Source organism: Chiloscyllium plagiosum, unplaced genomic scaffold (genome assembly GCF_037043375.1).
Source record: "Chiloscyllium plagiosum isolate Xiang-an unplaced genomic scaffold, Cpla_swu_hap1 HiC_scaffold_4, whole genome shotgun sequence".
NCBI lineage: Eukaryota > Metazoa > Chordata > Chondrichthyes > Orectolobiformes > Hemiscylliidae > Chiloscyllium > Chiloscyllium plagiosum.
This window is the reverse complement of record NW_028270142.1, coordinates 147494018-147565530: the sequence shown is the minus strand read 5'-3', so window position 1 is coordinate 147565530 and position 71513 is coordinate 147494018. Positions and strand designations below refer to the sequence as shown.

At 48.4% G+C, this 71513-nt stretch overlaps 2 protein-coding genes across 2 annotated transcripts in view; one reads left to right on the top strand and one right to left on the bottom strand.

Annotated features, from left to right (window-relative positions):
* The first annotated feature begins 19761 nt into the window (after positions 1–19761).
* On the top strand, positions 19762–53002 carry LOC122548798 (chondroitin polymerizing factor 2, non-catalytic subunit). The gene is made up of 4 exons (XM_043687573.2): positions 19762–21367; positions 25600–26161; positions 43313–43495; positions 46784–53002. The coding sequence occupies exons 1-4, from the start codon at positions 21090–21092 to the stop codon at positions 48041–48043; spliced, it is 2283 nt and encodes a 760-aa protein (XP_043543508.1). The 5' UTR covers positions 19762–21089; the 3' UTR covers positions 48044–53002.
* A 12385-nt stretch (positions 53003–65387) lies between these two features.
* smarcd3a (SWI/SNF related BAF chromatin remodeling complex subunit D3a) overlaps positions 65388–71513 on the bottom strand; it is a 34861-nt gene continuing 28735 nt past the window's right edge. Inside the window, exons 11-12 of the mRNA XM_087986770.1 lie at positions 68471–68572; positions 65388–66607 (exon numbers count right to left, since the gene is read on the bottom strand). Coding sequence (XP_087842896.1) covers positions 66554–66607; positions 68471–68572 — 156 coding nt within the window. The 3' untranslated portion in view covers positions 65388–66553. The remainder of the gene's footprint in view (positions 66608–68470; positions 68573–71513) is intronic.

Below are 71513 nucleotides of genomic sequence, written 5' to 3'. Positions count from 1 at the left end.
TTCTGGTCACCCCATTTCAGGAAGAATGTGGAAGCATTGGAAAAGGTGCAGAGGAGATTTACGAGGATGTTGCCTAGTCTGGAGCGAAGGTCTTATGAGGAAAGGCTGAGGGACTTAGGTCTATTCTCATTGGAGAGAAGAAGGCTAAGAGGGGATTTAATAGAGACATACAGGATGATCAGAGAATTAGATAGGGTGGACATTGAGAGTCTTTTTCCTAGGATGATGATGTTTGCTTATATGAGGGGGCATAGCTGCAAATTGACGGATGGTAGATTTAAGACAGTTGTCAGAGGCAGGTTCTTTACTCAGAGAATGGTAAGAACATGGAATGCCCTGCCTGTCAATGTAGTTAACTCAGCCACATTAGGGGCATTTAAACAGCTCTCGGATAAGCATATGCATGATGGGATGGTGTAGGGCGATGGACTTACATTAGTTCACAGGTCAGCACAACATCGAGGCCGAAGGGCATGTTCTGCGTTATATTGTTCTATGTTCTACGAAAGCATACAGAAACAGACAAAGTTATAAATGTCATGTTCTGTTTTGAAGGAACAGAAACTTAGGGCAGAATGCTTCCCTCCCTGGTATGGTGTGTATAATGGTGAAAAAGCTGGAAAATTTGGTGAGAATGAAAATAAACTCAGATTCTTGACATTGAAGAAAAACTTTTCCAACTTCTCCCCAAGGTGTAAATGGTGACTTCAGAAATCTCACAACTGAGCAGTGACTCCCTTATCCCCATATATTTGCATCTCATTAAAGGCCCAATTCACCTTGTTTATGTGAGCAGTGGGACTCTCTGCCATTGCTGGCTTCCCCAAGGGAAGAATGCTATCAATCATTTCTATGTTTCTTTGAGAACGTTCTGTAACCAACTTGCAGTCATCATTAGCAGCAAAAGTACCCCCTCCATCAATGTTCAAATTACACATGTTTATCAATGTTAAATTGTGCAACTTGTGTCAGATATCCTATGTGCTGCCATAGTCTTTGTTTTGTTTGGATAGAATGAAACTCCAATGTTTGTTTCCTTAATATGCTATTGTATAATATAGATATTTTTATGAATAAAGCATATTTTTGAAATTTAAAAAAACCTGTTACATTCCAGAGAACTCTCAGGTTCCTGTCTCCCACCAAGGTACTCAGGTCATATAGGGATGCCTGCTGAGAGGCAAAGGGAGGCGAACACCTTTATGATACTCAGACTAAACAGGATGGAGAAACAATGCTGGTCACACTTCCACCAGGGCCACAGTGCAACAGACTGTAGATTCCCTAAAGATGAGGTTTTGATGCCTGGACCACTGCAGTGGGGCATTGTAGTATTGTCCATAAGGGTGCCCCACATCACTGTGGTATTTTGTGCTCTTCACACCCAGAATCCAACAAAGAGACGATATCCTGGGCAAACATGAAGTGGGAGGTCAGCAACAATCTTCTGAGGGTAAGAATGAACACATAGATCAGGCCATTGAGCAGGAGCCTCGGACAGCCATGTGGAATTTGCACATTCTCCCTGTGTGTGCCTGGGTTTCCTCTGAGCACTCTGGTCTCATCTCACAAAGATGTGCAGATTAAGTACATTGCCCACGCTAAATTGCCCATAATGTCCAGGCATGTGCAGGCTAAGTGGATAGCCATGGGAAATGCAGGGTTACAGGGTTAGGGGTGGGTGGGGGGTCTGGATGGGCTGCTCTTCAGAGGGTTGGTGTCAACTTGATGGGTCAAATGGCCTGCTTCTATACTATAGGGATTCTGTGAAGATAGCATGACAGAGCAATGTATTGCCAATCTGAGAGGCCAGAGATAACCTCAGTGAATCTCGCTTCCAGGATGAATGAGGTGTATTGGAACTATGTTTAATTGCTTAACATTCTATTGGTAATATGGCAAACAGCTTTTATATAGAGCAAAGGACATGTGGACCTTGTTATTTTTGCCTTTCACATTGCTGAATAAATGCCTCATTATCCATCTGACTGTATCCTTAATCTCTTTGGGTTTTAACACTTTTAAATATCTACACACAATAAGACCATAAGATGTAGGAGCAAAGTTATGTATAAATGTCCTACTAACCATTAGAGAAGAAGTAGCAGACAGTGAGACAATGAATGAACATCGCAAGGTATTAGGGTTAGATAGTTCTTCAGCCTGCATTTAGTTCATGAAACTTGCGTGCTGTGTAGTAAAGATTCTCAAAGCAGCCAGCAGGTTAAGAGGAATCCTGAATAATCTGTGACAGGCAGCACTTTCATAGAATCATACAGTATGGAAGAGGTCCTTTGGCCCATCAAGAACCACCAAAAATACACTAAATCTACACTAGTCAGACTTTCCTGCACTTGGCCCATAGCATTGAATGTTCTGACACTTCAAGAGCTCATGCACACACTTTTCAAAGGTTGTGAGGTTACCTGCTTCAACTACGCACCCCCCTCACCCAAGGCACTGCATTCCAGACTTTATCTTACTCTAGTTAAAAAGGATTTCTTCAAGTTCCCTTTAAATCTCATGCCTTTCACCTTAAAATTATGCCCCCCACTCCATTACTGACCCTTCAACTAAGGGGGAAGTCACTTTTTTGTTCACCCTGTCCACGCACCTCATAATTTTCTAACTTCCCCCTCAACCTTCTCTGTTCCAATTTTAAAAAGCCTGAGCACAGTGTTATGTGGTTTTTGCCCACAGCACAGTGCACTATTAGGTGCAATGGAAATGTGAGCTGTGCATTGTACATCTCCCTGCCTTGAATGGCAATGTGTTCCCTTCAAACGTTGATTCATAAAGTATACCTTTCCTTGCAGAGATGTGTGGAAACATCACTGACTCCATTCTCTCATTCACGTTTGACTATGAATGGAATTTCATGTGCATGTCAGGCTTGAGCATAATCCCAGCAAACCATGTTCAGCATCAGTGTTATTTACATTATTCGCAAAACACCTTGTCAACAGACATCAACAACATAGTTCAATGAGTCCTGAGATGCATGAGACAATGATTAGCCATTACTTCTTTCATCCTTGGGATGTTCACCTCTGACATGCGTATGACTTAGCCAGGTCTGACAGTGTAAACTATACTACAGAAGAATGAATAGCAGTGAAAATGACCATATATTTACAAGTGGAATATATGATGTGACACCAAAGCCACCTAATATACTCTCATTAAGTTTTCTTCTTCCTTTTCCTCCCACTCTGTTTAAGTGCAGTCCTGCGTTCTGCAGCTGGGCTGGAGGGACCCTGCTCTGTGATCGGCCCTGTTATCTTGGATAATATTGGAAGCAATTTCTTTGCTGAGAGTTTCTTGCCCTGATGTAGGTCACTCTCCTTGGCTTGCTGCAAGCTTCGGCATCACAAGGACAGGGTTGGTATATTGTTAGGCAGAAAGTACCTAATGGGTGCTTTAAGGTCTGATCAATATGATTTCAAGTGCACTTTAGTACAAATCTCCTTATTATATATTAAAGAAATAGGCAACTAGTGAATGTATCTATTAGATTAAACTGCATAATTATATATAGATACGTGAGCCTCACACTGACATCTATCTGTTGGGGACTTCAGTGATGGTGGCACTCAGAACTCTATCTCAGATTTTAGGGCACTGGTCTTGCAAACCCCAGCACAATAGTGAAAAGTCTGAAGAGTGGGGCAAAGTCCCTGATATTAATACTATTCTGAGTCTTAGATTACCTGCTGAATTGCAATTTCATAATATCTTCAGTACTTTTCCAAACATTCCATTGTGAATATGAAAGATTTCCATGTTATTCTGTGTTAACTACATAAAAGATTGGTTCCCATAGACAATCAAGGTTATGCAATTCTCTCTCAACCAAAACAGGCATGTTTTCATTATAACAGGCCTATTTTAATGTATTTTTCCACTTTGCTTCAACTGTTCATTATTGACTAGATTGTGCTCCTGAATTTAATCTATAAAGTCTAGTCTTTAACCAAGGTGCATGTCTCTGAGCTGGTGGAGGATGCAGTTGAAAGAGTGTTCTGAATGTTATAGCTCAAGCATCATGGTATGAGTGATTATTCACAGCTTGCAATGTTTGAAGTAGTGACAGTTTGGTCTTCAATATGGCACCATAGCCATCTATGCCAGAATGTCCTTGCAGTGGCACTTGTGACTCTCCAGCTGCAAAATTCCCTGAGAACAACAGCCAAGAGCCAGTTACACAATTAATAAGGGGAGAGAAGAATACATAAGAAAAGTTAGTCCAGGCCACAGTAGACTGTGTAGCAAATCTCACTTGACAAAACAGTCTAAAACTGGGAAACCCTCCCTTATAGTTGAACTGTCACTGAAAATGATAAGACATCTTCCATTTTGAGAGACTTTTATTGTGCTTTTGTTTGAAGTCATTTATTGAAGAGTTTGATTCATTGTTTTGATTGGACTGTATCATCATGTGTGTAGACCTAAAATCTGGTTTTTGATGTTGATAGTGTATTTGTTGCTTATTCTGCTAATATTGGTGAAATCCCAGGGGATCAAAGGGCTGCTCTCTCATTAGAGAGAGACAACTGGTGGTGGTTTAACCTGAGGGTCACTATGCCTCAGGCAAGGGGAGAGATTGAGAAGGCAGGGCCTTCATGGTGACCTCAGCCAATATGGGAATTGAAGTCATGTTGTTGACATCACTCTACATTGCAAACCAACTGTCTGAGCTAACTAAAGCTCCTTTTTAGAATCCCTACTGTGTGGAAACAGGCCCTTTGGCCCAACAAGTCCAAACCAACCCTCCAAAGATATCCCACAGAAGAATATCTCCTCTATTTATGTACATGCTGGCAGGTGAATTTTTTGTGAAAAACTTGAGTCATGATTTGGTTGTGAACTAGTTTAAACTGTATGTTCTTCAGGTTTGGGAATAGATTATAACACAGATAGTTGGTACTTGAATCCTCTGCTCCAATCCTGACTCACCCTCACAACGCGCAGCCCTCCAATCCCTCTGCTCCAATCCTGACCTCACCATCAAGCCAGCGGACAAAGGGGGCGCAGTGGTAGTCTGGCGCACTGACCTCTACATCGCTGAAGCCAAACGCCAACTCGAGGACACCTCTTCCTACCGCCCCCTTGACCATGACCCCACCCCCCATCACCAAACCATCATCTCCCAGACCATACAGAACCTTATCACCTCAGGAGATCTCCCACCCACAGCTTCCAACCTCATAGTCCGGGAACCCCGCACTGCCCGGTTCTACCTCCTTCCCAAGATCCACAAGCCTGACCACCCTGGCCGACCCATTGTCTCAGCATGCTCCTGCCCCACTGAACTCATCTCTACCTACTTCGACACTGTCCTATCCCCCCTAGTCCAGGAACTCCCCACATATGTTCGAGACACCACCCACGCCCTCCACCTCCTCCAAGACTTCCGTTTCCCCGGCCCCCAACGCCCCATCTTCACCATGGATATCCAATCCCTCTACACCTCCATCCGCCATGACCAGGGCCTCCAAGCCCTCCGTTTTTTCCTCTCCAGACGTTCCCAACAGTACCCCTCCACCGACACTCTCATTCGTTTGGCCGAACTGGTCCTCACCCTTAACAATTTCTCCTTTGAATCCTCCCACTTCCTCCAGACCAAAGGGTTAGCCATGGGCACACGTATGGGCCCCAGCTATGCCTGTCTCTTTGTTGGCTACGTAGAGCAGTTGATCTTCCGTAATTACACCGGCACCACTCCCCACCTCTTCCTCTGCTACATTGATGACTGCATTGGCGCCACCTCGTGCTCCCGCGAGGAGGTTGAGCAATTCATCAACTTCACCAACACATTCCACCCTGACCTTAAATTTACTTGGACCATCTCTGACACCTCCCTCCCCTTCCTGGACCTTTCCATCTTCATCAGTGACGACCGACTTGACACTGACATTTTCTACAAACCCACCGACTCCCACAGCTACCTGGATTACACCTCTTCCCACCCTACCTCTTGCAAAAATGCCATCCCGTATTACCAATTCCTCCGCCTCCGCCGTATCTGCTCCCAGGAGGAGCGGTTCCACCATAGAACACACCAGATGGCCTCCTTCTTTAGAGACCGCAATTTCCCTTCCCACGTGGTTAAAGATGCCCTCCAACGCATCTCATCCACATCCCGCACCTCCGCCCTCAGACCCAACCCCTCCAACCGCAACAAGGACAGAACACCCCTGGTGCTCACCTTCCACCCTATCAACCTTCGCATAAACCAAATCATCCGCCGACATTTCCGCCACCTCCAAACAGACCCCACCACCAGGGATATATTTCCCTCCCCACCCCTCTCCGCCTTCCGCAAAGACCATTTCCTCCGTGACTACCTGGTCAGGTCCACGCCCCCCTACGACCCACCCTCCCATCCTGGCACTTTCCCCTGCCACCGCAGGAACTGTAAAACCTGTGCCCACACCTCCTCCCTCACCTCCATCCAAGGCCCTAAAGGAGCCTTCCACATCCATCAAAGTTTTACCTGCACATCCACTAATATCATCTATTGTATCCGTTGCTCCCGATGCGGTCTCCTCTACATTGGGGAGACTGGGCGCCTCCTAGCAGAGCGCTTTAGGGAACATCTCCGAGACACCCGCACCAATCAACCAAATCGCCCCGTGGCTCAACGTTTCAACTCCCCCTCCCACTCTGCCGAGGATATGGAGGTGCTGGGCCTCCTCCACCACCGCTCCCTCACCACCAGACGCCTGGAGGAAGAACGCCTCATCTTCCGTCTCGTAACACTTCAACCCCAGGGCATCAATGTGGATTTCAACAGTTTCCTCATTTCCCCTTCCCCCACCTCATCCTAGTTTCTAACCTCCAGCAACTCGATCCCCTGACTTGTCCGACCTGCCCAGCTCCTTTTCCACCTATCCACTCCACCCTCTCCTCCCTGACCTATCACCTTCATCTCCTTCCCCACTGACCTATTGTACTCTATGCTACTCTCTCCCCACCCCCACCCTCTAGCTTATCTCTCCACGCTTCAGGCTCTCTGCCTTTATTCCTGATGAAGGGTTTTTGCCCAAAACGTCGATTTTGCCTGTCCTCGGATGCTGCCTGAATTGCTGTGCTCTTCCAGCATCACTGATCCAGACTTTGAATTCTTAGGCCATTACAGAAATCAATATGCAAATGAGGGGATTGGTTAGCTGGAAGGTTAGTTTACTTTGCAAGGTCATGCCTAACAGCATAGGTTCAATATCTACACCATCTGAGGTTAGCATGAATGACTCTCCTTCTCAACCTCCCCCTTACCTGATTATGTGGTAACCCTCAGATTAAACCACCACCAACTGTCTTTCTCTAACGAGAGAGAGTAGCCCTATGATCCTGTAGGGCGATGGTGACTTCATTTCAAATTATGAACTTGATTGCAAAGCCTGTTCATTCAAGATCACATGGAAAGAACTGGGGAAAATATAAAATTACATATTAATGTTTCTGTTTAAAAAATATTTTTTGCAACTGGAAGAGGAACATTTTGTCTTCTTAAGAGATTAGGTTTAACCCTGACTCCTTGAAAATGTTTGGCAGAAAATCCAATCTGAACTAATCAAAACATCTTGCTTTTGTTTACCAAATTTTTATTTTCCTTATCTTTCTCATATAAGGTTAAGAACAAACATCAAAATCTGAACATTGTTTTAAAGGAGAAAAACTATAAACAAAAAAATTTAAAAGATAGGAAAGTTTCTGTTCCTTTCCTACTGTTAACCTGTAAAGTTGTGGTGTTGTTTAAATGTCCCTCTATAAATCTTTCCATCAAGAACTATTGAAATCAATATTTAATTGTGAGATCAACTTTTTTCTTCATTTTATATTTCTTTTGATAGTTTTATTAGTCATGTGATAAGGCACATGAAGAGTTAGGGTGAAAATGTTTTAATGTATCTTTCTTTTAAAGTATGCACGATTACTCGTTTTCTGTTAAGTGTTAATTTGAATTAAATTGAGAACATCAAAGTTGACTTTTATTACATTCACTTGTAGGATATGGCTATTGCTGACTGGGGCAGCATTACTGCCACCCGTCGTTGCCTTGGAAGGATGGTGACATACTTTCTTGAACTGCTGCAGTTCATATGCTGCATGTAGACACAATGATGTTGGGGAGGGAATTCCAAGAATTTGACCTAGCAACACTGAGGACCAGTGCTATATTTCCAAGTCTGATTGCAAGTAGCTTGGAAGAGAATTTTATTTGTCGTCCTAGATGCAGTCTAGTTATTATGTTGAGGCATGTGTAAGTCTTTAATTTGGATGAGACCAAAGATATAGGAGCATAAGTCAGCCATTCAGCAAATTGATTCTGCTCCACCATTAAAGCAGATCATGGCTTATCTAATAATCCTCAGATTGTCTCTGTATTAATGTTGCACTCCATTGTCCTGATTCAGGTATCTGTTGCTCAAGCTTCTTGGTGCACATACAATGTACGTGTGGTTAAAAACTGAGGATTTCTTCTACTGTCATAACAGTGTGGATGTTTTATAATTCCTAATGAAGGGCTTATGCCCAACATGTCGATTCTCCTGCTTCTCAGATGCTGCATGACCTGCTGTGCTTTTCCAGCACCACAATCTCGACTCTGGCTGCTTTATGGTCCAAGATGTGAAATGAGCAGGTCTTGCTGTGCAGACTGTAGGACCTTGAAAGACAATTGCTATTTTGGCAATTGGGGCGAATCATTCCGTATTATAATCCATTGCTGTGCCTCACTGTCTTGAGAGACCTTGCATATGATCAATTTGTAATGATTGGTGCTATGATTGGTCTCTATGCAATCAATCATAACTTCCACATATGTCCATTTGTGATCTCAAGTATCTGTATAATGCAATTGCTCTTTAAAGGGCCTCATATTGCATTAAAATGGAACCCCCTTTCCTGACAAAACATTTATTCTGCGCACGCCAGCTTTGATTGCAGCTGTTTATATCAAGATTACAATAGAGACGAAGATGAAGCTTTAGTGAATCACAGACTCAGCATTTGAGGGTCACTGCAGTACAGTGGTATTGTCCCTACTTCTGGATCAGGAGGCCTGGGTTCAAGTCTCACCTATTCCAATGGTATGTCTTAACATCTCTGAACAGATAAATAGAAATACTCAGACTCTGCCTCTCAGTTTACACGACCCCAAAATGTTCATATTCCCTTCTTGGATGCCCTCCCTGTCAAACCCACTGGCTTTGATCTTAGTCACATTTCTACCCAAGCTGTTTAACTGTTCACCTCCCTACTCTATCTGCTAAGTCCCAGGTATATCTGTAGTCATACCAGACATAGTGCTACATTTCTCTCTCATCAAAGTCAGGGTGCTGCTGACTGTCAATGACACATTCCTCCCCCATTTGCATCGTCCCTTTCCTCCCTTGCTCTCTTATCTCTTCCTTATATGTTGAATGGCTCCAGCTTTACAACTATTGTCTACTCTGCATCCCAGCATGCTGCCTCCAATTCTGACAATTGAGTTCCCTAGCTTCACACAACAACAGCAGCCTCTGATATTCTCCCTTCACTTTCATTGCGTTGATAATGCTAAGAATTGACCAGGATCCATTCACACAATTGACTTGAACAGGTATTCCCAACTGATGGGTAACTGGACCCCTGACTGGTATCTGTGCAAATCCCTGGACTGACTACACTGGACCTGCGAGACTGATCATAGCTCCCTTCCCTACCAGCAGTGATACAAAACAATGAACCTGACTGTTCCAAGTAACTGACTGAAAGCAAACATTGCCCTAGACTTACTGTGCCGAGACACCCTGACTGAAGACGGTCTTCCTTGATGGCCCTTACATTTTAAGACATGGCCATTTAGTTCATGCACATGCAGTGTGTTTTGCCACATTAGCCGCTGGCACATGGTGTAGATGTGAATAAAGTAGCATACTGCCATACAACATTGTCCACACCTTTGAATGATCAATGCTAACACCATGATAAAGTGCATGGCCATGTGTCTGTGCTAAAAATGCTGAGTATCCAAGTAGGTACAAAGACAACACGCAAAGAATCCAGAGGTGCACCCAGGTCTAATCTATCAGGTGGGCATCTGTTCCTGTGCGCAATGTCCTGGCAGCAGCATTACGATGATAAGTGCCAGAATTCTCCAACATGCAACATCCAAGTGTCGGACTTTATTGTAAGTGGATCATAAATGTGTCATGAGATACGGAGAGACTGAGATCTGTCCAATGCCAACAGTCATGTACTTGGGGTGGGGGTGGGGGGGGGTCTGTATGTTTGGTGGTTGCTGCCATGAGATGTTACTAACTGTTGTCCAATATGGAAGTCTGGAGAAAAAAAGATGAGCTGGAGTGCCAGGTTACCACTGATTTTCATGTCGGGTACCGTCACCTTTGAGTTTGGTTTTAGCATACGTGGGAGAATGGGGAAACTGTATCTCAATGAAATAAGGTTAGGGAATAATACAATGCTAAGGTACGCAAATAGGCTTCTCACTGCTCACTAGTGAGATTCTTGTCTCGTCATCTGAAGCACATTTAGAGAATTGTACGTTTTCCTTTTGACATTAAGAATCTTATTTCTGCTGACCCCACCCTATTTTCCCAACTGATTTGTCAACAACCATGTTCTTCATGGGCTGGGAAGATTCCACCTGTGGTTCCGAATCAGGAGGACTCATGACTTGCCACGTGGTGTTCCTACAGCTCTCTTGCCCTTGTCCTTCTGGAGGTTGTGAGTTTGATAGGTGCTATTAAAGCAGCCTTGGAGAGTTGCTGCAGTGCATCTTGTAGCTGCTTGCTACTGTTGATACTGTGTACTAGATACAAAAGATACAAAATATATTTTTAAAATTGTAAAGAAAGCTCAACAGCACCATCTGGCGTAAGCTTTATGATGGTCCAGTCCTCTAGTATCCTTTCCATACCTAGGGCCAAAGACTCCACAATTTATTTATTTCCCTCAGTAAGACAAGACACATCCTATGTTAAAGAATGGCTTATTAATTTTAACTTTGAGTATACAAACCTATTAAGACCCTCCCTTAGCTCAAGTTCGTTAGATGGGTCAGTGTTTGTTCAATGTGTGCAGGAGAGTTTCCTGACACAATATGTAGACAGGCCAACAAGAGGTGAGGCCATACTGGATTTGGTTCTGGGTAACGAACCAGGCCAGGTGTTAGAATTAGAGGTAGGTGAGCACTTTGGGGATAGTGACCATAATTCGGTGATTTTTACTCTCGTGATGGAGAGGGATAAGTGTGTACTACAGGGCAAGAGTTATAGCTGGGGTCAGGGAAATTATGATGCGGTGAGGCATGACTTAGGATGTGTGGCCTGGAAAAGTAGACTCCAAGGCAAGAGTGTAAATGATATGTGGAGCTTGTTCAAGGAGCAACTATTGAGTGTCCTTGATAATTATGTACCTGTCAGGCAGGGAGGAAAGGGTCGTGCGAGGGAGCCGTGGTTTAATAAGGAATTGGAATCCCTTGTTAAATGGAAGAGGGCGGCCTATCTCAAGATGAGACGTGAAGGTTCAATTGGGGCGATTGAGAGTTATAGGGTAGCCAGGAAGGACCTGAAGAGAGAGTTAAGAGCAGCAAGGAGGGGACATGAAAGGTCCTTAGTCGGTAGGATTAGGGAAAACCCTAAGGCTTTCTATAGGTATGTTAGGAATAAAAGAATGACTAGGGTAGGAATAAGTCCAGTCAAGGATAGTAGTGGGAAGTTGCGTGTGGAGGCGGAAGACATTGGGGAGACACTGAATGAATACTTTTCTTCAGTATTTACTCAGGAACAGGGCATTGTCGTCGATGTGAATACTGAGTCACAAATAAGTAGAATGGATGGCTTTGAGGTATGTAGAGAAGAGGTGTTGGAAATCCTGGAAAAGGTGAAAATAGATAAGTCCCCTGGGCCTGATGGCATTTATCCTAGGATTCTCTGGGAAGCAAGGGAGGAGATTGCAGAGCCATTGGCCTTGATTTTTATGTCCTCTTTGTCTACAGGAGTAGTGCCAGAAGACTGGAGGATAGCAAATGTGGTTCCCTTGTTCAAAAAGGGGAGTAGGGATAACCCTAGTAACTATAGGCCGGTGAGTCTCACTTCTGTTGTGGGCAAAGTCTTAGAGAGAATTGTAAGGGATGGGATTTATGCACATCTGGATAGGAATAATGTGATCAAGGATAGTCAGCATGGTTTTGTGAAGGGCAGGTCGTGCCTCACAAACCTTATTGAATTCTTTGAAAAGGTGACGAAGGAGGTTGATGAGGGGAAAGCGGTAGATGTGGTATATATGGATTTTAGTAAGGCGTTTGATAAGGTTCCCCATGGTAGGCTACTGCAGAAAATACGGAGATATGGCATTGAGGGTGAGTTGGAGGTTTGGATTAGGAATTGGCTGGATGGAAGAAGACAGAGGGTAGTAGTTGATGGCAAAGTTTCTTCTTGGAGTGCCGTCACTAGCGGTGTTCCGCAAGGATCTGTTTTGGGACCATTGCTGTTTGTCATTTTTATAAATGACCTGGAAGAGGGGTTAGAAGGTTGGGTGAGCAAGTTTGCGGATGATACGAAAGTCGGAGGAGTTGTTGACAGTGAGGAAGGATGTGGCAGGTTACAGCAGGATATAGAGAAGCTGCAGAGCTGGGCAGAAAGGTGGCAAATGGAATTCAATGTAGCTAAATGTGAGGTGATTCACTTTGGGAAGAATAACAAAAAGATGGGGTACTGGGCTAATGGTCGGATACTTGGTAGTGTGGATGAGCAGAGGGATCTTGGTGTCCATGTACACAGATCTCTGAAAGTTGCCACCCAGGTAAATAGTGCGGTGAGGAAGGCATATGGCGTACTGGCTTTTATTGGTAGAGGAATTGAGTTCCGGAGTCCTGAGGTCATGATGCAGTTGTATAAAACTCTGGTGCGGCCGCATCTGGAATATTGTGTGCAGTTTTGGTCGCCATACTATAGGAAGGATGTGGAGGCACTGGAACGGGTGCAGAGGAGGTTTACCAGGATGTTGCCTGGTATGGAAGGAAGATCGTATGAGGATAGACTGAGACACTTGGGGCTGTTTTCATTAGAGAAAAGAAGGTTTAGGGGTGACTTGATTGAGGTGTACAAGATGATTAGGGGGTTAGATAGGGTTGACAGTGTGAACCTTTTCCCGCGTATGGAGTCGGGTATTACAAGGGGTCATAGCTTTAAATTAAGGGGGGTTAGATATAGGACTGAAGTTAGGGGTAGGTTCTTCACTCAGCGAGTCGTAAGTTCATGGAATGCCCTGCCAGCAGCAGTGGTGGACTCTCCCTCTTTATGGGCATTTAAGCGGGCATTGGATAGGTATATGGAGGATAGTGGGTTAGTATAGGTTAGGTGGGCTTGGATCGGCGCAACATCGAGGGCCAAAGGGCCTGTACTGCGCTGTATTCTTCTATGTTCTATGTTATATCATTATTTTATTCTATTAAATTGTAACAAGAAATTTGAACACACGGATGTCCTAAAGACCACGAAGCAAGGATCCTTTATTTCACTGGCATTGGACCATAACAAACATGAAGGGAAATACAAGTTAAACATAGAAGACACAGTATTTAATGGAATTAAGCCTGTGGTTTACATTGATGAGGAAATGCTTTGTTTATATGACACTTCTACTTATTAAACTTCCTTTCCGTAAAGACACCCTTTCTTTCAGAAAGGGTTCATTTGTTTTGCTCCAGCTGCCTTGTTCAACAGCCTCATTCGCCATTACCACCAATTTGTGGTCTCCTTTCATCTGTTATGACATTATCTTCATGCTACTTTCTTGTGAAGACAGGTGAAAAGTGTTCATTAAGTATCTCATTTAAGTGTTCTGCTGCAGAACCTTCCTTGTCTGGACTACACTATCAAGATTCTGGTCTTACTCTGGTTATCTAATGGTACAGAACAAGCATATGGTTTAATCAAGTTTCTTCATTGACCTTTCTGCCTGCACGAGTCCATTGATCTGCTGAGCAAAGCCTCTTCAAGATTTCAGTAGGTGACCAGAACACTCCTTCCTGATGATTACCTCCCTCATATTATCACGTTTATAGTGTGAAGTATGTCAATGCTGACTGATGTTATCCAACCTTCTCTCACCTGGGGTTCTGCAAGACACTTGTAACACCACAAGAGGCAGAAGCAGTAGTGGGCCATTCAGCCATTGAGTCTGCTCCAACGTTCAATAAAATCATGGCTTCTCTGACAATCTTCACCTCTACATTCCCGCCTTTTCTCCAAAATACTTGATTCCCTTCTTGATTAAAAATCTGATTATCGCAGCCCTGCATATACTTGCCCTGGTCTCCTTGCATATGGATATACACTACTTCAAAATTGGAAGAGTTGATCATTGAACTGAACATTGTGTAATCATTAAGGAGGTTGGCCAAACAAGACTCTTCCTTTCTGACAGAACTAGTTTAATTTGGGAGACCTGGTAGGCACAGATGAGTTGGATGATTCTAGGAGTGAACATCTTCCTACTTCACACTCCTATGATGGAGGGAAAGACATTGATGAAGCACCTGAAGATGCTTGGGCACATGACACTTACCTGAGAAACTCCTACAGAGGTGACCTGGAGCTGAGATGGTTCACATTAATCGTTAAAACCATTTCCCTTTGTGTTAGGAATGCTTATGGCCATTGGCGATTTTTCCTTAATTCCCATTTACTCCAATTTTGTTAAGGTTCTTTGATACCAAACTTGCTCAAATGCTGCCTTAATGTCAAGGTAGTTACTCTTTCCTCACCTCTGGAAGCCAGATCTTTTCTCTGTTTGGACAAAGGCTGTTTGGAGAAGAGGGATTACTGGACCTCAAACTGTGACTCTGCGCTCTCTCCGCAGATGCTACCAGACTGGCTGAGTTTCTCCAGTTATTTCTATTTTTGTCACTTCATCCCAGGAATGAGTTGAGTGAAGCAGTAGTTATCTTGCCTTTACTGGTCAGTGCATTGAATATAGGAGTTGGGAGGTCAGGTTGTGGCTGTTCAGGACATTGTGGTGTGGGAAAAGCACAGCAGGTCAGCCAGCATCCGAGGAGCACAAGAATCGATATTTCGGGCAAAAGCCCTTCATCAGAATATTGATTCTCCTGCTCCTCAGATGCTGCCTGACCTGCTGTGCTTTTCCAGCAGCACACTATTGACTCAATCTCCAGCATCTGCAGTCCTCACTTTCGCCTTTTCAAATATTAAGCACACTTCTAGTCTTCCTACTATATGTTGTGAAACTTGAAAGGATTCAGAAAAGATTTACAAGGATGTTGCCAGGGTTGGAGGATCTGAGCTACAGGGAGAGGCTGAACAGGCTGGGGCTGTTTTCCCTGGAGCATTGGAGGCTGAGGGGTGACCTTACAGAGGTTTACAAAGTTATGAGGGGCATGGATAGGATAAATAGACAAAGTCTATTCCCTGGGGTCGGGGAGTCCAGAACTAGAGGGCATAGGTTTAGGGTGAGAGGGGAAAGATATAAAAGAGACCTAAGGGGCAACTTTTTCACACAGAGGGTGGTGTGTGTATGGAATGAGCTGCCAGAGGAAGTGGTGGAGGCTGGTACAATTGCAACATTTAAGAGGCATATGGATGGGTATATGAATAGGAAGTGTTTGGAGGGATATGGGCCGGGTGCTGGCAGGTGGGACTAGATTGGGTTGGGATATCTGATCGGCATGGACGGGTTGGACCGAAGGGTCTGTTTCCATGCTGTACATCTCTATGACTCTAAAAGCAAAATTATACCTTTTTTCTCAACTAACGAGACCACTCCTCCCGAGACGGAATAGGACTGTTGAGTAGGAGCTCATCTGCTCTGACCGTTCTTTTATTTCTCTCTCTCTCTGTCGTTGTGCATGTTCTTTAACCTCCCAAATCCTCGGTGATGTCCGGGGGTGTGGGGAAGGAAAGCCAGCGCGGTCCCTTGGACTCGAGGTGAAGCTCCACGCCGTCTGAGTTGTAGCGAATTAGAATCCCTACAGTGTGGAAACAGGCCCTTCGGCCAACAAGTGCAGACTGACCCTCTGAAGAGTATCCCACCCACCCGTTCCCCATTACTCTACATTTAACACAGACTGTTATTCCGAACTATTACTCTGCTGAAAATGTGTTGCTGGAAAAGCGCAGCAGGACAGGCAGCATCAAAGGAGCAGGAGAATCGACGTTTCGGGCATAAGCCATTCTTCAGGAATGAGGAAAGTGTGTCCAGCAGGCTAAGATAAAAGGTAGGGAGGAGGGACTAGGGGGAGGGGCGTTGGAAATGCGATAGGTGGAAGGAGGTTAAGGTGAGGGTGATAGGCTGGAGTGGGGGTGGGGGCGGAGAGGTCAGGAAGAAGATTGCAGGTTAGGAAGGCGGTGCTGAGTTTGAGGGTTGGGACTGAGACAAGGTGTGGGGAGGGGAAATGAGGAAACTGGAGAAATCTGAGTTCATCCCTTGTGGTTGGAGGGTTCCTAGGTGGAAGATGAGGCGTTCTTCCTCCAGCCGACGTGTTGCTATGGTCTGACGATGGAGGAGTCCAAGGACCTGTATGTCCTTGGTGGAGTGGGAGGGGGAGTTGAAGTGTTGAGCCACGGGGTGGTTGGGTTGGTTGGTCTGGGTGTCCCAGAGATTTCTCTGAAACGTTCCGCAAGTAGGCGGCCTGTCTCCCCAGTATAGAGGAGGCCACATCGGGTGCAGCGAATGCAGTTAATTTGGAGGTGCAGCTGAATTTGTGGCGGATATGGAAGGATCCCTTGGGGCCTTGGAGGGAGGTGAGGGGGGGAGGTGTCGGCGCAAGTTTTGCTTTTCTTGCGGTTGCAGGGGAAGGTGCCGGGAGTGGAGGTTGGGTTGGTGGGGGGTGTGGACCTGACGAGGGAGTCACGGAGGGAGTGGTCTTTTCGGAACGCTGATAGGGGAGGGAAGAGAAATATATCCTTGGTGGTGGGGTCCATTTGGAGGTGGCGGAAATGACGACGGATGATACGATGTATATGGAGGTTGGTGGGTGAGGACCAATATTGTTCTGTCCTGGTGGTGATTGGAGGGGCGGGGCTCAAGGGCGGAGGAGCAGGAAGTGGAGGAAATGCGGTGGAGAGCATTGTCGACCATGTCTGGGGGGAAATTGCGGTCTTTGAAGAAGGAGGCCATCTGGGTTGTACAGTATTGGAACTGGTCCTCCTGGGAGCAGATGCGGCGGAGACGAAGGAATTGGGAATATAGGATGGCGTTTTTACAGGGGGCAGGGTGGGAGAAGGTGTAGTCTAGGTAGCTGTGGGAGTCGGTCGGTTTATAGTAAATGTCCGTGTTGATTTGGTCGCCCGAGATAGAAATGGAGAGGTCTAGGAAGGGGAGGGAGGAGTCTGAGACGGTCCAGGTAAATTTGAGGTCGGGGTGGAAAGTGTTAGTAAAGTGGATGAACTGTTCAACCTCCACGTGGGAGCACGAGGCAGCGCTGATACAGTCATCGATGTAACGGAGGAAAAGGTAGGGGTGGTGCCAGTGTAGCTGCGGAAGATCGACTGTTCCACATATCCTACAAAGAGGCAGGCATAGCTGGGGCCCATTTGGTTTGGAGGAAGTGGGAGGATTGGAAAGAGAAGTTGTTCAGAGTGAGGACCAGTTCTGTCAGTCGAAGGAGGGTGTCAGTGGAAGGGTACTGGTTGGTACGGTGGGAAAGGAAGAAGCGGAGGGCTTTGAGTCCTTCGTGATGGGGGATGGAGGTGTACAGGGACTGGATGTCCATGGTGAAGATAAGGCGATGGGGACCGGGGAAGCGAAAATCATGGAGGAGGTGGAGGGCGTGGGTGGTGTCCCGAATGTAGGTGGGGAGTTCGTGGACTAAGGGGGACAGGACCGTGTCGAGAGAGGAGTTTGGTAGGGCAGGAGCAGGCTGAGACAATGGGTTGGCCAGGGTAGTCATGTTTGTGGATTTTGGGCAGGAGGTAGAAACGGGCGGTGCGGGGTTGTGGGACTATGAGGTTAGAGGCGGTGGATGGGAGATCACTTGAGGAGATGAGGTTATGGATGGTCTGGGAGATGATGGTTTGGTGGTGGGGTCATGGTCAAGGGGGCAGTAGGAGGAGGTGTCCGCGAGCTGGCGTTTAACCTCAGTGGTGTAAAGATCGGTGCGCCAAACTACTACCGCGCCTCCCTTGTCTGCCGGTTTGATAGTGAGGTTGGGGTTGGTATGGAGGGAGTGGAGGGCTGCACGTTCCGAGGGTGAGAGGTTGGAGTGGGTGAAGAGGGATGGAGAGGTTGAGGCGGTTAATGTCGCGGCGGCAGTTGGCTATGAAGAGGTTGAGGGCAGGTAAGAGGCCAGCACGGGGTGTCGAGGTGGATGGGGTGCGTTGGAGGCGGGAGAAGGGGTCGTCAGAGGGTGGACGGGAGTCCTGGTTGAAGAAGTAGGCGCGGAGGCGAAAGAATTGTTCGATGTCTCGCCGCATGTTGAACTCGTTAATCCAAGAGCGTCGGGGGATGAAGGTGAGGCCTCTGCCGAGACAGGCTGCCTACTTGCGGAGCGTTTCAGAGAACACCTCTGGGACACCCGGACCAACCAACCCAACCACCCTGTAGCCCAACACTTTAACTCCCCCTCCCACTCCACCAAGGATATGCAGGTCCTTGGACTCCTCCATCGCCAGACCATAGCAACACAACGGTTGGAGGAAGAGGGCCTCATCTTCCGCCGAGGAACCCTCCAACCACAAGGGATGAACTCGGATTTCACCAGTTTCCTCATTTCCCCTCCCCCCATCTTGTCTCAGTCAAATCCATCGAATTCAGCACCGCCTTCCTAACCTGCAATCTTTTCCTGACCTCTCCGCCCCCACCCCAGTCTGACCTATCACCCTCACCTTGACCTCTTTCCACTTATCACATTCCCAACGCCCCTCCCCCAAGTCCCTCCTCCCTACCTTTTATCTTAGCCTGCTGGACAAACTTTCCTCATTCCTGAAGAAGGGCTTATGCCCGAAACGTCGACTCTCCTGTTCCCTGGATGCTGCCTGACCTGCTGCGCCTTTCCATCTCTGATCTCCACCTGCAGACCTCACTTTCTCCTCCGAACTATTACCTTCCCAAGTTTCTGATTTATTGCTGGACTTCTCCCACCTTTATAAACTTTTTTTTCGCCCCAAGAATTTGTTCTGAAGACTCTGTACCTCAGATGGTGCAGCCAGCGGGGACACGGACAAGTTCTGGAAATTTCTGACCGGCGGATCTCCCGCGCTTCCCCTCCGCACGCGGAGCCCTGACCGTTGACGCGCACGCGCAGCGATACGCAAGACACCGGCTCAGCGCATGCCCAGTCCAACACCTCTTCCACGACTCCGGAGGGGGCCGTGACTGTGACGCGCGCGCGCGCAGGGAGCCTGAGGTCACCGATTCGGCGCACGCGCAGTCCAACACCCCCTTCCCCGATTCCGGCGGGGTCGAGGGCCGGGACCGTTGACGCGCACGCGCAGCGAGGTTGAGGGCACCGTTTCGGCGCACGCGCGGTCGAATCCCCTCCCCTCCTCCCCCCCCCCCCCTTCCACTTCCTCGACTCCGGAGGGAAGTGTCGGACAGGCCGAGGCTGTGGGCAGGGAGAAGGCGCCTCTGCTCCTGAGGCCCGCCGAGGCCACCCCTGGCAGACAGCGGGAGAGCAGCAGAGGCCTGTCTCCCCCCCCCCCCCCCCCCGGACCGCAGAGCAGCCGGCCAAGGGGGTAGTGGAGCCGCCCTCACCCTCCCCCTCACGCCCCAGGCCCAGCCCCCAGCCCCCAGCCCCAGCCCCAGGCCCAGCCCCAGGCCCATTTACTGGGAGGCCGCTCTGGAAAGGCGGGGTGAAGCAGGAAGGCCCGCAGAGATGGGACTGTCGAGCTGGTCCTGGGCAAGCCTCTCGAATCCGGGCACGAAGTGACTGCAGTGAAACTGTGCACTGGTCCATTTGAAGATTCTGATCAAACCCTGCTGTCATCAGGCCGTCTGTAATATACTCTGACAGCTCTCAGTCACAACACTCCGCCTTAAGGAAGATTTAAACTCTGGTTCAGATTCTTCACTTCACATCCCTGATTCCGGCATCTCTCTGACTGAGAAATTACGTTCCTTAAGTGGGAGGAACACCTTGCAAGCGTTTAAACTAAGGAGAGTTTACTCGCCAAATCCCCAGGACTGGATTGTGATTTGCTTTCTTGTCATCTAAGGGAATATGGATTGAGGATGATATTAATGCTGCCTGCCAGGTTGCCCGAATTTCCCTGTCATCTAACAGTAAACCAGTGGTCAGTGCAGACATTGGATGCAGCAATGGAAACCAGAATCTAAAATCATCAGAGAGCTCTCAGAAACCTTTTTTCTCAAGAGCAGCACACTTCACTGTGTTGAATACCTGGTTGAATCTTTCCATAGTGTAAAATAACGAGCTGCGGATGCTGGAGATCTGAAAACCTGTTTTAATTTGTCCATTCACTGGGCCAAACACATTTAGAAGAATTATTCTCCTTGCCCACTCCAAGAGCAGTGGAAATTGGGAAAGTGTGGGAAATGTTTATCTCTGCGTCACTTAAAAGATGTGGAAAACGTGAATCATGACAGCAGTAGTGTTTTAACAAGTTTGTGACAACTGTGACCAAAGCCACCTGGAATCAGGGTGTAGGATTTGTGAAAAATTGAAGTTATTTTGGTCCTTCACTGCCATTATTTATTACAAATTCTGATTAAGTTTACAGCAGATAGTTTGAATTCAGTTTACTAATGTGAGATGTCAGTTTATGTGTTGCTAAATATGATGTGATCAGTATTACTGACTTATCGATCAGGTTTTGATTTGAATTGAATCTGCCTGTGAGGCTGACTTCATGTCCTTTAGATGTTGCTTTGATATACTTTGTTGTGATTAGGGATTTTGTTTAGAAGCTAACTTCAGAGATAGTCAGTGCTCATGGCTTAGACTTACTACTCCAAGTGTTTGTGTCTGTTTTATACCTGTTTACAGCTGAGATGAAACAAGTCCATTTTTAAATTATTTCCCTAAGAGTACCCGTGTGAGGTCTTTATTTTGTGTGTGTCTCACTCTCATTCTTTGCTGGTTTTCCAGCCCATTCCAAACAATGCGCTTCACTTCTCTGCTTCTCTTCTTCCGGCCTGCTCTGCCACTCATCCTGGGACTCTCCTTGGGCTGCAGCCTGAGTTTGCTGCGAGTCTCCTGGAGTCAGGGAGATGGGCATGAATCATGTATGGATGCTGGGGACAGCAGGGGGCTGCCCCATGATACCAGTCACCTGGAGCCCAGATTGGAAAACGGAGAGTTCAGTGACAACAAAGAGTATGAACCCAGAATTGTCCCTTATTACAAAGATCCCAACAAGCCTCACAAGAAAGTGCTCAGGTAAGAATTTAGGATGAAAAGAAATACATGTAAACAATGTTTAAAAGCAAATGCACTCACATTTGGAGTATTTGATTTTGTTCTGCAAAGACAAGAGTTTTTTTTCGTATTAATTATTCCGTTTGTTATCCTCTTGCTGCAAAAGTTCTGACCAGTGCTGTAACAGCCAGCCCAAATGCCCACGTGTAAATTTTAAATTGAGAGTGGTGGGAAACGATTCAACCTACAGACGACATCATAGTTATATCTGATTCTGTCCTTGCCTGATGTTCCTCCAGAAACTCTAATGTTCTGGGAGACATAGGTTCAAATCCCACTGCTCATAAAGGGCTTTTGCCCGAAATGTCGATGCTGCCTGACCTGCTGTGCTTTTCCAGTACCACTGGAATTCCACGAGACTCAAATTCCACTGCAGCAGTGATAAGAATTGCATTCAGTAGAAGTCTGGAATAAAAAGCTAATGTATTGATGACCACTTAACTATTGTTAACATTTTAGCTCATTAGTGCCCTTTGGGGAGACAATCTCCTGTCCTTACCTCCTCCAGCTGACATGTGATTCCAGACCCACAGCAATGTGGTTGACTCTTAACCGTCCTCTGAAATAGCCTAGCAAGCCATTCAGTTCAAGTGCAATAAGGTATGGGCAATAAATGCTAGCCCAGCTAGTGACATACGTTCCATGGAGGAATTTTTTAAAAAAGCATGTCCGTGATTCATTAAGGAGCAATTGAGAGGCAGAGTATTAATCAATTCGTCAGTCATTAAAGACAGCAGTCATTCTGCAAGAATTATTATCAGCCATGGCTCACTTAACATAGAACATTGAACATTACAGCGCAGTACAGGCCCTTTGGCCCTCGATGTTGCACTGCCCTGTCATACTAATCTGAAACCCAGGTAAAAACAATGACTGCAGATTCTGGAAACCAGATTCTGGATTAGTGGTGCTGGAAGAGCACAGCAGTTCAGGCAGCATCCAAGGAGCTTCGAAATCGACGTTTCGGGCAAAAGCCCTTCATCAGGAATAAAGGCAGTGAGCCTGAAGTGTGGAGAAATAAGCTAGAGGAGGGTGGGGGTGGGGAGAAAGTAGCATAGAGTACAATGGGTGAGTGGGGGAGGGGATGAAGGTGATAGGTCAGGGAGGAGAGGGTGGAGTGGATAGGTGGAAAAGGAGATAGGCAGGTAGGACAAGTCCGGACAAGTCATGGGGACAGTGCTGAGCTGGAAGTTTGGAACTAGGGTGAGGTGCGGGAAGGGGCAATGAGGAAACTGTTGAAGTCCACATTGATGCCCTGGGGTTGAAGTGTTCCGAGGCGGAAGATGAGGCGTTCTTCCTCCAGGCGTCTGGTGGTGAGGGAACGGCGGTGAAGGGGGCCCAGGACCTCCATGTCCTCGGCAGAGTGGGAGGGGGAGTTGAAATGTTGGGCCACGGGGCGGTGTGATTGATTGGTGTGGGTGTCTCGGAGATGTTCCCTAAAGTGCTCTGCATATGCCTGTCCAATGACGACTTAAATGCACTTAAACTTGGCGAATCTACTACCGTTGCAGGCAAAGCATTCCATACTACTCTCTGAGTAAAGAACCTATCTCTGACATCTATCTTATACCTATCTCCCCTCACTTTAAAGTTGTGTCCCCTCGTGTTTGCCGTCCCCATACTTGGAAAAAGGGTCTCCCTGTCCACCCTATCTAATCCTCTGATTATCTTGTATGTCTCTATTAAGTCACCTCTCAACCTTCTTCTCTCGAACGAGAACAGCCTCAAGGCCCTCAGCCTTTCCTCATAAGACCTTCCCTCTATACCAGGCAACATCCTAATAAATCTCCTCTGCACCCTTTCCAAAGCTTGCACATCCTTCTTATAATGCGGTGACCACAACTGTACACAATACTCCAAATGTGGCCGTACCAGAGCTTTGTACACCTGCAGCATAACCTGCTGGTTCCGGAACTCAATCCCTCTATTAATAAAAGCTAAAACACTGTATGCCGCCTTAACAACCCTGTCAATCTGGGTGACAGTTTTCAGGGATCTGTGTACATGGACGCCGAGATCGCTCTGCTGATCTGCACTCCCAAGAATCTTATCATTAGCCCAGTACTTTACATTCCGATTACTCCGTCCAAAGTGTATCACCTCACACTTGTCCACATTGAACTCCATTTGCCACCTCTCAGCCCAGCTCTACATCCTATCTATGTCTCTCTGCAACCTACTACATCCTTCGTCACTATCCACAACTCCCCAGCCTTAGTGTTGTCCACAAATTTACTAACCCACCCTTCTACGCCCTCATCCAGGTCATTTATAAAAAGGACGAACAGCAGTGGACCCAACACCGACCCTTGCGGTACGCCGCTTGTAACTGGACACCAAGATGAACATGTTCCATCAACTACAACCCTCTGTCCTTCCTGCTCCTGTAACTCAAGATTTTAGGGTCAAGCTTTGTCCAGTCCTGTAGTGTGATGGACGAGTTGGACCAAAGTGTCTGTTTCCGTGCTGTACATCTCTATTACTGTATGACCCACCTTTTAGATCAGTTATTAAATTAAGTTTCTGCCTGTCCCCTCATTGGTGTAAATGATATTGCAAAGAAGAGGTTATTGTGAAGAAGAGCAAAGGAATTTTCGCTGGCCACTGATTTTCCTGCTACCAACACTCAAAATGCTTCATCTGATTGGTATCACATTATTGTTGGTGGAGCTTGCTGTGTGTAGGTTGACTGCTACCCCTCCTACTGGTGTGCTCTTGGCTGTAGTTGTTTATTCAAGCCTGCTGAGCAGCATCAGAACTATTCTAAAGCAGAATGTATCAGAGTTGAAATATTCACTCTGTTTCTCTCTCCACAGATGCTGCTAGACCTGCTGAGTTTCTCCAGCATCTTTTCAGAATCTGCATTAACAGTTCTGGGTGAGGGAGACATAGGAAGGTGCCATTCCTGATTGAAGTGCATGCTGGTTAGGAAATGCTGAGATGGACACGGATGTGGTCAGCTTCAGGGCTGGGACCTTGCTCAGAAATTGCTGCCAAATGATAAAGGCTAGGCATTTTGTAAGAATATCAATGGGCTAAAATACTAGAGTACAGACAGTAAAAGAAGGAAGTATATTTCTTTGGTGTCATTTACAAGTCCAGAATTTGAGAGCCTTGGGCCATTCAGCCTATTGTGCCTGTGCTGGCTCTTTGAATGCTATTCAGGTAAGTCCATTTGTTTACAGCCTTTCTGCTGAGTATTTGTATGATTGTCTCCTGAATGTTACTGCAGCTCCTCCCACTATGCTTTCAGACAATGATCTGAAATGCACTGTAACTCGATGTGTTAGGACATCCTGTTTCTCATTGCCAATCTGAATGAACGTTACGACATCACTGCCCCGGCAATAACAGTTTCTCCTTACTTACTCTCTCAAGATCCCTCAAGGTGTTGAATACCTCTGTAAGATCTTCTCTGTATGAGGGAGAACAATTGCAACTTTTTAAAGTTCTTTTATGGGTTGGGGGCATCTTGGCAAGCCCAGCATTTATCTGTCTATCACTCATTCCATATAACTGAAATACCTCTTCCAGTAGCGTTTTAGTCAATCCCATCTACACCCTCTGTAAAGCCCTGACATCGTCCTTCAGTGCTTTAGCTGAAGCTGAACTGTGGTTTGTGATAACTTCATTGCTTTTGTAAAACCAAGGATTTTTTAAAATTACGTTTTCAACTTGTTTCATCCTGGTTAAGGAAGTGCTGTTGAAATGTCAGTACTGTTGTTAATTCTGTTGTAATGCTACAGCCAATGTACACATAGAACAATTCTACAAATATCAATGAATCAAACACTTTTACTCATAGCGTTAACCAGTTTGCTTTAGTGATACTGATTGAGAGATGAAGTTTGCTAGGACGCTAGGGACAATTTCCCCTGCCTGTTTTCAAAAAGCAGTGTGGATTTTTCGAGTTCACCTACATTCCTCAAAAGGAAGCAGAAGCAGAGTACTTGAATATTTTTAAGGCAGAGATAGATTCTTGACAAACAAGGGGATGAAAGGTTATTGGGATAGGCAAGAAGGTGGAAAATCAGACCAGCCGCAGTCAGATTGAATAGTGGTGCAGATACAAGGGGTTGACTGTCTCACTCCTGCTTCTAACTGGTGTGCTCCAGAGGAGAAGGGCAGGTGTTACACTATCAAAGAGAGGTACAGGCATTGGTGGTTAAAGTTGTCTATTTCTTTTCACTCAGGACACGTTACATTCATACGGAGCTGGGAATTCGAGATCGACTCTTTGTTGGTGTCCTAACGTCTAAGGCTACCCTGAACACGTTGGCTATCTCTGTTAATCGAACCATAGGTCACCACTTCAACAGACTGATTTATTTTACTGGCTTTCGCAATACCAAGATCCCACATGGGATGCAGATAATCTCCCATGGAGATGACCGGCCAGTCTGGTTGATGTACCGGACCATCCAGTACATTTACGAGCATTTTGGCAATGAGTTTGATTGGTTCTACCTGGTGCAGGACAACACTTACACCCAAGCTGAACGTATCAAGTCACTTGTTTCTCACCTAAGCATCAAAGACCTGTACCTGGGTCGGGCAGAGGAGTTCATCGGGGGTGACCCGGACTCCCGCTACTGTCACGGCGGTTATGGTTATGTGATGTCGCGGAGTATTCTTGTCAAGCTGCAGCAGTACTTGGACAGCTGTCGCAATGATATCCTGAGTGTTCGGCCTGATGAGTGGCTCGGTCGCTGCATCATCGATTACATTGGTATCAGCTGCATTGATAAACACAAGGTCAGTGGCCAGTCACTTTCTCCTCCTGTCATATTTGGAAGATAGTGGCAGCATCGTCTTTACCCACATAGTGATGAGACTGTGAAATTCTCCACTGTAGTGAGTAGTTGAGACAATAGCATAGGTACAGTTAAGTACGTGAGCAATATAGGGAGAAATATGGAACACCCTCCCACAAAGCAGGAGATACTAGCTCAGTAATTACCCCTGCTACTAAAGGTGGCAAGAATTAGTGTTTTCCCACATTTATCAGTCTGTTTAAAAAATGTATCTCAATGTAGTGGATGGATTTTAACAAAATTTAGCCTAAGGAAGAATTCTTTACCTTTTGGTGGAGGTTCAAATCTTGAAAAATTATAGGCAGATGACAGCCGAGAATCTCTGAACTATTAATCCCGAGACCCGCTGTGCTTTTCCAGCACTACACTCTCAACTAATGTTCTGGTGACCCAGGTTCAAATGCTGCCAACTTGAATTCAATAGAAAATCTAAAATTCAGAAATTAATGATGACCATCAAATTTTTTTTCAATTGTCGGAAAACCCATCTGGTTCATAATGTCCTTTAGACAAGGTCACTACTACCCCTACTTGGTCTGCCTACATGTAATTCCATACCCACGGCAATTAGGATGGGCAATAAATAGCCAATGATGCCCAGATTCTGTGAATGAATAACAAATTGGGGAATTTATTAAAATTGGGATGGGGCAAATTGATTTTTTTTTTGTTGAAGTGTTGCAGATTGTTTCTGCTGTTGTGGTGAATTTTGTCAAAATGTGAGCAGAACATTGGAACCGTAACTCACTGCCCCCAAAGTTGCAAGTAGAGAAGACCCACTGATTTCATAAAGAAATTGGATGGGGACCTTAGAGAAATAAACGGAAGGACTACAGGAATTGAACAGCAGAACCAACCTGCACTATGGAGAGCAGATATGATTGGCAGAATAGTTGTTTTTAACCTGTGACATGAGAGGGCATATTGGTTCTTGTTCTAACCAAATGATTATACCTCCCAGCTGTGCAACTGTCATCCCAGCTACTGCACTGGTCTTGTAAAGCTTGATTCTGTGCTCCAGCTTGTCTGCAGTTGGAATCCGTGTTGAACTTGGGTCTTCGTTGTCTGTAGCTCCATCAGTTGTCTTTCCTCCCTTAGCTGGGAATGAGGCAGGTCAGTGCTTCGATCTTCCCCTGTCAGGGGATCACTGCATTGTCTGATGTTGATGGTGGTTCACCAGGAGAGTTCCACGTTTTATTCCCAAACTGTACCAGATTGTTTGATCTTGGATGCAACAGTCGAAGAGGATGTTCCAATTACTTTGTTTCTCAGGGCCATTTTATTTCCCTAACCTTTACCGAGTGACCCCAGTCCCCATTAGTACAGATTTTGAGTGAATGTGGGGCTGGGGTGGAATGATGGCCTCTGGAGCTGCGTCCATTCCTGGTGCTAAGGTGAAGTGACCACTTGTCTGAGTTGGCAGAATGCCGGGTCAGCTTATTGAAGCCACAGCAAGTGCCCTGTGCCTTTGGGAAAGGAGAACATTGAGAAGGCAATAAGTCTAGGCAAGAAACAAGCAAGTCACTGAAAGTTCATTACCAACTAGTGGTTTTAACAGAAGGCACTAATTTGAATGTTTCCTTAGTTCCTGTCTCATGCTGTGAACATAACGAGTAGCAGATGATAATTTTTACATCGGCCAGGGTCTGTCCTTGTAAACCACTGAGCATCCTTCTTTGAATGTAGAGGATGTTTTTTAAATGCAGAGTGCTTATTGGGAATTAACCCCAGTCTTAATGAATGTTGCAAGTGGCAACAGGGTTACCAATCTTGGATGGTATTGGGCTTCTTGAGTGTTGTTTGGAGCTGCAAGTGGAGGTTATTCCAACGCAATCCTGACTTACGGATTATGGTTGAGGGAACATTGCAGTAGGGGAACACTGAAGGAATGGAGGTAAGAAATGAGTGAGTGATGGTGAAAGAGATCCAGTGGCAATGACCTTCTGAAAGAAGCAGCCTCCATTCTCCAGTGTGTAGTGACAGTTCCCTCAATTCTGAGAGACCTGGCTGCTTTCCTGTTCTCTCAATGGCACAGACTTTTCCATAATGGGAATCAGGGGAGGTGGTGATGTATTATTGCCAATAATTTATTGTCCATTAATTGCCACTACGTTATTTCAAAAGGCATTTAAGGGTCAGCTACATAAGGGGTGTCAATGAAGAGGGGCAGCAGCACTGTCGGAGGGTTAGTTACTGAGGGAGCTACCCATTTTCAAAGGTTTTGTGCTGGGGGAGTACCATACTGTCAGTACTGGAGAAGCGCAATACTGTCAGAGGATGTCTTCAGACAGTCAGTGCAGGAGGACATCTGCATTGTTGGAGGGTTAGTGCTGAGGGATCACTGCACTTTTGGTGGGGTTGTGCTGAGGGATGGCCAAATTGTCGGAGGTCTGCTTGGAGTGTCAGTTCTGAAATAGAGCTGTATGTCAGAGGATCTGTTCGGAGAACCACAGTGGCAGACAGGCTATCTTTCAGGTGAATTAATAAAGGGATCCAATTCCCTTCCAGTGGGGAAAAAAGTTTCGACTGCATCATTTTCCTGGCCATAGAATCATAAAAATCTACAGCACAGAAAATGACCCTTTGACCAATTGAGTCTGTGCTGGCCAGTAACAAACATCTTACTATTATAACTCCATTTTCTATCACTTGGCTCACAACCTTGTGCAATTGCGATGCCAAGGCATACATCTAACTATTTCTTAAATGTTCTGTCTCTACCACCCTTGCAGGCAGTTTGTTCCAGATTCTCACCAACCTCTGGGTGAAAGAGTTTTTCCTGATGTCCCCTCTGAATCTTTTGCCCTTTGCCTTAAATCTATGTTACTGGCCTTTCCATCAAGGAGAAATATTTCTTCTTGCTTCCCTATCTGTGCCCCTCATTATTTATACATCTCAATATGCCTTCCCTCAATGTCCTCTGCTCAAAGGAAAACAATGCCAATCTGAGTCATAGAGATGCACAGCACGGAAACAGACCCTTCGGTCCGACCCGCTCATACTGATCAGGTATCCCAACCCAATCTAGTCCCACCTGCCCGCACCTGGACCATATCCCTCCTATTCATATACCCATCCAGATGTTTTCTAAATGTTGCAATTGTACTAGCCTCCCCCACTTCCTGTGGCAGCTCATCTGTTCAATCTCTCCTCATAATTGAATTTCTACAGCCCAGGCAACATCCTGGTAAATCTCCACTGCACCCTCTGCAGCGTTGTCATATTCCTCCCATAATGTGAAATCTAGAGCTGCACACAATACTCCAGCTGTGTCCTAACCAATGTTTTTTACATTGCCAGCATAACCTCCCTGCTCTTACACTGTGTCTCAGCTAATAAAAGCAAGTATCCCATATGCCGCCTTAACCACTTTATCACCTGTCCTGATACCTTAAGGTACTGGTGGACATGCCCACCCTGGTCCTCTGATCCTTGGTGCTTCCCATCATGTGTTCCTTTGCCTTGTTTGTCCTGCCCAATTGCATCATCTCAGAATGAACTTCATTCACCGTGGATTGCCCATCTGACCTGCCCATTGATATCCTCTTGTAGTCTAAGGCTTTCCTCATTACTATTTATCACCTCATCAATTTTTGTATTTTGTGCAAACTTATTGATCAAACTTTCTATATTCAAGTCTAAATCATTTACATAAACTGCAAACAGCAAGGACTCCAACACCGACCCAGTGGGATCCCACTGGACACAGCCTTGCCATTGAAAAGTACCCCTCAACCTTTACCCACTACGTCCCCGTCTTCTGGTCATTTGTGGATTCACTTTGCCATACTTCCTTGGATCCCGTGGGCTTTTATCTTTACTTTCAGTCTCCAATAATTATTTATCAACAACAAGCATGACTCAAACTGTTTGGACATTCGTTGCAGCTGTTTTTGGGATCATACTGTGCACAAGTGATTGCTGCATTTCTGTTACAAGTGACTGTATGCCAGAAGTATTTCATTGACTATGAAACCGTTTGAGTTTTTCTGAGGTGGTTACAATGCGCTGGAGAACTGAGATCTCTCTTGATGTTGAGACTGCCATTCTGCTTTCATGGGGATTTCTCCAGCTTATTGAAATTTTTCAGTGGTTTTTAAATCTTTGTGAAGCTGCTCCAGGAGGTTTCTGTGCTTGATCGGTCTGGACTGCATCAATGAGGGAGAGGCTGAGGCAAGAGAGCTTGTGCTGTTCTTGAAGAAAGCTCATGGTGGAATCGGTTGAGAGTTGATGTACCATTTCCAACTATGAAAGATTTTGCTTGTTTCTTTAATTACTGAGAGCTGTTTAGTTTTTGAAAACGAGTGACCTTCAATTTGAAACACAAAATTGTTTGGAATTTTGTTGTGCCTAATCGTTTAACAAAGCAGTCTGCTGTTGCTTGTGGCAATCTCATGAGTGAGGCTTCAGTACTTCATTCACTCTGGTGGGCTGTTACTGATTGCTGAGCACACATTGCATGCCACTGACAACTGCACTCTGAGATGATTGACCTGTGCTCTACAGAACAGTTGCCAGAGCCACTTGCTTGTGTAAACTAGGGTGAGCGTGTCAGTTGCTATCCTCTTTCTGACACCAATTTGGAAAACTCATTTAATTTCCAGTTTATGTACACGTGTTTGTTGTGACAGGACTACGTTTAAAAAGAAAAGTACAGGAGAGACCGAGAAAGTGCAAGAGCTCTGGGATTAATCGGGTGGTCTGTTGCAAAATGCCAATACAGACATGATTGGCTGAATGACCCCTCAGTGCTTCACAGTTCAGTGATCTGTAGTCTTCTAGAATTTTTCATTCAAGCAGTACCTGGAAGACTTGGAAATAACTGGACATTTTCACAGGAATGCTACTGATATCTCAGAACAGTAAACAAAATAACTACATGTACTTGTACTATTTCAAACTGTTCCATGACTATTTTGCAAGGACACCAGAAGACCGTGAGCTCTGTGTGTGGGCGAGACTTTGTGGCAAAATAATCTAGTCTAGTGCTCCACTGCAGTGTTGTGGGTAGATATTTCGAGGCATCCCCACCCTGTCAGTGAGGGGTGGGCAGTCCTGAGGGATCCTCACCCTGTCAGTGAGGGGTGGCCAGTGCTGAGGGATCCTCACCCTGTCAGTGAGGGGCGGACAGTGCTGAGGGATCCTCACCCTGTCAGTGAGGGGCGTGCAGTGCTGAGGGATCCTCACCCTGTCAGTGAGGGGCGGACAGTGCTGAGGGATCCTCACCCTGTCAGTGAGGGGCGTGCAGTGCTGAGGGATCCTCACCCTGTCAGTGAGGGGTGGGCAGTCCTGAGGGATCCTCACCCTGTCAGTGAGGGGCGTGCAGTGCTGAGGGATCCTCACCCTGTCAGTGAGGGGCGGACAGTGCTGAGGGATCCTCACCCTGTCAGTGAGGGGCGTGCAGTGCTGAGGGATCCTCACCCTGTCAGTGAGGGGTGGGCAGTCCTGAGGGATCCTCACCCTGTCAGTGAGGGGTGGGCAGTCCTGAGGGATCCTCACCCTGTCAGTGAGGGGCGTGCAGTGCTGAGGGATCCTCACCCTGTCAGTGAGGGGTGGCCAGTGCTGAGGGATCCTCACCCTGTCAGTGAGGGGTGGGCAGTCCTGAGGGATCCTCACCCTGTCAGTGAGGGGTGGCCAGTGCTGAGGGATCCTCACCCTGTCAGTGAGGGGTGGGCAGTCCTGAGGGATCCTCACCCTGTCAGTGAGGGGCGTGCAGTGCTGAGGGATCCTCACCCTGTCAGTGAGGGGTGGCCAGTGCTGAGGGATCCTCACCCTGTCAGTGAGGGGTGGGCAGTCCTGAGGGATCCTCACCCTGTCAGTGAGGGGTGGCCAGTGCTGAGGGATCCTCACCCTGTCAGTGAGGGGTGGGCAGTCCTGAGGGATCCTCACCCTGTCAGTGAGGGGCGTGCAGTGCTGAGGGAATCCTCACCCTCTCAGTGAGGGGCGGACAGTGCTGAGGGATCCTCACCCTGTCAGTGAGGGGCGGGCAGTGCTGAGGGATCCTCACCCTGTCAGTGAGGGGCGGACAGTCCTGAGGGATCCTCACCCTGTCAGTGAGGGGCGTGCAGTGCTGAGGGATCCTCACCCTGTCAGTGAGGGGCGTGCAGTGCTGAGGGATCCTCACCCTGTCAGTGAGGGGCGGGCAGTGCTGAGGGATCCTCACCCTGTCAGTGAGGGGCGGACAGTCCTGAGGGATCCTCACCCTGTCAGTGAGGGGCGTGCAGTGCTGAGGGATCCTCACCCTGTCAGTGAGGGGCGTGCAGTGCTGAGGGATCCTCACCCTGTCAGTGAGGGGCGGACAGTGCTGAGGGATCCTCACCCTGTCAGTGAGGGGCGTGCAGTGCTGAGGGATCCTCACCCTGTCAGTGAGGGGTGGGCAGTCCTGAGGGATCCTCACCCTGTCAGTGAGGGGCGTGCAGTGCTGAGGGATCCTCACCCTGTCAGTGAGGGGCGTGCAGTGCTGAGGGATCCTCACCCTGTCAGTGAGGGGCGGACAGTGCTGAGGGATCCTCACCCTGTCAGTGAGGGGCGTGCAGTGCTGAGGGATCCTCACCCTGTCAGTGAGGGGCGGACAGTGCTGAGGGATCCTCACCCTGTCAGTGAGGGGCGTGCAGTGCTGAGGGATCCTCACCCTGTCAGTGAGGGGTGGGCAGTCCTGAGGGATCCTCACCCTGTCAGTGAGGGGTGGGCAGTGCTGAGGGATCCTCACCCTGTCAGTGAGGGGCGTGCAGTGCTGAGGGATCCTCACCCTGTCAGTGAGGGGTGGCCAGTGCTGAGGGATCCTCACCCTGTCAGTGAGGGGTGGGCAGTCCTGAGGGATCCTCACCCTGTCAGTGAGGGGTGGCCAGTGCTGAGGGATCCTCACCCTGTCAGTGAGGGGTGGGCAGTCCTGAGGGATCCTCACCCTGTCAGTGAGGGGCGTGCAGTGCTGAGGGAATCCTCACCCTCTCAGTGAGGGGCGGACAGTGCTGAGGGATCCTCACCCTGTCAGTGAGGGGCGGGCAGTGCTGAGGGATCCTCACCCTGTCAGTGAGGGGCGGACAGTCCTGAGGGATCCTCACCCTGTCAGTGAGGGGCGTGCAGTGCTGAGGGATCCTCACCCTGTCAGTGAGGGGCGTGCAGTGCTGAGGGATCCTCACCCTGTCAGTGAGGGGCGGGCAGTGCTGAGGGATCCTCACCCTGTCAGTGAGGGGCGGGCAGTCCTGAGGGATCCTCACCCTGTCAGTGAGGGGCGGGCAGTCCTGAGGGATCCTCACCCTGTCAGTGAGGGGCGGGCAGTCCTGAGAGATCCTCACCCTGTCAGTGAGGGGCGGGCAGTCCTGAGAGATCCTCACCCTGTCAGTGAGGGGTGGGCAGTCCTGAGAGATCCTCACCCTGTCAGTGAGGGGTGGCCAGTGCTGAGGGATCCTCACCCTGTCAGTGAGGGGCGGGCAGTCCTGAGGGATCCTCACCCTGTCAGTGAGGGGCGGGCAGTCCTGAGGGATCCTCACCCTGTCAGTGAGGGGCGGACAGTGCTGAGGGATCCTCACCCTGTCAGTGAGGGGTGGGCAGTCCTGAGGGATCCTCACCCTGTCAGTGAGGGGCGGGCAGTCCTGAGGGATCCTCACCCTGTCAGTGAGGGGCGGGCAGTCCTGAGGGATCCTCACCCTGTCAGTGAGGGGTGGGCAGTCCTGAGGGATCCTCACCCTGTCAGTGAGGGGCGGGCAGTCCTGAGAGATCCTCACCCTGTCAGTGAGGGGTGGGCAGTCCTGAGAGATCCTCACCCTGTCAGTGAGGGGTGGGCAGTCCTGAGGGATCCTCACCCTGTCAGTGAGGGGTGGCCAGTGCTGAGGGATCCTCACCCTGTCAGTGAGGGGTGGCCAGTGCTGAGGGATCCTCACCCAGTCAGTGAGGGGTGGCCAGTGCTGAGGGATCCTCACCCAGTCAGTGAGGGGCGGGCAGTGCTGAGGGATCCTCACCCTGTCAGTGAGGGGCGGGCAGTCCTGAGGGATCCTCACCCTGTCAATGAGGGGCGTGCAGTCCTGAGGGATCCTCACCCAGTCAGTGAGGGGCGGGCAGTGCTGAGGGATCCTCACCCTGTCAGTGAGGGGCGGGCAGTCCTGAGGGATCCTCACCCTGTCAATGAGGGGCGTGCAGTCCTGAGGGATCCTCACCCAGTCAGTGAGGGGCGTGCAGTCCTGAGGGATCCTCACCCAGTCAGTGAGGGGCGGGCAGTGCTGAGGGATCCTCACCCTGTCAGTGAGGGGCGGGCAGTCCTGAGGGATCCTCACCCTGTCAATGAGGGGTGGGCAGTGCTGAGGGATCCTCACCCTGTCAATGAGGGGCGGGCAGTGCTGAGGGATCCTCACCCTGTCAGTGAGGGGTGGGCAGTGCTGAGGGATCCTCACCCTGTCAATGAGGGGTGGGCAGTGCTGAGGGATCCTCACCCAGTCGGTGAGGGGCGGGCAGTCCTGAGGGATCCTCACCCTGTCAGTGAGGGGTGGGCAGTCCTGAGGGATCCTCACCCAGTCGGTGAGGGGCGGGCAGTGCTGAGGGATCCTCACCCTGTCAGTGTGGATCTGTGTGTATCAACTGAAATTGTGGAGAACGATTTTGGCAGTGTATTATAATCTGGGATCCAGTGCTTGGTGGTAGATGGTCAACAGCAGTGTAACAGCATGCATGGCAGTACTGAAGCTGTGACGTTGAAGGAACGTTAATAGATTTTCATGTCTGGATTGTGAGTGGCTTGGAAGGGAACTTGCAGGTTGTGCTGTTCTCATGTTGCCGTTGTCCGGATTGGTTGAGCTTGTGTGGATTTGAAAGGTACTGTTGAAGGAGCTTTGATGAGTTGCTGCAGTAGATTGTGGAGATGGAACATAGTACTGCTCTGTGTTGGTGTGGAAGGAGTAGATGTTTAGCATGTTGAATGTGAGGCCCAACAAGCATGCAGTTTTGTCCTAGATGATTAGCGTCTTGTGTTATTGGAGCTGCATCCATCATGGTGGTAAAAACAAGGACTGCAGATGCTGGAAACCAGAGTCTAGATCAGAGTGGTGCTGGAAAAGCACAGCAGGTCAGGCAGCATCCGAGGAGCAGGAAAATCGACGTTTTGGGCAAAAGCCCTTCATCAGGAATAGAGGCAGGGTGCCTGCAGGGTGGAGAGATAAATGAGAGGGGGGTGGGGAGAAAGTAGCATAGAGTACAATAGGTGAATGGAGGTGATAGGTCAGAGAGGAGGGTGGAGATCTACCTCCATCTCCACCGCCATTCACTTATTGTACTCTATGCTACTTTCTCCCCATCCCCACCCCCCTCTCATTTATCTCTCCACCCTGCAGGCACCCTGCCTCTATTCCTGATGAAGGGCTTTTGCCCAAAACGTCGATTTTCCTGCTCCTCAGATGCTGCCTGACCTGCTGTGCTTTTCCAGCACCACTCTGATCTAGTCTCTGCATCCATCAGGCAGGTGGAGGAGTGTTCCATCACACTCCTGACTTGTGCCTTGTAGATGGCAGACAGGGTTTGGGGAGTCAGGAGTTGAGTTACTCGCTGCAATATTCTTCACCTCTAACCTGTTCTTGTATTCACTATTGTTTATTAGGTGAGTCCAGTTCAGTTTCTGGTCAATGGGAATGTTGATCGACAGTGAGATATGCTCATGTGGTCAATAATGATTGTTTACTGTTGTGCGGTGCCAATGTTACTTAACAGCCCAAACTGCTTGGCATGCTTTCCTCATTCCTGAAGAAAGGCTCATGCCCAAAACGTCGATTCTCCTGCTCCTTGGATGCTGCCTGACCTGCTGCGCTTTTCCAGCAACACATTTTCAGCTCAAACTTGGATAATGTCCAGGTCTTGCTGCATGCAGCAACGGACTGCTTCAGGATCTGAGGAGCTGTGGTCATGCTGAATGTTGTGCAATCATAGGCAAGTTCTGAAGACTTTTGATGAAGCAGCTGAAGAAGTTGATTCTAGGCCTCTGAGAGATTATTTCCACCGTGATGTCTCTAGTAGTTAAAGAAACTGACTTGCCAGTTTCTTAGCACATGGGGGCTGACAATAAATCACTGGGTTAGGCCTCAGCTGCAGTTTTGTAGACAATTCAGGCTTCTGAAATAAGGTGAAGGCCTTGGAGCACAGGGCATATTTTCCAGGATATTCTCGAGAGAGGCTGGTAAAGTTTGGGCTGTTCTCCTGAATGTAAAGTAATGGAGGTTAAAGTGAGGTCTGCAGATGCTGGAGATCAAAGTTGAAACTTTATTGCTGGAACAGCACAGCAGGTCAGGCAGCATCCAGGGAACAGGAGATTCGACGTTTCGGGCACAGGCCCTTCTTCAGGAATGAGCAGAGAGTGTTCAGCAGGAGAAGATAAAAGGTAGGGAGGAGGGACTTGGAGGAGGGGAGTTGGAAATGTGATAGGTGGAAAGAGGTCAAGGTGAGGGTGATAGGTCGGAGTAGGGTGGAGGCGGAGAGGTCAAGAAGAAGACTGCAGGTCAGGAAGGCGGTGCCGGGCTGGAAGGATCGGGCTGAGACAAGGTGGGGGGAGGGGGGATGAAGAAACTGGTGAAGTCCAAGTTCATCCCCTGCGGTTGGAGGGTTCCCAGTCGGAAGATAAGACGCTCCTCCTCCGACCGTCGGGTTGTTGTGGTTTGGCGGTGGATGAGTCCAATGACCTGCATATCCTCGGTGGAGTGGGAGGGGGAGTTGAAATGCTGTGCCACAGGTTGGTTGGGTTGGTTCGTCCGGGTGGCCCAGAGGTGCTCCCTGAATCGCTCCACAAGTAGGCGGCCTGTCTCCCCGATATAGAGGAGGCCACACCGGCTGCAGCGGATGCAGTAGATGATGTGGGTGGAGGTGCAGGTGAATCTGTGGCGGATATGGAAGTGGTCGACGGTGCCCTCCACCGCATCTCCTCCACTTCCCGCTCCTCCGCCCTTGAGCCCCGCCCCTCCAACCGCCACCAGGACAGAACCCCACTGGTCCTCACCTACCACCCCACCAATCTCCATGTACAGCGCATCATCCGCCGTCACTTCCGCCACCTCCAAACAGACCCCAGCACCAAGGATATATTTCCCTCCCCTCCCCTATCAGCTTTCCGTAGAGACCACTCCCTCCGCGACTCCCTTGTCAGATCCACACCCCCCACCGACCCAACCACCACTCCCGGCACCTTCCCTTGCAACCGCAGGAGGTGCAACACTTGCGCCCACACCTCCCCCCTCACTTCTCTCCAAGGCCCCAAGGGAAACTTCCATATCCGCCACAGATTCACCTGCACCTCCACCCACATCATCTACTGCATCCGCTGCAGCCGGTGTGGCCTCCTCTATATCGGGGAGACAGGCCGCCTACTTGCGGAGCGATTCAGGGAGCACCTCTGGGCCACCCGGACGAACCAACCCAACCAACCTGTGGCACAGCATTTCAACTCCCCCTCCCACTCCACCGAGGATATGCAGGTCATTGGACTCATCCACCGCCAAACCACAACAACCCGACGGTCGGAGGAGGAGCGTCTTATCTTCCGACTGGGAACCCTCCAACCGCAGGGGATGAACTTGGACTTCACCAGTTTCTTCATCCCCCCTCCCCCCACCTTGTCTCAGCCGAATCCCTCCAGCCCGGCACCGCCTTCCTGACCTGCAGTCTTCTTCTTGACCTCTCCGCCTCCACCCTACTCCGACCTATCACCCTCACCTTGACCTCTTTCCACCTATCACATTTCCAACTCCCCTCCTCCAAGTCCCTCCTCCCTACCTTTTATCTTCTCCTGCTGAACACTCTCTGCTCATTCCTGAAGAAGGGCCTGTGCCCGAAACGTCGAATCTCCTGTTCCCTGGATGCTGCCTGACCTGCTGTGCTGTTCCAGCAATAAAGTTTCAACAAGTAATGGAGGTTTTCAAGTCCATTCTTCTATAACGTAATGGTTGCATTCTTGTGCAACCCCATGTTATAGAAAAATCACGCTTTACAAACAGCGCTCACGATAGTGCTGATGTAATCACATTACAGCTAATACACATTTTAAAACCGTATCCCCAACTCGTTAATCGCATTACAGTGAATTTGCGTTGATGAAACGCGCATTATAGCAGAATGACTTGTTAAAGAGGTTCTGTAGGAGCAAATAGAGAAATATTCTTGCCTCTGGTAAGTAGGGTGATAACCAGATGTTGGTTATTCAAAATTAAACCGGTTTCTCCAGAGCAGTGAAGAGAATGTGATGGAAGGTGTCATCAACAGTGCTATCGAGCAGCTCCTCAGCAATAACCTGCTCAGTGACCCCCAGTTTGGGTTCCGCCAGGGCCACTCGGCTTCTGACCTTATTACAGCCTTGGGTCAAACATGGACAAAAGTGCTGAATTCCACAGGTGTGGTGAGAATGACAGTCCTTGACGTCAAGTCTGCATTTGACTGAGTTTGGCACCAAGGAGCCTAGCAAAACTGAGTTACTGAGGAAGGTGGTTGTTGTTATTGGTCAGTCATCTCAGCTCACAGACAGATCTGTAGGAGTTCATCAGGATAGTGTTCCTGAGTCCAAACATCTTAGCTGCTTCATCAGTGATCTTCCCTCCATCAATTGTCAATTTTGTGATCCACCGGTTGGAAAGGAAGATGCATCAATTGATAGCCACTCTCGAGCAAATTTGACAAATTAGCTTCAGGCAGTTCATAAGAAGTGGGGATTTTCACTGATGACTGCGAAACATTCAACGCCATTTATGACTCCTCAGGTACTGAAGCAATCTATGTCCCAATGCAGCAAGATCTAGACAATGTCTAGTCTTGGACAAGTGACAAGTAACATTTGCACTGCGCAGTTACCAAACTGTAGCCATCTCCAACAAGAGAGAATCTAACCATTGGCCCTTGACTTTCAATAAAATTGCCATCACTGAAATTCCTCTGGATGCAGAGGTTATCATTGTTAGAACAATCCCCACTTGCCTGGATAAAAGCAGTTCCAACAACATTCAAAAAGCTTGACATGTCCAGGACAAAGCAGCCAGGCTGGTAGCACATCCACCCACCTCTGATGTTCATTAGCAGCAGTAGGTACTATCAACCGGAAACACTGCAGAAATTTAACAAGGCTCCTTCGAGACCTTTACAAACCCATGACCATTGCCATCTAGAAAGACCAAGGGCAGCAGATACACAGGAACACCACCATCTGCAAGTTCACCTCCAAGCCACTCATCTTCCTGACTTGGAAATATATCACCGTTTCTTCAGTGTTGCTGGGTCAAAATCCTGGAAATTCCTCCTAACAACATTATGGGTCTACCAACAGCACATGGACTGCAGTGGTTCAAGAAGGCAGCTCACCACCAGCACCTCAAGGGCTACTAGGGACGGGCAATACATTGTGGCCCAATCAGCAAAGTTTGTATTCCACAAATGAATTAAAATAAATGCTTGTTTTGAGATGTTAGTGTCTTGACCTGAGCAAGGAAACTGATTCTATCAATAATTTTAAGGAAGAAAATTTCAGATATTTTACAGATGTGTGGGGTTAAGCATGATTATTCTTAAGAGGAGACAGCACAGGCATGGCTGGCTGAATGGCTTCCTGCACTGTAAATTTAATGATCCAATGAAACCAGAACATTGAACAGTTTTGTTTTTGGTCTGCTGCAAAGCAACAAGCTGAACCAACACCCATTTAAGCATTCTCCACCGTCTCCCCCTCAAATCCATATGATAGAAAACACCGAGCTCCCTATAGGGAGCTGCAAACCCCACTCGATCCTGCTCATGACTGAGGAGATATTTTGCAACAAAATAGGAATGATTAGTGGATGGTAACGATGATGAAAAATGGAAGGAAAACTTCCAATTTAATGAAAAGCTATCACAAGGACTTATCAAGAGGTCATTGTTTTCTAGTACAAAGATCTTCCTTGTCAGCACCTTTGCGTGTGGAACCTGGCTCTAATTATTGATCAGGAAGTGGTCAGCATTAACTCCAACTGTGTAATTTTTACTAAACACTCTCAAAGTCCCTTCATAAAATATAAAGGGATATTATAGAATTTGGCCACAAAACTTTTCCAAACATTGACCTGGGTGGATCATTCTCAGGTTGGCTCAAGGGGCAAAAAATACCACTTAACTTGAGTAACTCGTTAATGAGAAGTTTATTCGTGGACTGTAGGTGTCATTGCTAAGACCGATATTTCTCCATCTCTAACTGCCCTGAGCTGAGTGGCTTGCTTTGGGGCAGTTAAGCGGGAGGGAGAACTCCACATTCAAAATGCACCTGTTTGGATCTACACAACAGCAAATGTTACCTACATCATTCAGTACTCTACAGGTAACCATTTTTTCTCTGTCCGTCCTCATTTATCTTTCCCAGGTTATGATGCCACCTCGTGGTCCATGCCCACTCTTTTTTTTTTAAATTTCCCAATTGGTAAATTCCCAATTGTTAGTCTCAATCTTGTCATCAAACTTTGGAATACAGTGATGGGGGAGAGATGCTCATGATCTTTACAGAACCTGTTTGGATGAAGAGGCAGATGGACAGAACATAGAATCATAGATGTACAGCATGGAAACACACCCTTTGGTCCAACTTGTCCATGCTGACCAGGTATCCTAAATTAATCTAGTTTCATTTGCCAGGATTTGGCCCACTTCCCTCCTAAACCCTTCTTATTCATAAGCCCATCCAGATGCCTTTTAAATGTTGTAATTGTACCAGCCTCCACCACTTCCTCTGGCAGCTCATTCCATACTCGCACCACCCTCTGTGTGAAAAAATTGCCCCTCAGGTCCCTTCTAAATCTTTCCCCTCTAACGTTAAACTTATGCCCTCTAGTTTTGGACTCTCCCACTCTGGGGAATAGATCTTGGCTATTCACTTTCTCCATACCCCTTATGATTTTATAAGCCTCTATAAGGTCAGCCCTCAATTTTTGATGCTCCAGAGAAAATACCCCCTATTTGGGTGGCACGGTGGCACAGTGGTTAGCACTGCTGCCTCGCAGCACCAGAGACCCGGGTTCAATTCCCGCCTCAGGCAACTGACTGTGTGGAGTTTGCACGTTCTCCCCGTGTCTTCGTGGGTTTCCTCCAGGTGCTCCGGTTTCCTCCCACAGTCCAAAGATGTGCAGGGTCAGGTGGATTGGCCATGCTACATTGTCCATAGTAATAGGTGCATTAGTTGAAGGGTGGTGGGTGACTCTTCGGAGGGTCGGTGTGGACTGGTTGGGCCGAAGGGCCTGTTTCCACACTGTAGGGAATCTAATCTAATCTATTTGGCCTCTCCCTATAACCCAAACCCGCCAACCCTAGCAATATGCTTGTGAATCTTTTCTGAACCCTTTCAAATTTTACAATATCTTTCCTATAGTGGTGATAATAGAGTTGAATGAGGTATTCAAAAAGTGTCTAACCAATGTCCTGTACAGCCACAGCATGACTTCCCAACTCCTATAATCAAAGCACTGACCAATAAAGGCAAGCATACCAAATGATGCCTTCACTATCCTGTCAACCTGAGATTCCATTTTTAAGGAACTAGAACCTATGTTCAGCAACACTCCCTAGGATCTTACCATTAAGTGTCGTAAGTCCTGATTTCCCTTTGCAAAATGCAGCATCTTGCACTTATCGAAATTAAACTCCATCTGCCACTCCTCTGCCTATCTGATCAAGATCCCACTGTAATCTGAGGTAACCTTCTTTGCTGTCCACTACGCCACCAATTTTGCAAACTTACTAACCATACCTCCTTCGTTTACATCAAAATCATTTATATAAATGTTCTGAATGAACATAATAGATTCCACAAATGATTCAGAACATATCAACAGGAGTTATGAATCCCCAATAGTGAAGCTATTTACCAGTTTGGTGGAGTAGGAAAAGTTAAGAGGGAAATGGACTGAATGCTGGCAAATGGGACTAGATTAATTTAGGATATTTGGTCAGCATGGACAAGTTGGAATGAAGGGTCTTTCCATGCTATACATTTCTATGACTCTAGCTTCCTCTCAAACTCTAATTTATCCCTTTGTATTAACCTTCTAACCATTCTCTGACATTCTTTAATAATTTGACTAAACATCTGACCTGCCACTTATTTTTCTGCAGTTATGTCCTTTATCCTGAAGTTTAAGCTCTCCTTAACTTTAGTTAGCCATAGATAGTAGATTCCCTCCTTCCCCCTTAGAATGTTTTCTTTCTCGTAGGGATATGCTTATCCTGAGTACTCTGACATTTCTTTAAATGTTGACCACTGTGTCTGTTGATCCATTCCTCTCCTGATATGTCAGCTAGCTCAGTTTTCATGCCCACACAGTTGCTCTTATTTAGGTTTAAATCACTAGGCTTAGACCCAATTTTCTCCCTTTGACACTGGATGAAAAATGTAATCTCATTGTGGCTACTGTTATCTAATGGTGTCTTAATCTGGAATCATTAATCCTGTCACATTTCACAATATGAAGTCTAAATTAACCTGATCTCTGATCTTGTTCATCCTGACCAACAATGGAAGTTAATTGTTTCCTGGCATATATGTCACTGGCTAGACCAGCACTTCCAATCCTAATTCCCTCAAACATGGTGGTAAGCTCCCTTCTTGACCTGTCGCAGACTTGCGGATGTTGGAAAATGTGGTGTAAAAATAGGAAGAGAGTTCCAGGAGTTTGACCCAGCAACACCTAAGTCTTAATGGTGAGTGGCTCGGAGTGGAACTTGCTGATGGCGGTGTTTCCATGGATCTGCAGCCCTTCTCCTTTATAGATGGTAGAATTTGCAGGTGCTGTCAAAGAAGCCTTGATGAGTTACCGCAGTGCATCTTGTAGATGTCGATCCTGTCTGGTCAGGCCATGCCTATGTCTTGTGATATGGAAAGTCGGAATCTATGTGGTCATGGTGTAAAGCTGCGTCTAATTTGGCTCCAGTTGTCACTGTGGTGGTTGTCTAATTGGAAAACATTGAGAACAGCTGTTACTGAGATTTGGAAAAGAGTCACACTGCTGCATTCGGTGTTGTGATGTTGTAGAGTTGACGTAACTTTACTCCAGGTGTAGGATTGTTGGCTGATGCTATTCCCTTACCCTGAAACTGTCTCCTGATGCATTTATTATTTCAGGATGTACGCTACCGCTCCTTTCAACTAGGCAAGAACACAGATCCAGATAAAGAAGACAGCACAGAGTTCAAAAAGGCTTTCACTGTTCATCTGGTACCAGACCCCACACTAATGTACCGCCTCCATCGCCGCTTCAGTGAAATTGAACTGGAGAAGACATACAAGGAAATCGAAGAGCTGCAGGTAATGTTGGGCTGGAAGGAGCTGAACGTAATAAGACCATAAGATATAGAGGCAGAATTAGGCTATTTAGCCCATCGGATCTGCTCTGACATTCAGTCATGACTGATAAGTCTCTCAACCCCATTGTCCTGCCTTCTCCCCATAACCTGTCTATCTCTGTCTTAAATGTACTCACAGACTTGGCCTCTACATTCTCCTGCAGCACATGGATTCACCACTGACTGAAGAAATTCCTCCACATCTCGATCCCTTCACACTGAGACTGTGCCCTCAGGTCCTAGTCTCTCTTACAAGTGAAGATATATTCTCCACAACCAATCTGTCCAGGCCTCTTAGTATTCTCTATGTTTAATCAGAGCGTCCCCCCCCCCCCACCTCAATTTTTCTACTCCATTGAGTAGAGACCCAGAATCCTCAACTGCTCCTCATGTGACAGGCGTTCATCTCCGGGAACATACTTGTGAACCTTCTTTGGGTCCCCTCCTTGGCCTGCACATTCCTCCTTAATGTTAGGCCAAAGCTTCGTTATCAGGGAGCCATTGACTCATGTATGTGACAAATAAACTGATTCTGTTTTTACTGCACAGAATTTCAGGACTGTTTATTGGTGTTTTAAGAATTAAAGTCCATAGATTCCATCTGCTTTACCACAAAATCCACTGTTACTCTTTATCTTCTCTTGTGTCTTTATTTCCTGGGCTACAGTTCTGCAAAAACCACCATTCCCTCACTCATCATGCTGTTCTGAAAGATTTAACAATTAGTCTCATTCTTCTCTGCAAATTTCTCCTTTTCAAGTATTTAGCCCATTGCCTTTTGAAAGTTCCTATTGAATCTTTTTCCACTGCCCTTTTAGGAAGAGTGTTTGAGAGCCCCACAACTTGCTGCAATCAAAGGAATTGATTTTCCCCACCTTGCAATTTTCCACCAATGACCTTAAATCTGTGCGCTCTGGATACTGAATAGAATGGATACACTGAATGGATTCAGCTGTGAATGGAAACACTCTAACTTGTCTACACCATTCTAGAGCCTTCTATTTCTTTGTGGTGTTCTCCAAGAGAAATGAGTGCATATACAAGGTGAACAAAAGTGTTGACCTTTAGAGCTTTTAATCAGCTTGTGTGCCTTCCAGGGAAGAAACATACAATAACAATTTCCTAAGATTGCATCACTACTTCCTGATTTGGCTGTTCGAATCATAGAGATGTACAGCATGGAAACAGACCCTTCGGTCCGACCCGTCCATGCCAACCAGATATCCCAACCCAATCCAGTCCCACCTGCCAGCACCCGGCCCATATCCCTCCAAACCCTTCCTATTCATATACTCATCCAAATGCCTCTTAAATGTTGCAATTGTACCAGCCTCCACCACTTCCTCTGGCAGCTTGTTCCATACCCGTACCACCCACTGTGTGAAAACGTTGCCCCTTAGGTCTCTTTTATATCTTTTCCCTCTCACCCTAAACCTATGCCCTCTAATTCTGGACTCCCCGAACCCAGGGAAAAGGCTTTGTCTATTTATCCTATCCATGCCCCTCATAATTTTGTAAACCTCTATAAGGTCACCCCTCAGCCTCCGACGCTCCAGGGAAAACAGCCCCAGCCTGTTCAGCCTCTCCCTGTAGCTCAAATCCTCTAATCCTGGCAACATCCTTGTAAATCTTTTCTGAACTCTTTCAAGTTTCAAAACATCTTTCCAATAGGAAGGTGACACAATATTCCAACAGTGGCCTAACCAATGTCCTGTACAGCCGCAACATGACCTCCCAACTCCTGTACTCAGTACTTTGACTAATAAAGGAAAGCATACCAAACGCCTTCTTCACTATCCTATCTACCTCCGACTCACTTTCAAGGAGCTATGAACCTGCACTCCAAGGTCTCTTTGTTCAGCAACACTCCCTAGGACCTTACCATTAAGTGTCTAAGTCCTGCTAAGATTTGCTTTCCCAAAATGCAGCACCTCGCATTTTTCTAAGTTAAACTCCATCTGCAACTTCTCAGCCCATTGGCCCATCTGATCAAGATCCTGTTATAATCTGAGGTAACCTTCTTCGCTGTCCACTACACCTCCAATTTTGGTGTCATCAGTAAACTTACCAGCTATACCTCTTATGCTCCCATCCAAATCATGCATATAAATGACGAAAAGTAAAGGACCCAGCACCGATCCTTGTGGCACTCCACTGGTCACAGGCCTCCAGTCTGAAGAACAACCCTCCACCACCACCCTCTGTCTTCTCCCTTTGAGCCAGTTCTGTATCCAAATGGCTCTTCTGTCGTCTTGTTTTATACAGTCCTTTTTGATACCATTCCCAGCATTCCCTTGATCCTGAGAGCTTTTTGCGCTTTCTCTCTTGTGCTGTCTCTCGCAAGTGCACTCTCCAATTTCTATCTATTCTCTCTGTCTGCAATGTGCTGACCTCTTTCTGTGCCGTCAATGCTAATCAATCTCTCCCTCTTGCTCTCCTACTCTTTGCCAGTCTTTCTCATTGAGTACAGGAGTTGGGAGATTATTTTGTGGCTGTACAGGACATTGGTTAGGCCATTTTTCAAATATTGTGTGCAATTCTGATCTCCATCTTATTGGAAGGATGTGTGAAACCTGAAAGGGTTCAGAAAAGATTTACAAGGATGTTGCCAGGGTTGGAGGGTTTGAGGTATAGGCAGAGGCTGAACAGGCTGGGGCTGATTTCCATGGAGCGTCAGAGGCTGAGGGGTGACCTTATTGAGATTCATAAAATCATGAGGGGCATAGATAGTGTGAATAGATTAAGTCTTTACCCTTGGGTCGGGGAGTCCAGAACTGGCGGGCATAGGTTTAGGGTGAGAGGGGAAAGATTTAAAAGGCACCAAAGGGGCACCGTTTTCATGCAGAGGGTGGTGCGTGTATGGAACGAGCTGCCAGAGGAAGTGGTGGAGGCTGGTACAATTGCAGCATTTAAAAGGCATCTGGATGGGTATATGAATAGGAAGGTTTTGGAGGGATATGGGCCGGGTGCTGGCAGGTGGGACTGGATTAGGTTGGGATATCTGGGCAGCATAGACGGGTTGGACTGATAGACATCTGTATACTCTATGCTAATCTCACTCTTATTTTCTGCGCCCTATGCTAATCTCTCTGTCTGTCTGTCTGTCTGTCTCTCTCTCTCACACACACCTTCTCTCTTTATCCTATATTAATCTCTCACTCTGTCTCACTGTTTGTCTGTCTGTCTCGTTCCCTGTCTCTGTCTCTGTGTCTGTCTCTCGGTGTCCTGTCCTAATCTTTATGTTTTGCAGGTGGAAATAAAGAACCTCAGTAAATTGACACCAGAGGGTGAGGCTGGAGCCTCCTGGCCAATCGGCATCAACCCACCTTTTAAACCTAAAACTCGCTTTGAGGTTATCAACTGGGACTATTTCACAGAGGAGCAGATTTACTCGTGTGTCGAAGGCACTCCGAAGTGTGAGCTCCGCGGCATCAATAAGGCAGACATAAGCGACATCATTGAGACTGCAGTTCAGCAGCTCAACGAGAAGTACCAGCCCCTGCTACGTTTTCGCAAGAGGCAGCTTCTCAATGGCTACCGGCGTTTTGACCCAACTCGGGGAATGGAATACACACTGGACCTAATGCTGGAAGCCCACACCCAGAAAGGTTACAGCCGGACCATTGCCAAGCGGGTCAGTCTACTGAGGCCTCTCAGCAATGTGGAGATCATCCCCATGCCATATGTGACCGAGGCCACCCGGGTTCAAGTCATCCTACCCCTCACCGTGCATGAGGAAGGCTATGTGGGCAATTTCCTGGATGCCTACTCCATGAATGCCCTGGACATGCATGACAACATGTTACTGACCTTCCTCTTCATCTATGACCCCTTTGATGCCCAGCGCGTCAGTCAGAATGATGTGTTTGCGGGGGTGAAGTCCGCCATAGCTGAGATTGAAAAGCGTTACTCTGATGTGAAAATCCCATGGATTAGTGTCAAGACGGATGTTCCTTCCCAGGTGAAGATCATGGACATTATCTCCAAGAAGCACCCCGTGGACACTTTGTTCTTCATCGCCAGCGTCTGGACTGAGATCAACGGTGAGTTTCTTAACCGCTGCCGCATGAACACCATAAACAACTGGCAGGTCTTCTTTCCCATCCACTTCCAAGAGTATAATCCTGCTGTCGTCTACCGGGAGCAGCAGACCCCCTCCTCTGCCGAGTTCCTGAAGGATGGCCATTTTGACCGCCGGGTCTTTAGTGAGTCCTGCTTCTTCAACTCTGACTACATGGCAGCTCGGACCAAGATGGCTGCCGACATCCTGGACAATGACGAAATGCTCGAGAGTATGGAGGTGTACGATGTGTTCATCAAGTATTCGAGCCTGCACGTCTTCCGGCCCGTGGAACCAGGCCTGGTGCAGAAGTACACCCACCGCACGTGTAACCCCCGGCTGAGTGAGGAGGTCTACCACCGCTGTGTGCTCAGCAACCTGGAAGGGCTGGCATCACGCTCCCAGCTGGCCTTGGCCATATTTGAGCAAGAACAAGCCAACAGCACTTAGATTTGATTGTAGCAAGAAGTATTTTGGTAATCATACACAGGATTTGATGTGGAGAACTGTTGGCTGTAGCCCATTAGAGTCTCTGGAATCTCCATTTAAATCTACTCCCCTTCATGTAAAGGGTAGGGGTAATCTGGTACTCTTCCCACCCCTAAGACCCCACACCAAAGCAAACAATTGAGGCTAGGGATCAATCCCCATAATTTAAAATCTAAGATCAACAAATTTAAACAAACTTAATTAAAGTTTATGCAGTTGCCTTCTAGTTATGTCAGTTTTGTTTTAATCCGTGACTTGTAACATTAGTGGAACAGACATTCCCTAAGGCTGCTAGGTGGCCACATTAAATTCAGAATCGAAGTCAATGTGGGGCTTATTTCAAGGTTTGCAATAAGCCTTTCCACCATTGCTAGGCAGATGTGGATACTGTCACTGAACTGCCTATTGCATAAATGTTGCCTGTCATCCAATGCTGGCTTGCTTATTTAAAGTTAATGTATATAACTAGAGGATTTCATTACACCATAAAGGTCAGCCATGATCCCATTGAATGTTGGGATAGTTTCCTAGCTCGAAGATCGCTGCTGATCTGAAAGATTTGGAATTTTGGATGATTATAATCCAGCAAGGAATTACTAGCTGTTCTCCGTTCTTTCCTTATTTCCCATCTGCACACTTCCTGAGCCCAAATTCAGCCTGATCTGCCTGTTTTTGCTTTTAGTAGTATCTTCAGGCTCACTGTAGTGCTGCATCATGGCCTTTCCCTATTGCTGTTCTCAGCATCTGAATAGTTTGGAACTGAACAGGAGCTGCTGCATTCTCCAGTCCTAGCGTTTCTCAATTTGAGCAAAGGCATTCTCCAGGAAAACACCTAGCATTAACCGGAGGGAAGATTTAGTCAGACCATTTGACAGATTCCCCCTACTGATTCAGCTATTCTGCAAACTGTCTGATTTTCAACATAAAGATCAGCCATCATTTTACATTCCATGAGAGCTTTAACAGGAGCACCTGACAGGAAGAGGTCATTCGGCATAGTCACTCAGTGGTTAGAGCTGCTGCCTTGCAGCGCTAGCCTTGGGAAACTATCTGTGTGGCTTTCCTGCAGATGCTCTGGTTTCTTCCCGTGGTCCAAACATATGCAGGCTAGGTGAATTAGTCATCAGAAATACAGGGTTGCAGGAATATGGTAGGGGGGTGTGTCTAGGTGGATACTGTTTGCAGCTTCGGTATTGACTCGATGGGCCGAATGGTCTGCTTCCACGCCAGAGGGATGTATGATTCAGCCCATCCAGACCTCTAGCATACTCTCTCCATTCTTTAGTCACAGAGACTACTCATCCATTTGATTTCCTTGAGGAGAGTTCTGAGCTTTCAGTGGGATGCAGAACATTAACCGTTGTAACTGGAACACTTCCCTGCATTAGTCACCCTTGTTAGTGCTGAGCACTCCCCATTGGTGAGATGTATAGAATATTGTAACATGGAACTAGGTCTCTTAACCCAGCAACAACATAAAGCTCCTGTAGTTTTGAAGAAGAGTCAGATTCAAAACATTCACTGTTTTTCTCTCTGCACAGATGCCACCAGACCTGCTGAGTTTCTCCAGTGTTCTGTTTTTATCAGATTTCCAGCATCTGCAGTTCTTTGTAAAACTTCTGACCTTGTCCAATCCTGTAAAACAGACAATACCACGCGTGGTTTCTAGCTTTGACTTCTTAGAACAGTTGAATTGAATTGATTGTCATGTGTACCGAGGCAGATCAGAGTTAAGGAGCATAAATAAGTAAATAATAGGTAAACAGTGGCAAGAACAAAAACACAGGTACAAACTTATTTGTTTGTTTAGTTTTAGTTGCCGGAGAATGTGGCCCACTTTGCTGACCTACACTCGCCCCACAGCCAGGAGACCCCAGTACTACCTATGTCTCGACGCTGAGAATCCCAGCTCTGGGCATACCATGCTGCTGCAGCAGCAACCACCTCACCAACTCCAGAACTCTCCACCTACTGCAACTAGGCGTCCCTGGCTCCTCTGTCAGACCAGGCCTCTGCACCCCCATCTCGCCAAGAGTCCTGCTCTGGCTGACCTCCTGCGAGATGTCACCTTCTAGTGCCACCATCTTAAACTTTGGCTGCCTCCAGTCGCTGTGAGAAGCCATGTCCCCCACTGTCGGGAGGAGCTACCATTCCGTACAGGGGCCCACTCCAGCTGACACGATTTCACCAGTTAACCCACCACGAAAGGCTCCAAAGGAAAGAAAAAGGAAAACAAAAGAGAACTCAAGAGAAAGGAGGAGAAAAAAAAGGTTTGCAGGAGTGGCTGAGCCCACACACAGCCTGGGCTCCATTCCATTTTGAGAATATGAGGTGCATGTTGGTTTCATCCCAGTTTCCTGTTCACTATTCAAGAGACAACAGCATATGTTGGGACCTCCCGATCTCTGTTGCTCTTGCCGGCTGTATGGAAGTTCCAAGGGTTGAATCCTGGCCATGGTTGAGATACTGTGATTGTCATTGACTTCCTGGGAGGGGAGCAGAGAATCAAACATTCCTGATCATTCTGGTACTATATTGTGTAGTCAGCTAAACCCATGTGTATAGACATTCAGTCAGGACAGTATGACTTGATTATTATTCTCTGTGCTAATGCCCTGTCAACACTTAATCATGTAATCTCTCATGTAAACCTTCAGAACTTCCTGGCATCTGTCAGATTCATTACATGGCCACTGGAACTTGAACCCACAAGTTCCTTTCGAGGTGGTGGGAGAAGTTTGGAGGGAGGTGAAGGCTGAAGGCTTACTCTTTCTCCTCCCAAAGTTATTTTGAGTATGGGATTCATTCTGGTTTGATTTGTACCTTGTTCCATACATCATCACTCCACTCTAGCGCTGGGGTACTATAGGGAGCATCTCCCACCTGTTGATATGTTACATGTTAATGTATTGTTCTTTATTTCAGATGATTCCCACAGTTTTCACATGAGTATTATGCAAAGTGCTCTCCAGACACATTGCAGGTCTGGCAGCGCAGAAGCTTTAACTTCCCAGATTATGAAGATTCATCCAAATCTCTATCCCATTCAGTATTACTATTTAAATGTTGGTGCCGCACTGTCGGAGGGTCAGTGCTGAGGGAGCGCCGCACTGTCAGAGGGTCAGTGCTGAGGGAGTGGGCACTGTCGGAGGGTCAGTGCTGAGGGAGTGTCGCACTGTCGGAGGGTCAGTGCTGAGGGAGCGGGCACTGTCGGAGGGTCAGTGCTGAGGGAGCGGGCACTGTCGGAGGGTCAGTGCTGAGGGAGCGCCGCACTGTCGGAGGGTCAGTGCTGAGGGAGTGGGCACTGTCGGAGGGTCAGTGCTGAGGGAGTGCCGCACTGTCGGAGGGTCAGTGCTGAGGGAGCGGGCACTGTCGGAGGGTCAGTGCTGAGGGAGCGCCGCACTGTCGGAGGGTCAGTGCTGAGGGAGTGGGCACTGTCGGAGGGTCAGTGCTGAGGGAGCGGGCACTGTCGGAGGGTCAGTGCTGAGGGAGCGGGCACTGTCGGAGGGTCAGTGCTGAGGGAGCGCCGCACTGTCGGAGGGTCAGTGCTGAGGGAGCGCCGCACTGTCGGAGGGTCAGTGCTGAGGGAGCGGGCACTGTCGGAGGGTCAGTGCTGAGGGAGCGGGCACTGTCGGAGGGTCAGTGCTGAGGGAGCGCCGCACTGTCGGAGGGTCAGTGCTGAGGGAGCGCCGCACTGTCGGAGGGTCAGTGCTGAGGGAGCGCCGCACTGTCGGAGGGTCAGTGCTGAGGGAGCGCCGCACTGTCGGAGGGTCAGCGCTGAGGGAGTGGGCACTGTCGGAGGGTCAGCGCTGAGGGAGTGGGCACTGTCGGAGGGTCAGCGCTGAGGGAGCGCCGCACTGTCGGAGGGTCAGCGCTGAGGGAGCGCCGCACTGTCGGAGGGTCAGCGCTGAGGGAGCGCCGCACTGTCAGAGGGTCAGCGCTGAGGGAGCGCCGCACTGTCGGAGGGTCAGCGCTGAGGGAGCGCCGCACTGTCGGAGGGTCAGCGCTGAGGGAGCGCCGCACTGTCGGAGGGTCAGCGCTGAGGGAGCGCCGCACTGTCGGAGGGTCAGCGCTGAGGGAGCGCCGCACTGTCGGAAGGTCAGCGCTGAGGGAGCGCCGCACTGTCGGAGGGTCAGCGCTGAGGGAGCGCCGCACTGTCGGAGGGTCAGCGCTGAGGGAGCGCCGCACTGTCGGAGGGTCAGCGCTGAGGGAGCGCCGCACTGTCGGAGGGTCGTTGCTGAGGGGGCGCCGCACTGTCAGAGGGTCAGCGCTGAGGGAGTGGGCACTGTCAGAGGGTCAATGCTGAGGGAGCGCCGCACTGTCAGAGGGTCAGTGCTGAGGGAGTGGGCACTGTCGGAGGGTCAGTGCTGAGGGAGCGCCGCACTGTCGGAGGGTCAGTGCTGAGGGAGCGCCGCACTGTCGGAGGGTCAGTGCTGAGGGAGCGCCGCACTGTCGGAGGGTCAGTGCTGAGGGAGCGCCGCACTGTCGGAGGGTCAGTGCTGAGGGAGCGCCGCACTGTCGGAGGGTCAGTGCTGAGGGAGCACTTTGTATTTAAAGGAAGAGAACAAGAATTCCGGCATCATTGTCAACCTTTATTCCTCTGTTACAATCAGTATTATTTTTCCTTTGTTTCATTGTTGTTTTGGGAGGGTCTGTGTGTAAACAGCTTGCCACATATACCTGCGTAACAATGGCTTTGAGAATAATTCTAGTCTGTGAAATGTTTTAGGAATTTCTTGCTGTAATCCTAGTGGTAAAACTGCTGCCTGTAAGCAATGTATTGCACTTGTCAGAATGCCTTGGCCCCTTTAGTGAAGGACTGTATTTAGGGCCCTCCAAAGGCACTCTCTGACACTGTCTTAAATGCTGTAACTTTACATTGTAACTCTCTGTTCTAAACACAGCTGCTGTTTCATGATACCACGTTATGAGCTGTTGGTGTTTGATTGCTGAATGGGACTAAGCTATAGAAACATCACATTACTCATGACTTCTCATATTTTGCTAATTTCCAATGCCATCTCAACAAGTTGACTGTTAACAATGATCATCTGAAACTCTTTTCTCTGATTCTTTTCCTCATCTCTCATGCAGCCAAACTCCTATGAAAGACAGCTATAGCTCGTATTTATATTTTGCTTTAAAGGAATGAAGCATCAGCGTGATTCTCAGAGGGTTAAAAATACATTATGTACAGCTGCACGATTATCACCAAAACTGCACTAATGCCACCTACACTAATGAAGATAGTGCATGTCCAGGATCTATATAGTGGCATCAACCATGCTACCCTCATCTCCACACTTGCTGACCTTGAAAAATTCACTTGTATTTGTTCAGCATGATCTCTGTCTGATAAAGCCGTACTGATGATCCCTGATCAAACCTCGTGTCTTCAGGTGGAGATTAATTCTCTCCCTCAGAATTTTCCCTTGTAGTTTCACTCACTGATGTGAGACTCAATGGTCTACAGTTCCCTGGTTTATTTCTTCTGTTGTTCTTGAAAAGTGGAACTGCGTAACTCCCAGTCCTTTGACATCTTCCCTGTGGCCAGAGAGGAATTAAACATTTGGGTCAGGGCTCCTATAATTTCCTTCCTCATTTTCCACAGCAGACTGGGATGCAACTCATCCTGACTCTGGGAATTTGTTCACTTTTCACCCTATGACAACCACAAATACCTCCTCACTACTGCTGTCAAACTGTTCCAAGAGCTTGACAATCCCTCTTCCTGAACTTTGTATCTACACGTTCCTCCTCCTCCTTAGTGATGACATGTATGAAATACTCATTTAACACCGTACCAATAACCTCCAGGTCCACACCCAGATTGCCCCTTTGGTCTATAATGGATTGTATTTTTCTGGGTATGAAAGAAATGTATTACTTCAGGACAGATCTGCTCTGACAAACTCCATACCATTTCCCTGTGTGCAGGATTATGACTGAAGGCTTCCAGAAGTACTTGGCACCACTTCATCATGTGCCCTGTTACATCTGACCTGTCAGTTGACTTGCTGAGCAAAGTGCATGCTGCATATATCAAAGAGGGAGCGACGTTTGTGCAGAAGAACCCTCATGCTCTTGTCTGAGATGGCTAATGCTGCAATGTGTGTCACCGCAAACCAGCGAGAAGGACCCAGGTTTCCATTCTGCTATTGCCCCTTCTCAAACTGCTAAATTAACTGGAGAGCCTTACCAACGTGTTCCTCAGTGCTATCCACTTCTTTGGAATGTGTGTTCCTCCAAACGGTGAGCATACACAGTCTTTTTGACCCAAAGAAGGATTTAAATTAGAATTTCCCTCCTCTGACTAGCCATGCCTGGGCAGGGTACGAGAGATTTCCCTCTGCCCACAATTCCAAATAGAATGACAAATGCAGTCAGGTTTGGGAATTGGATTGGGAGAGTTTATATGAGGCACTGACTGCAAGACCATCTCAACTCTACATCATTCCAGGGCTTACAGCCTGGAGCTGAGTGGTCCTGGTGGAATCATCATCAACATGTAATTGTGCTACTAACGGTATAGGGAAGTAGTGCAGAATAACGGAACAACAGGGCATTAGAACCGTACTTTATACTAGTTTTCAAAGAACTGGTTGCTATAGAATAATGGAGAAAGGAGCTTTGGGGTGTTGCAAAACACCTGACAGCAAATGAAACATTTTGAAGTGTAAGATTAAGTTCCTACTGGATAATTAGAGAACGACGCTGGTGGTGATTTAACCTGAGGGTTACCATGCCTGAGATGAGGGGAAAGGTTGAGAAGGAGAGTCCTTCATGCTAACCTCAGTTGGTGCAGGAATTGAACCCATGCTGTTAGCATCACTGTACTTTAAACCAGTCATCTAGCCAATTAAGGTAACCATAGTTACCATTGTAATGAAGAAACTGAGACAACCAGTTTACTCAAAGCAAGCTCCCAGTGTGATACTGAGGGCCAATTATTGACTACAATGGCAGGGATAACTTTATTGTTTAACTTTGAAATTGTTTTATGGGATCACTTCTATTCACTTGTGAAAGTAGACCAGACACATTGACACATCCAAAGGTTGGAATGTTCAACAGTGCAGCACTCCCTTAAAACTACACTGGAGCATCACACTAGATTCTTGTGCTCAAATCTTTGGAATGGTATTTGAACTCATAAACGTTCAGACGAAAAGCTGTATCTGGTTAACTGAAGAGAATTGGAAGTTAGATCAATACCACCTCAAGGAGACAAGGTACAAGAATCTGATCATTTATGTCTGGGGGTCCAATAATAATTTAACAAGTAGCAGACGTTCCCAGCTGTAATTTTCAAAATGTCTGTGGTAAGATGATTTCTGTGAACTGCAGGCCAACACTGGAAAAAGCAGGAATGGGCGTGGAAATTATAGACTGGTTATATGGGATGGTTCCTAAACACTGGGATAAACTTGAATTAATCAGGGCCAGTCAGCAGGGATATCTGAAATGGCAGCTCATGCTAAACCAACGATTGAATTTGTCAAGAGGGTAAAAATAGAAATGCAATGGATGTGGTTTATCTATAATTTTAAAGGTGATCGTTAAAGTACCATTTGGGGCAAAGGCATTTTTTAAAAATCATTCCCAGGATGCAGGCATTGCTGGCTATTACTGCCCATCTCTGATTGCCCAGAGAGCAGTGACGTTTCAACCTTTACCGGGGGTCTGAAGTCACGTGCAGGCCAGACTTCCCTGAAGGACGTTAGTGAACAAGATGGGGTTTTTATGACAATCAGCATCATCAGACTCTTAATTCCAGATTCTGTGTAAAACTGAATTCCCCTACCTACCGTGGCAGGAATCTGAACCCCGATTCCCCAGAACACTACCTGGTTCTTTTCATCTTAGTCTAATGATGGTACCACTAAGCCAATCACCTCCCTTCTTCGGCAAGTGAAATTCATTCCAATAAAGTAGTTGAAGTTTCCTCAGTAAATGTTTCTAGAGCTGGGATAGGTAATTGTTTTGAACAGTAAAGGAATTAAGGGTTATTGTGAGATGCTGGGTAATTGGGGTTCAGCCTATGAAAAGATGAGCCATGATCTTATTGAATGGCAGAATGGGCTCGAAAGGCCCAGATGGTCTGCTCCTGGTTCTTAAGTTAAGGCCAAGCTAACTAGGGTGATGTTTAGAGTGTATAAAGTGCAGTGTGGGGAGTTAATGTATGGAGTGAAAAACTGAATAATGCTCCCCAGTTATCTGTGTTGAGATAACATTGTTCATGCACTTATGAATGATTTCCATTTGAGGAAGTTGTGATAAAATTTGCTCAAGATCCCAGATTAAATTGTGGTGGACTTCAGGAAGAGCTAGTCAAGACTAGGTGGAGGGCAGCAAGGACAATTCAATTCAGAACCCCCTGAGGTAATACATTAGGGACTGCTGTCCTTGATTCTGAGTATAAGGGGGAAAGTGGTCACCATATGTATCTGCATCATCCACATCTATAAACATTGGTGAGTTGTCAGTCGCCAGGAAACTTCTCGTGTTAAATCACTCAGAATCTAGGCTTGTTTGGCAGCATGTCACCAGTATCATGGAAAGGTCACTTGGTTAAGAGTTTGAACCTATAAAGGGTTAGAAGAGGAGTAATTTGATCAGTTATAACTGCAGTTAAACAGGTAGACAACTGATCAAATTATCATTCCTTGGCCAGACAGGACCTACCTTTTTCAAAGGTGTTGACTTGTCAGGTTAATTGCTGTCCATTGAGAAGGTTTTGTTCCATCTTTTTGTCAGTTACAGCAGAAAATGAAGTGGAGATTCCTCAGTTTTGATCTTGGGACAGTTGACTGATATACCTGGGCTGGACATCACTCCAGCCATTTACCAATTCCTATACTTCCTGTTGTGTGACACCTGTAATCTCTAATCTCGCTTGCCTTCTCCTTCAGTGACTGTGTCTGATACTGACTTATCCCAAGTGGATTCCAACTGAAATTCCATCCCTCATGTTTCAAATCCATCCAGATTTACAAGTTGCTGCAAGTTCCTCAGACAGCTGCTTCCCCTCATCCTGAGAACCACACTGAATGCCAGATGTAAACTCTCACCCTGACCAACATCACTGCCTCACTATATCTCAAAACTGACCCAATTCCCAGGTCTTCTTATTCTGTATCTCCTCTAAAGCCTCAACACGAAACTTTCTCTCCCCTTTCCAGATGTTGAGGAATGCAAATCCATGGGTATCAGTGCTTCTCCTGATCCTTCCTCCCATCCCACCCCCCTGAGCCCATTCTCCTCCCAGTCACAACTCTCATCACACATTCACTATATCCTCTGGCCTTGACTTCCTGATGAATAATCTGTGTTCAGCAAAGGACTCCTTAAGGCCTTAGACCTAGGAGCAGAAGTAGGCCATTCAACCCAAGTCTGCTGTGCCATTCAATGGTTGATCTGATCATCATCAACTCCACTTTCCACCTTTTCCCTGATGTGGAGGTGCTGCTATTAGACTGGGGTAGATAAGGTCAGAAGTCAGATGACACCAGGTTACAATCCAACAGGTTTATTTGAAATCACAACCTTTTGGAGCGCTGCTCCTTCATCAGGAGAAATGCTTTCTAAGCTCAATCTCCTAATCTTTCCTTGTGTCTAAAATCCTTCATTTCTAGTATCATTTCAGTAATTTACTTTGAACTCTCCTTAATATCCCTCCTTAACTTAGGTGAATGGAACTAAACATAATTCTCCAAATGTGATCTGGCCAATGATTTGTAGTGGTGTAGCATAATACCCTTGCTTTTATACTCTGTCTCTTTATAAACCCAAGGATCGAATATGCCTTCTTAATAACTATTTCAATTTGCCTGGCCACCGACAGAGAATCATGCATGTGAACCCTCAACGTCTTATAATTCTGTCACTTTCATCTCTGTGCCCACTTTTTTGAACAGGAGTCCTCTTCCTGCCACACAGACCCTTTCACCCATCTCCAACCTCCCCCCTCCCTCTGGCCTCTTACATGCCCTTGATCTCTTTCATTGTGATCTGTCAGCATCACATCAGCCACTTGTATTTCTCTGAACCTATTTCCTTGACTCATTTCTCCCCTCATCCAGTGTCGTCCCTTCAACATTCGTGGTTCTGACAACTCATGGCGTTTCCACTTAGCTGCCCTGACCACCGTGTCTTCTTGATCAAGATAATCTCATCCTGCCACACCTCTTCTATCCATCTTGAGGCCATTCTAGGATTCTCCACTACTTCCCTGAATGGAGACATGAACAGTTCCCAACCGCTACCCACTCCTCTGTCAGGCTGAGCTTGCCCTCTCGTCAGTTTCTCCTTTAATCTGTCTCACTTCCTCTAAATGAGTGTAGCCGTAGAAACCTGTTTTGGCCCTAGTGATGTCTGTGAGGTATATCATACCTTCCTTGTTCCAGTTTCCACCCTGCCACAACTCTTTCTCCAGTAAATTGTTGACTTTTATCGCTGCCGATTCCCGCTCTCATCTGGAATTGGAAAGATAATCTGTCTTGTTTCCAATTTTCATCCTTCTCTCACCCCCATCTGGTCCACCACTAACTCTTACCTTCTCTGTCTCACCTTGAAGGACTAGGGCAGTAGATATGTGGGAACACCACCCCCTGCAAGTTCCTCTCAAAGCCCCTCACTTGGAAATATATCACTGGTCCTTCATTGTCGCTGCATCAACATTCTGAAATTCCCTCCTTAAGGGCATTGTGGGTTCACTTACAGCACATGGACTGCAGCGGTTCGAGACAGTTAACTGAGACTTTCTCAAGGGGCAACTAGGCATGAGCAATGAACACTGACCCAGCCAGCAATGCCCACATCTCCTGAATGGGGAGAAAAGAACTCACAAATTTTCCATCTAGGTATTATACAGCTTTCTAAGCTCAACATTGAGTTCAGCAATTTCAAACCATGAAGCAACTATATCCTTCCCCTTGCCTTGAGATAGTCTGGTTTTCTTAGATTTGCTTCCATAGAGCTGAACTATATTCTGCCATTAACACCAACTCTAGCTCTATTCTCTTCTCCACAACCATTCCCGCTCCCTGTGGGCTCTAACCTTCCCTTCAGTCCCATTTCCTTCTCTTCACCCTTTTCTACTTGGGTCCACTGCTTTTCCTCATTTATATAAATGATTTGCATGTGAACATACGAGCTATAGCTAGTAGGTTTGCAGATGACAGCAAAATTGGAGGTGTAATGGACAGTGAAGAAGGTTACCTCAGATTACAGCAGGATCTTGATCGGATAGGCCAATGGGCTGAGGAGTGGCAGATGGAGTTTAATTTAGATACATGCGAGATGCTGCATTTTGGAAAGGCAATTCAGAGCAGGACTTATACACTTAATGGGAAGGTCCTGGGGAGTGTTGCTGAACAAAGAGACCTTGGAGTGCAGGTTCATAGCTCCTTGAAAGTGGAGTCACAGGTAGATAGGATAGTGAAGAAGGTGTTTGCTATGCTTTCCTTTATTGGTCAGAGCATTGAGTACAGGAGTTGGGAGGTCATTTTGCGGCTGTACAGGACATTGGTTAGGCCACTGTTGGAATATTGCGTGCAATTCTGGTCTCCTTCCTAACAGAAGGATATTGTGAAACTTGAAAGGGTTCAGAAAAGACTTAAAAGGATGTTGCCAGGTTTGGAGGGTTTGAGCTAAAGGGAGAGGCTGAACAGGCTGGGGCTGTTTTTCCTGGAGTGTCGGAGGCTGAGGGGTGACCTTATAGAGGTTTATAATATCATGAGGGGCGTCCACACACCTGATCTACTGTGTCTGTTGGTCTCAATGTGGTCTCCTCTACATTGGAGAGGCAGAATGCCAACTTGCAGAACATTTCAGGGAACATCTCTGGGACACAGGTACCAAACAACCCCATTGCCCTGTGGCCAACCACTTCAACTCCTCCTCCCACTCTGCCAAGGAAATGCAAGTCCTGGGCCTCCTCCACTGCCAAATCCAAACCACCCGACGCCTGGAGGAAGAACGCCTCACCTTCCGTCTTGCGACCCTCCAACCACATAGCACCAACATCACTAGTTTCCTCATTTCCCCTCCTCCCACCTTGTCCCAGATCTAACCCTCCAACTCAGCACCACCCTCTTGAACTGTCCCACCTTTCCATCTTGCTTCCCACCTATGCACTCCACCCTGCTCTCCACCTATCACCATCACCCCCACCTTCATCTACCTATACCTTCCCAGCAACCTTCCCCCAAGCCTCACCCCCACTCTCCTATTTATCTCTCAGCTAGTTTCCCCCACCCCCTCCACATTCCTGATGAAGTGTTTATGCCGGAAACGTCAAATCTAGTGCTCCTCGGATGTGCCTGACCTGCTGTGTTTTTCGATTGCCACATGTTTTGACTCCCTCTTTCATGCTGTTAGACCTGCTGAGTTTCTCCAACTCTGTCTCAGGGCGAGGGTTAGTGACTCTGCCACAGAGAGTATTGTCCCACATCCTGGGAGCACATGAAAGGTTTTCACAAACACTTGAGCACCAAAGCTTTTTTAATTTAAGTTAACAGCTTATTTGTATAATCTAGTCTCCACTTCAACAAAAAAAGTTTCCCCTCCCCACCCCAACATCGTCCATTCCCAACATCGTCCATCCCCCAACCCAACATCGTTCATCCCCAACATCGTCCATCCCCCAACCCTACATCGTTCATCCCCAACCCCAACATTGTCCATCCCCCAACCCAATATCGTCCATCCCCACCCCAACATTGCCCATTCCCACCCGAAGTATAATACAGAGTTATATCCAGCGAGTTCACAGTTACATTATCAAACATTGCAGATGAGCGAGTCTATTTGGGAAGGACCTGCACAATGCACTTGGCTAGAAAGCAACATAGCTTTGTACAGTACAAACAAGACTGGGGTCAAAACATTGCGACTCTAACAGGGAGGTTAACACACAGCAGCTTTGAAACTGCTTGGACAATAATCCAGAATACACCAGAATAAACGAGACGAACAAGCTCAGCTGGCGCTACAGGAAGGAAGCAGCTGGAGTTTCCCAAAGGGCAGATGTTTCAGTCACACTCTCATTGTGCTCCCATCAGTCTGAGCTCTGGATATTGGGGAACACCCATGGCTGCATTTCATATAACACCACCATGTTTACTCTGCAAGACTGTGCTGTTCAACAGAAACACAACTGGAGCAGGGAGAGTTCACTCAAGCTTGCTCCCCCATTCAGTAAGCTCGGCCAAACTCCACTCCAGTCTGGTTACTACTGACACCTCTGTCAGTCAGGAATCTCTCAAACTCAGCTTTAAATGTCTTCAATGACCTGCCTCCACCAATCTCCGTCCAACAGTCCTGATCCTCAGACAGAAACAATTCTCATCTCTGTCTTAAATGGGGGAGCCCACAGTTTTAAGTCTGTACCCACCCCCCCCCCCCCCCTCCCCTTCTGACTCGGCCACAGGAGGAACTGTACTCCCACAATCTACCCTATTCAATCCCCTCAGGATGTTGTAGTTTTCAATAAGATCATCTCCCATTCCAATGGATTCAGAGCCAAACTTCCTTCTGTAAGGTCGCCCCTGATCCCAGGAACCAGTAGAATGAACCTGGGACATGAGCACACCCAGTTGGACATCCACTGGGTTTCCCTCCACCAGGTAGCCACTGTGTGATAGCTATTGGGCCAGAATCCTGGGATAGCTCATCAATAATCTTCATGGGAATGTCCCACAGACTCCCCATCACTGTTTCCCACCTTCCTGTCTGTAAACCCTGGGATTATCTGCAATCCACACATTCTGAGAAGTAACATTGAAATGACTTGGCCCTCTGCCCTGATCCTGTTACACAGCCTGGGACCAAGAAAAGCTTTATTCAGCATGGTCTCATTGCCAAGCCGCCTGGTTCAGAGATTCAGGACAGCAGTGAGGGTACAGCAATGGGAGAAAATTCCACCCATTGCGTGGGAATGTGGCACTTCCTGACAACCACAATGACCAAGGACTTCTGGAAGCTGATGGCTCTTTTAACAGAGTTAACAATTCCTCTTTCAAATAGGGCTCACCGTGCTCCTAATGTTAACTCTGCTTAGTTCTCAACATCATCTGCTCTTATTTCAGATCGTCAGTGCCTGCCATCATTTAGATTGGGTTTTTTAATTTGTTAGAATGACAGTATAATTCCGACATACTGGGAGACCCCACATGGGCCCAGACTGGGTTTTGGGGAGGGGGTGGTAACAGACCTTTATCCCTTGGTGCTGGGTCATCTGTCTCTACAAGGTGGGGCTAAGCCGCTTTCTTCAATCTGCTGCAGTCCCAGAGAGTAGTAGGCACTGTGAATGCATCGCTGTGACCGACTAGTATCACTGCTATGGACCGGAATGGAGTCACTTGGAAAGAACACCCAGTGGTGTCAGTGCAGCATGGAGCTAAATGATCGCAGCTTCAGCTCCATCACCGTCTCTCCGAAGCTTCATGGTGTTTCTCGAGGCAAAGCTTGGATCACATTGAGAGCCTCAGAGTCTAACAGCAGCATGTGGACATGAGGAACAGTTTGCCTGAGATGCTGCTTAAACACAGCCTGAGCCCAGGGCTCCAGTCCCTGCAAAACACTCCAGACACCTCCTGGTATTAAAGACGTTTACTCATGGTGACCATGGCAACAGTCTGGCAGGGAGTGGCTTGATTCTGGACGAGCAGCGAGAGTGCCAAGGGACACACTGACAGCTACAGAATCCTCAGCAAATACCTAACAGACAGCAGCCGGGGCTCCAGCCAGCTCCCTCTGAAATGAAAACGTCATTTAATCTCCCAAATTAAACGTGAAGCTCCGTTTATTGTATTAAATAGAAAGTAAAGCTCCTTTACTCTTTTAAACTGAAAGTAAAACTTCTTCAACACTGCCACCAAATGTTCCCAAGACAGAGACACCATGGGGTCTGACATCAAGTCCTGACAAATGTGCCTTCAGTTCCCCATGCCCCCCCCTCACAACTGTTGGCATTATTATGGAAACGGCTGAATGAAATTATCTGGATTCAATCCTGGTTTCCCTGCTCTAGGAAAGTTGTTGTGAAACTTGAAAGGGTTCAGAAAAGATTTACAAGGATGTTGCCAGGGTTGGAGGATCTGAGCTACAGGGAGAGGCTGAACAGGCTGGGGCTGTTTCCCTGGAGCATCAGAGGCTGAGGGGTGACCTTATAGAGGTTTATAAAACTATGAGGGGCATGGATAGGATAAATAGACAAAGTCTTTTCCCTGGGGTCGGGGAGTCCAGAACTAGAGGGCATGGGTTTAGGGTGAGAGGGGAAAGATATAAAAGAGACCTAAGGGGCAACTTTTTCACGCAGAGGGTGGTACGTGTATGGAATGAGCTGCCAGAGGATGTGGTGGAGGCTGGTACAATTACAACATTTAAGAGGCATTTGGATGGGTATATGAATAGGAAGGATTTGGAGGGATATGGGCCGGGTACTGGCCGGTGGGACTAGATTGGGTTGGGATATCTGATCGGCATGGACGGGTTGGACTGGTCTATGGGTCTACACCCCGTACTGTACATCTCTGTGACTCTGATGGAGTTTGTCCCCTGTCCTTGTGATCACATGATCCAATGATAATGAAGTTGTTCACAGTCACAGCAAATACTCCCTGACATGAAGTGAAGGAAAGAGCAACCACCATCCACATCCCCTCCACCACTGACACTCAGTGTGTACCATCCACACTCCCTCCACCACTGACACTCAGTGTGTACCATCCACACTCCCTCCACCACTGACACTCAGTGTGTACCATCCACACTCTCTCCACCACTGACACTCAGTGTGTACCATCCACACTCCCTCCACCACTGACACTCAGTGTGTACCATCCACACTCCCTCTACCACTGACACTCAGTGTGTACCATCCACACTCCCTCCACCACTGACACTCAGTGTGTACCATCCACACTCCCTCCACCACTGACACTCAGTGTGTACCATCCACACTCCCTCCACCACTGACACTCAGTGTGTACCATCCACATCCCCTCCACCACTGACACTCAGTGTGTACCATCCACACTCCCTCCACCACTGACACTCAGTGTGTACCATCCACACTCCCTCCACCACTGACACTCAGTGTGTACCATCCACACTCCCTCCACCACTGACACTCAGTGTGTACCATCCACACTCCCTCCACCACTGACACTCAGCGTGTACCATCCACACTCCCTCCAACACTGACACTCAGTGTGTACCATCCACACTCCCTCCACCACTGACACTCAGTGTGTACCATCCACACTCCCTCCACCACTGACACTCAGTGTGTACCATCCACATCCCCTCCACCACTGACACTCAGTGTGTACCATCCACACTCCCTCCACCACTGACACTCAGCGTGTACCATCCACATCCCCTCCACCACTGACACTCAGTGTGTACCATCCACACTCCCTCCACCACTGACACTCAGTGTGTACCATCCACACTCCCTCCACCACTGACACTCAGTGTGTACCATCCACACTCCCTCCACCACTAACACTCAGTGTGTACCATCCACACTCCCTCCACCACTGACACTCAGTGTGTACCATCCACACTCCCTCCACCACCGACACTCAGTAACAGCAGCGTGTACCATCCACAAGATGCACTGCAGAGATTCACCGAAGATCCTCAGACAGCGCCTTCCAAACCTACAACCACTTCCATCTAGAAGGACAAGGGCAGCAGATATGTGGGAACACCACCCCCTGCAAGATCCCCTCGGAGCCACTCACCATCCTGACTTGGAAATATATCACCGTTCATTCAGACTCCCAGAATCCTGGAATTCCCTCCCTAAGGGACATTGTGGGTCTACCTACAGCACATGGACTGCAGCTGTTCAAGAAGGCACCTCATCCCCACCTTCTCAAGGGGCAACTAGGGATGGGTAAAAATGCTGGGCCCAGTCAGTGACCCCCACACTACATGACTGAATCAAAGAACGTTCACACTCGAGAGGGGGAGGGGGGCAGAAGGGGAGGGGGTACAGAGGGGGAGGGGAACAGAGGGAGAGGGGGAGGGGGACAGGGAGGTAGGGGGACAGAGGGGGAGGGGGAACAGAGGGAGAGGGGGAGGGGAACAGAGGGAGAGGGGGAGGGGAACAGAGGGGGAGGGGGACAGGGAGGTAGGGGGACAGAGGGGGAGGGGGAACAGAGGGCGAGGAGGACAGAGGGGAAGGGGAACAGAGGGGGAGGGGGGCAGAGAGGGAGGGGGACAGAGGGGGAGGGGGGCAGAGAGGGAGGGGGACAGAGGGGGAGGGGAACAGAGGGGGAGGGGGACAGAGGGAGAGGGGAGGGGGGCCAGAGGGGAAGGGGGAGGGTGACAGAGGGGGAGGGGGACAGAGGGGAAGGGGTCAGTGGGAGAGGGGGACAGGGGGAGAGGGGAACAGAGGGAAGGGGGGCAGAGGGAAAGGGGAGGGGGACAGAGGGAGAGGGGGGGACAGAGGGGGAGGGGAGGTTGACTCCAGTGGTTGTGCCCTGTGATTGGCTGACTTTGTTTGGATATAGTGAAAGAACTAGCTCCCCCACCCCCATTACAGTGGGTGTGAGAGAGAGAGTGTGTGTGAGAGTGTGCGTGCGAGAGAGTGGGTGTGTGAGTGTGAGAGAGAGTGGGTGTGTGAGTGTGGGTGTGTGTGTGAGTGTGGGTGTGTGTGTGTGAGTGTGAGAGAGTGGTGTGTGAGTGTGGGTGTGTGTGTGAGAGTGTGAGAGAGTGGTGTGTCAGTGTGGGTGAGTGTGGGTGTGTGTGTGAGTGTGAGAGAGTGGTGTGTGAGTGTGGGTGTGTGTGTGTGTGAATGTGAGGGAGTGGTGTGTGTGTGGGTGTGTGTGTGAGAGAGTGGTGTGTGAGTGTGGGTGTGTGTGTGAGTGTGTGTGTGTGAGTGTGAGAGAGTGGGTGTGTGAGTGAGTGGGTGTGAGTGGGTGTGTGAGTGTGGGTGTGTGTGTGTGTGGGTGTGAAAGAGTGGGTGTGTGAGTGTGAGAGTGTGGGTGTGAGTGTGAGAGAGTGTGTGTGAGTGTGAGTGTGAGAGAGTGTGTGCACAGGAAACACTGCAGCCTCAGTGCTGGTGGAGGAAGGATGACGTCACCTGTGTCTCCTCTCTCCCTGATCCCACTCTGCACTGGGGTCCTCAGCATCAACCACGGGCATCCACCACCCGCTGACACCAGGAGACAGGAATGAAACCATTGGATCAATCTGGGCTGAGACGCCCTACACAGCCAAATAGCCAGCTGACAGACACTCTTGGGATAGGAGGGGAAGAGTCAATTGGGGTCCACAATACGGTATGGAGGGGGAGGGGGTGGAGGGAGTCAGGAAGTGAAGGTGCAAGACCCAACGTACACAGCAAGCGAATGGGAAGGGGTCAGTGCCAGGAGGCTGGCTCCTGTCGATAACATTGTCCTGGGCGGCAGTGTCGCGTCTCTTCCAGTGGTGACAAAGCTCCAAGGGATTGCTTTAGGTGTTGCGCACTCCCATGGCTTGCTCCAGTTCCTGTCTTCGCTGTTGTATCTGAAGGAGGAAATGAGGACTCATTAGAAATGACAAAAACTTGCATTTCTCTAGCGCCTACAACAGACACCAATCACAGCCAATGGATTAAGTGAGGGCATCACAAGAATCACATCAGCTCATTGTTGTGGGATCTTGCTCTGCACAGTCAGCGAGATAATGAGCTGATGTTTGACAATGAAGCTGGGAGGGGAAGGCAGGGTGGAGGAGTGGGGAGACTGGGGGGTGTTGGGGTAAGCAATGAGGGGGTGGAGGGGGTCTAGGTGTTGGGGGTGGAGGGGGTCTAGGTGTTGGGGGTGGGGGGGTCTGGGTGTTGGGGTGGGGGGGGTCTGGGTGTTGTGAGGGTGGGTGTGTCCGGGTGTTGGGGGGGTCCGGGTGTTGTGGTGTCGGGGGGGTCTGGGTGTTGTGGTGTCGGGGGGGTCTGTGTGTTGTGGGGAGAGGGGTCTGGGTGTTGTGGGGAGGGGTGGATTGGGTCTTGTGGCGTGGGGGAGTCTGGGTGTTTTGTGGGGTGGGGGGGTCTGGGTGTTGTGTGGCGTGGGGGGGTCTGGGTGTTGTGGTGTGGGGGGGTCTGGGTGTTGTGGTGTGGGGGGGTCTGGGTGTTGTGGCGTGGGGGGGTCTGAGTGTTGTGAGGGGGGTCTGGGTGTTGTGGGGAGGGGTGGATTGGGTGTTGTGGGAGTGGGGGTCTGGTTGTTGTGGGGGTGTGAGGGTCTGGGTGTTGGGGTGGGGGTCTGGGTGTTGTGGGGGTGGGGGGTCTGGTGATGGGGGTGGGGTGTGTCTGGGTGTTGTGGGGTTAGGGGGTCTGGGTGTTGAGGGGGTGGGGGGTCTGGGTGTTGGGGGGTGGGGGGTGTCTGGGTATTGTGGGGGTGGGGGGTTGGTGTTGGGGTGGGGGGTCTGAGTGGTGTGGGGGTGGGGGGGTCTGAGTGTTGCGATGGGGGGGTCTGGGTGTTGTGGGGGAGGTGGTCTGGATGTTGTGGGGAGGGGGAGTCTGGGTGTTGTGGGGGTGGGGGGTCTGGGTATTGTGGGAGTGGGCGGGTCTGGGTGTTGTGGGGGTGGGCAGGTCTGGGTGTTGTGGGGGTGGGGTGGGTCTGGGTGTTGTGGGGGTGGGGGGTCTGGGTGTTGTGGGAGTGGGCGGTTCTGGGTGTTGTGGGGGGGTCTGGGTGTTGTGGGAGTGGGTGGTTCTGGGTGTTGTGGGGGGGTCTGGGTGTTGTGTGGGCTGCGGGCATCTGGGTTTTGTGTGGAGGGGGTCTGGGTGTTATGGGGAGGGGGGTCTGGGTGTTGTGGGGGTGGGGTTCTGGTTTTTGAGGGGGTGGAGGGGTCTGGGTGTTGTGGGGGGATCTGGGTGTTGCGGGGGGGGGTCTGGGTGTTGCGATGAGGGGGGTCTGGGTGTTGTGGGGGTGGGGTTCTGGTTTTTGAGGGGGTGGGGGGGTCTGGGTGTTGTGGGGGGGGATCTGGGTGTTGCGGGGGGGGTCTGGGTGTTGCGATGAGGGGGGTCTGGGTGTTGTGGGGGTGGGGGTCTGGGTGTTGCGATGAGGGGGGTCTGGGTGTTGTGGGGGGGGGTCTGGGTGTTGTGGGGGGGGGTCTGGGTGTTGCGGGGGGGTCTGGGTGTTGCAATGAGGGGGGTCTGGATGTTGTGGGGAGGGGGGGTCTGGGTGTTGTGGGGGGGGTCTGGATGTTGCGGGGGGGTCTGAGTGTTGCGGGGGGGTCTGAGTGTTGCGGGGGGGTCTGGGTGTTGCGATGAGGGGGGTCTGGGTGTTGTGGGGGGGGCGTCTGGGTGTTGTGGGGGGGGCTCTGGATGTTGTGGGGAGGGGGGGTCTGGGTGTTGCGGGGGGGGTTTGGGTGTTGCGATGGGTGGGGGGGGGGTACCTTGCAGTAGAAGTATCTGCTGACAGCTTCCTGGGACCACGGTTGTTGGTAAAAGTCCGCTCGGCGTTCATCCTCCGGATTGCCGACTACGTCCGTCATGATCTGCTCGAACACAAACCCCATCCATGGTCATCTCCGAGCACTCTCAGCTCTCTCACCCACCCTCACCCCCCCAGGAGGCACCAATTCACTAACCCCCCCCCCCCACCTCCGCCCAGCCTCAACCATCTCCTCTCAACTACAGGAACAGACCCTTCAGCCCATCAAAGCAATTCCACCCATTCCATGAGATCTTGGCTGAGCCATATCTCCGTGCCGCTGGGTTTAGTTTGGCCCCTGCTGCCAGCCTCACCGTGCGCTCGGTGGGTCAGACCTGGGAAGGTGCACAATCCGAAGGTTCCTTTACCCTCGTCCAGACTCCAGCCCCACCAGAGGGCAGCTTCTCTCCGTCAAAAACATTCACCGTAAACATCTCCATCATTCCCAGAGTCTCCGTGCCTGGCCCTCCCCCTGGTTACCCTCTCCTCCGGTTACCCTCCCCTCCCGGTTACCCTCACTGGGAGGGTCTGGGGGTCCCTATACCTTTGTGGTTGCTGTGGCTTCGGTCACTTTGCTCCCACCCTATGCCCACTCCCAATGGTGCTGAAGTTAAAGTTTGACCATGATGGAATAAGGACAATGGGCCGAGTGGCCTCCTCTGGCTTCTCCTCCTTATGCTCTGACAGACCCTCAGAGAGATGTAACCAATCACAGGCAACAGCTGGGAGCTCCCCCCAGAAATGACCAACCCGCTGGTGGACAGCAGCAGGTCAAGGCCATTCAGCCCACCCAGCCTGGACATACACCTTGTACAGGTCAAATGTGAGCTCACCGCCCGCTCACTCTCAGTCTGAAACACCGTGACCTCATTCCTGACCTTTGTCTTTTCTCTTTCCCTTGAGCAAGTGTTGAAGTCAAGAAAATCCGAGAATCATTACGGCACAGAAAGAGGCCAGTCATCTTTCCTGATGAAGGGCTTTTGTCCGAAACGTTGATGTTCCTGCTCCTCGGATGCTGCCTGATCTGCTGTGCTTTTCCAGCACCGCTCTGATCTAGACTCTGGTTTCCAACATCTGCAGTCCTCACTTTTGCCGAGTCTGTTTGACTGCTCTATGTGACCTGCAAGCGGACCTTAGTGAGTCAATCTCACCCATAGAACTCAACGTATTTCCTCTCCGGATAATTCTCCAAACTGGTCTTTGAAAGCCTCAATTAAACCTGTCCCCACCTCACTCTCAGTCAGTACGTCCCAGACCCTAACCACTCAATGTGGCAACATCAGTTTCTCTCTGACGCCAACGGCTCTTCTGCTAATTACCCGAAATCCACACCCACTTATTCTCAGGCCTTCCACCAATGAGAACAGTTTCTTCCTAACGATAAACCAAAGAACTGAGGTTGCTGGAAATCAGAAACAAAACCAGAAATTGCTGGAGAAACTCAGCAGGTCTGACAGTATTCATGAAAGAGCAGTGCTCCGAAAGCCAGTGCTTCCAAATAAACCTGTTGGACTGTAACCTGGTGTTGTGTGATTTTTAACAGTATCCATGGAGAGGGAAACCGACTGAAAGGTGGTGTCCAATGACGCTGGTTCACAGCTCTGTGAAGAATTGTCTGGAGGGAATTTGTCTAAGGGTTATATTCACAGATACTGCCAGAGCTGCTGAGTTTCTCCAGCGCTTCTTAACGATTCTGTCCAGACCCCTAATGTTTTTGAATACCTTTCCAATGGGACCAATCCTAACTTCTTCAATCTATCCTCATCACTCTCCTTCCTGAAACCATACCTGTAAATCGCTTCTACACTCTCTCCAGTACATCCACATCTTTCCTAGAATGTGGTGCCCACAAATGTACACAATACTCCAGCTGAGGTCTTATACAAGTTCAACATCAACTCCTCCCTCTAATACTCTATTGCCTATTAATAAAGCCGAGGACACTGCCTGCTTTATTAATTGCACTCTCCACGTGTACTCCCGCCTTCTATGTTCAGTGACATATACACCCAGCTCCCTCTGCTCCTGCACCCTCTCTAAGGATTGTCCCCTTATTTGGTTATCTCCTCAAAGTGTAAATCCTCATACTTCCCTGCATTGAGTTGCACCCGCCTCCTTCCTGCCCTCTCACCAGCCTTTCCTTTCCATCTTAGTGCTGAGCACTGACCCCTGAAGAGTACATCAGAGTACAGAACTTCTGCATTTGTATCCTGAATACCCACGGTCCAGCTCATTTATACAGATCAGGATCAACTAAACCCTGCCTCGTGCAAATACCCAACTGGCCACCATGCTGTGTCCGGTGCCAGCCTGCCAAGTCCGTACCAGGGAGAGGCCCTCTGCTCTCGATTCCAGAGCCTGCCATTTGGATCAGCACCTTCTCCCAGTGGCTTGGCCATCTCGGGAACTCTCCTTCCGGACAGCCCCTCGGTAAGGGGGAGGCCAGAGAGAGGTCTCGGGTTAGTGAGAGGTCAACAGGAAGGTGCAGTAATCAGACCAGCCATGACCTTAGGGAACAGGGAAGCAGGAGTTGAGGGGCTGATCCTAATCCATACGTGCTGTAACAGAATCAAAACACCGGGGACTCTCTTGTTGTGCAGTGCACCGAGAGACCTGGTCCAGAGGCTTTGTCGTAACATTCTCGAACAGACTGATTTAAAAATATTCAATCGAGTCAATTAAACTCACGCTGGCTGAAACAGATTCCTTCTGGCTTTGCAAGGTTTCCCGGCACTGACGTTAACCTGGTGGGTTGGGGGACACTGAGCTCCAGCACGTCTGTAACATTTAATCTGGAGATGACAGTGGGTCAGACAGTATCCACGGGCAGAGGGGAAGCTAACATTTGCACTCCAGATGCCTCTTCCTCAGAGCTTCACCGCAGCTCCCTGACCCACAGTGATCTCCTGCACTGGCTGGTTCCTGTTCAGTTCCAGCCTCTGCAGTAACATGCTCCTGTAATATTTAATCCCTTGGCTGTACCAGTGGGTGCGTCACTGAAACCA

What these genes read in the sequence shown, in the direction of transcription:
- LOC122548798 (XM_043687573.2), top strand. Translation starts at nt 21,090, where the DNA reads ATGCGCTTCACTTCTCTGCTTCTCTTCTTCCGGCCTGCTCTGCCACTC. An exon ending in CCTCACAAGAAAGTGCTCAG is followed by an intron (nt 21,368 to 25,599) that starts GTAAGAATTTAG and finishes CTTTTCACTCAG; the next exon opens with GACACGTTACATTCATACGG. An exon ending in GCTGCATTGATAAACACAAG is followed by an intron (nt 26,162 to 43,312) that starts GTCAGTGGCCAG and finishes TTATTATTTCAG; the next exon opens with GATGTACGCTACCGCTCCTT.